General features: G+C 43.3%; 2 protein-coding genes across 8 annotated transcripts; both read right to left on the bottom strand.

The window, feature by feature from the left end:
- Positions 1 to 8,431: 8,431 nt before the first annotated feature.
- On the bottom strand, positions 8,432 to 16,527 carry LOC133926746 (uncharacterized). 7 transcript variants are annotated; one of them, XM_062372809.1, is made up of 7 exons: positions 15,931 to 16,526; positions 14,925 to 15,228; positions 12,148 to 13,532; positions 11,845 to 11,958; positions 11,327 to 11,475; positions 9,731 to 9,813; positions 8,432 to 8,840 (listed from the first exon to the last, which is right to left on the bottom strand). In XM_062372809.1, the coding sequence occupies exons 1-6, from the start codon at positions 16,249 to 16,251 to the stop codon at positions 9,759 to 9,761; spliced, it is 2,328 nt and encodes a 775-aa protein (XP_062228793.1). In that variant the 5' UTR covers positions 16,252 to 16,526; the 3' UTR covers positions 8,432 to 8,840; positions 9,731 to 9,758. The 7 variants fall into 7 exon arrangements, with proteins under 7 accessions (XP_062228793.1, XP_062228791.1, XP_062228796.1 ...); XM_062372807.1 differs by lacking the exon at positions 9,731 to 9,813 and having other exon boundaries at positions 11,358 to 11,475; positions 12,148 to 13,526; positions 15,931 to 16,527; XM_062372812.1 differs by lacking the exon at positions 9,731 to 9,813 and having other exon boundaries at positions 8,432 to 8,739; positions 11,358 to 11,475; positions 15,931 to 16,527.
- A 1,400-nt stretch (positions 16,528 to 17,927) lies between these two features.
- Positions 17,928 to 22,005, bottom strand: LOC133926748 (putative BPI/LBP family protein At1g04970). The gene is made up of 6 exons (XM_062372814.1): positions 21,574 to 22,005; positions 20,260 to 20,399; positions 19,252 to 19,597; positions 18,894 to 19,142; positions 18,538 to 18,663; positions 17,928 to 18,374 (listed from the first exon to the last, which is right to left on the bottom strand). Exons 1-6 carry the CDS (start codon positions 21,973 to 21,975, stop codon positions 18,177 to 18,179), a joined length of 1,461 nt encoding a protein of 486 aa, XP_062228798.1. The 5' UTR covers positions 21,976 to 22,005; the 3' UTR covers positions 17,928 to 18,176.
- Between the last annotated feature and the right edge of the window lie 50,084 nt (positions 22,006 to 72,089).

A 72,089-nucleotide genomic window follows, 5' to 3' on the forward strand; every position in this document is an offset into this window, starting at 1 on the left:
TAGCTCGTTACTTGGTTTTGAACTATTTAAATTGTTTTAAAGTCAGTTATAGATGATACAATTGGATACCTGCATAAACTACTTTACGCTTAAAACTAAACCGTAAAGCCTTATCCCTTAATCATCCCTTTATGCATCTATCAAACACCTTGAAGTAGAATAGGGCTTGTTGAGTACATTCTGTAATCATTCTTGCTGTTATTTAGATGAGGAAGACGATTTTGACTTCCCCGAAGGTGAAGGCAAGGATGAAGAATAGTCTTAGAAGTCACGCTCGCACCCTAAGCTGCTTGTGGTTTAGGCTTTTACTTTATGCTGTGTTTTATTGGCCTCTTGGCTAGATTTGCAACATACAGTATGGTTTGTAAACCTTTTGTACTCTGAATTATAATACTTATGTATGAAGTTTGACTGTGATACTACTACTGTTATACTATGCGTATCAGCTACTTGATCCAGGGACTGATACATGAGGTACAGGAGATCCCGGGTTCGGGGTCATACACAAGATGCCAAGGGGGACTCATCTGCATTTGGTATCAATAACATGCAATGAAGAAGCTTTTGTATAGGTTGATCAAGAGAGATAGTGGCAATGGAGAAAGGGAGAGCCACAATAAAAAGAGGCTAAGTGGTAAGAACATACATCTAAGTAACATAATAAGACTTTATACTCTCTAGAATTGGTATCATTTATTATTTTATAATTGCTTTGGTTGTATTGTCATCAATCACTGTCACACCCTGATATTCATATTTCTAAATTTTTTCCAAGATTAGACTATAAATTGAATAATTAGAATAGAAAAAAGCCTATTTTCTAAATTCAAATTCAAATTTGAATAGGGTTATTATTTGTTTGAATTTATTCATACTGTAAATAGGTACGTAGGGTTTATTTGGTTTTTGTTTGAATTATATTTGGCTATGTTTGTTTTGGTTTTGCTTTAGAATAAATAGAAATAAAAAAGGAAAAGCCTAAACCAAAACCTAACCCTACCCAACCCTCTCTCCCTCCCGGCGCCTACCTCTCTTCTCTCTCCCGGCTTGGCCTGCTAGCCCGAGCTAGCCTGCCTTTCTCTACTCCCTCCCCTTCTTTTCCCGACTGGGCCGCGCCCAGCCCAGCTTGTTGCCGCGCCTCTCCTCTCTTAGGGCCGCGTCCGCCAGCGTGCCCGCTCGGTCCAGCGCAGCAGCCGCGCCAACCCACTACGCAGCCAGCGCCAAAGATGCCCCGTGTTCCGTTCTGCCTTCACTCCGCGCCCGCGCCTCTGTCTTCGACTTCGAGTCGACTGCGCCACCGTGTCCAAGATGGATTCGTGCTGCTGCCCTGGAGTCCTAGTCCGCCCTGAGCCTCTTCGCCCGCCTATATATGTCAGTCGCCACCCCTCGGGTTTTCCCATCACCTTAAGTCACCAAATCTCGAGTGCAACCGCTGAAACCTAGCGTTGCCACCGCCATAGCCACTGCCTCGATCAAGCTCGATGCCGCATCACTCTAGCATTGCTTTGCACCGTCTGAGCCGCCCAACCGATCTTCCAACCTTCCTCGACGCTTGTTCTACCGTCAATTTCCTCTATCACACTCGGTTTTAACAGACAAAACCAGATACCACTTATGTGTGTCCAGGATGTTCAACACACATAAGGACATCACAGGTGAAGTAACAAAAGCAATACTTTTATTAAATAAGTGTTAACTCTTACAACAATTGACATATATTATCTTCTATTAAGATATCTACAATATAACTAGTGCCCAACAACACCGTAGGCAACCGACCAGGAAACACGTGCCTAGAAAATCACAACCTCATCTTGATAATCTTCAACATCTTCACTCACTGAGCAGCACCACACCTATCGCATGACATAGGGAAAATAGCAAGTGTGAGCATATGACGTGCTCAATAAGTGTACAGGAGAATAATGATATGTAGGTTCAAATCAAGGATAGGCTAACACAAGGGTTTATTTGCATAAATGCGAGTAATGAAAAGATATTTAGACTCAAAAGCATTAAACAATTATTTAGTGTAGGTAACTCAATTATTCCAACCATTTACCAAAACCCGGGTTAGGTACCCTGCTAACCACAACCATCCAGTATCAACAAAATCATAACCAAACTCACATCCATAACCAACTAATCATGCGAGGATCCAAGTCTCCCTAACTGCTGGAACATCTATTATAACAGTTTTACACTCTGCAGAGGTTGTCCAACTTTTAGCCACGAGTCGTGATATCCTTGTTGCCATGTTTGGAAGACACTTAATACACGCTAGTGGTGTGCCACCAGGGGAATCACTACGAAGCATGGTACATCAATTAGGTCCTGGTACTCCAACGAATACTAGCCAGGTGCCTAATCGATATGCTAAGCCTTAACCATATTGGCCTCGTATTTGGTACGATAGTTCTTGGGTTGTCGCTCCACGAACCAGTCCTTATACGTGACGCTTGGGCAAAGACTACTCAATAGGAAGATAACCATCGTAAAGAAAGGGGAGGGAAGGCAGATGTCACAGCCAACCTAATGTCGCTCCACGAACCAGTCCTTATACGTGACGCTTGGGCAAAGACTACTCAATAGGAAGATAACCATCGTAAAGAAAGGGGAGGGAAGGCAGATGTCACAGCCAACCTAACCAAAAGAAACTACCTGCTTGGAACTTATCCACAAGCCTACCGCATTTACCATTAAATACACTTACCATTACCATCCTACCATTCTTTGCCAAAATCCTAGGGTTTCATGTTACTATATCAAGTTCAATGTCATCATTGCATATGTCCATTAATCATGTATAAGACACTTCTCAACATCTTGACAGCATGGCTAAGCAAATCTATTCGTGAATGACACCTAACCATAACCCACTTAGACTTCAAGGGATGATAAGGGAAAAACTATATGAATCCTAACATAGATGACTACCTATCATATTAACAGACACTGCATGCAATTTGTAAAACAAAATATTTTAAAACATAGGTTCAAGATGATCAAAAAGTACACTTGCCTTATACCCAATGCTGCTTAGTGTTGTCGAAATCTTGGTCTTAAAATCCCTCAAACAGATCTGAAGCGTTATCGACTAATCGTGAATTCTATCGACAAACAAAAGCAACATCGTATAAACACCAAATAAACTTCAAACTACAAATAAAATGAAAAGAACAATAGACTAGGATCTTTGGTTGGGCTGGACAAGGAGAACATTGTTTGACTGAAGTTCTTACGGGAAAGGATAAGGTTATAGAGATCTAGATGTTACTAAGGAAAAACTACTATACAGATATGAGAATTGACATCTAAAACTGGCATAATTGGATAGATCATGTTTTTAGAAAAAATTGAGCACGACAATCACTCAAATCGTAGCTTAAAAAAACTGAAAAAAGAAAAGGACCTATTTTGAATAAAATAGAAAAGGTAAGAGCTTTTTTTGTAAAAATAGAGGGATCTTTTTGTAAATATGAAAAAGTTAGGGACTAAACTATAAAAAGTTAGGGCTTTTGGTAAATATAGAAAAGTAAGGAGCTAAAGTACAAAATTGCCTAATTCCTGGAATTATCAGATTCATTTTTGTATTGAAAAACCTTGAATTACTGCGTATGCGTTGATTGGGATGACACGTCAGCAAAGAGGTGACGTGGCGGTTGAGGTGGCTTGCTGACGAGGCAAAGCTACTGACTGGGATTATGGAGGTGACATGTGGTGGCTTGTGATTGGCTGCTAAAGAGGTAGGTTGTGTTCTAATCTAGGCACTTGGATTTGGATTGGACGACTGAGAAGAGATGGCAGAGGCTAGGCGGACAGAGAGAGGCGGAGGGAGCTCGGGTACAGCTACGGTCTCGCCAGAAGAAGGCACAAACCTCGTCGCTGGCCTTGAGGCGCGACGGCGAGCGGAAAAAAACAGAGAGGGGATGACGGTGACTCCGTTTTGGGACTTACCACAGGCGGTGCGGCACGGGAAGGCGGTCAATGACGGAGAAGGAGGCGGCGGAGCACGAAATCTCATCGGCGAGGTAGCTCCAGCGGCCGGGGAACCAAATCGACAGCGGAAAGAGCTTCGGTGAGTGGCGGCAGACCTCTTGGGTGGCTCAAACAGTGCAAAGCGGCGCTAGAGTGACGTGGCGATGAGCTCGGTCGAGGTGGCGGCTATGGCGGTGGTGGTGCTAGGTTTCGGCGGTTGCGCTCGAGATTTAGTGACTTAAGGCAATGGGAAAACCCGAGGGATGGTGACTGACATATATAGGCGGGCGAAGAGGCTCGGGGAAGACCAGGACTCCAAGGCGACAGCGCGAATCCATCTTGGACACGATGTCGCAGTCGACTCAGAGTCGAAGACAGAGGCGCGGGCACGGAGTGAAGGCGGAACAGAGCGCGGGGCATCTTCGATGCTGGCTATGGAGCAGGTTGGCGTGGCTGCTATGCTGGGCCAAGCGAGCGCGCTGGTGGACCCAGCCCTGAGAGAGGAGAGGTGCGACAGCGAGCTAGGCCAGGCACGACCCATTCAAGAAAAGAAGGGGAGGGAGTAGAGAAAGGCATGCCGGCTTGGGCTGGCGGGCTAGGTCAGGCGAGAGAACAGAGGCGGGCCGGGAGGGAGAGAGGATTCGGCAGGGTTAGGTTTAGGTTTAGGCTTTTCCCTTTTTTATTTCTATTTATTCTAAAGCAAAACCAAAACAAACAAAGCCAAATAAAATTCAAACAAAAACCAAATAAACCCTACATGCCTATTTACAGCATGAATGCATTCAAACAAATAATAACCTTATTCAAATTTGAATTTGAATTTATAAAATAGGCTTTTTCCTATTCTAATTATTCAATCTATAGTCTAATCTTGGAAATTTTTAGAAATTTGAGAAATCTGAAAATTAGGGTGTGACAAATCTACCCTCTTAAAGGAATCTCGCCCTCGAGATTCGGGTAGATCGGAAAAGAGATAAGGGAACTTGGTTTTCTATTTTTTTTCTTGCTTTCCAAATTGTTTTTTCTTCTTGGCGGTAACCTCATTGTACTGACTTAACCTTTTCAGTTTGCTTTTGATGGCTTTCTCAACTGTCTTCAAGAAATCTTAATCGATTATCATGAGTATGTGAATTTTTTTCTTCCGAATATTCCATTCTGGTATCTTCAACGGTTGCAATTGTCTCTAATGTACTGCTTTAACTCTCTGATATATATCACATAGGGCCACCTACTTTACTACATATATCTTCTTTCCATACTACCATTAGCGATCCTTGAGATCCTGATATATCTTTTGTGCTTCTTGAATTATCTATTAAGATTCTGTAACTTTAGCACTCATGATAATTCCTTCATTTTTAATGATCTTCTCATTTGTTAATTTTACCTTGGTGAACTTTCTTATCCGTGAAGATTTAATAAGGCCTATCTTAATTCCTAGGAAATGGTTCTTGTTCTTGACAGCTACTTCTATGATCTGAGTGCAGTTTTCTGTGTGCTATCCTTCCTTTAGCACACCTTACTACTCCATTCTTGTTGACTAGCCTCTTCTAAGAACAACTTCTGCATCTTTAGATTCATGAACCATAGATTAGCTAGAGGGTATACCCCCTTAAAAGAGCGGACTTCTTTGACATGCATTCCCAGTTCATGAGATGTAGACCGACATGTAACATTTGACATGGAATATATCACTCTCTTTTTTTAGTGCCTACGAGCTTCTTTGGGTTTGATGGGTTCTCGTCGATCTTGGCTTTCTTGAGTTACAACTTGAAAGTCATGATAGTTTGAATGTTGAACTGAGATCTTCATATAGGGTTGACGGTTGATCCGATTCTGGGTGGGAAACTTCTTGGGACATCTTTGACCTAGTGCATAGATTCTCCACAGTGGACACACACCTTCTTATCGTTAGGTACAAGGATACTCAGGAGACATCGATTGGCATAGTATCTTTCTTTTTCTTCAAAAAAAAAATACACCTTCCTTGTAGGGGTAATCTGGAATTTCTCTCGACCTGTGAACCTTTCTGGTTGACATAACAAAGTTGGGGAAAAAAGAGAAGGGACTAGAGGGAGAAAACCCAACTATACTATTAACTATATAGGTATATAAGGAATGTCGTTGTTAGCATATGCTAAAGCATCCCACAACGCACTCCAGCACTCAAATAGAAAAATCAAATCACGCAAGGCACACAACACAAACACACACTACCAACAGCGTTCTAACGTTTATGAAGATCAGGGAAAATATCTAGAAAAACTAAAACTAGGAACAACGCGGAGGTAGATCTTTATGTCTTCAATGTTGTGGTAGATAATTCTTCCTTGTAGCGAAGAGTCTTTAACTTTATCATCGAAATCTTCATACAAAGTAGAAGCATCAAGTAGATCTTGAAGTGCATCCTTCTTAATTGGAGAAACCGGGATGGTTCAACAACTAAAAGTTTGAAGGGGGAGCATTGGAAATTTATTTTGCTCAAAAGAGTGAAATAGGTAAGTAGAGAGAGAAACTGAGAGAGTAGAAAAGAACGGGGATGAGTTTTTCAAAATAGGCTTTTAAAATATGGCATGACCATTCTATCTAGTCTTGTGTCCTACGGTCAGTATGACTCTGATACCACCTCTATCACATCTTGTTTTAATGGCCAAAACTAGATATGACTTATGTGTGTTAAACATCCTAGGCACACATAAGCCGCATCTAGTTTTGGTCGTTAAAACTAGGTGTGACAATCATCAAAAAGGAAAAATTATAGCAAAAATAGCCATATTAGGCCATGATTGTGATTTTGATGATTAATAACAATATATTCATTGGGACTAATATGTTTGTCAAATATATGCTTTAGTAGGTTTTATGGATGCAATACATAAAGAAGCCACTACAGTCAGGATAAAGATTGACTGAATTGGAGAAGTCTTAGGAAAATTACTCTCACCGGATAGTTCGATGCTCAACAAGGAGTAGCACCGGAGCTTTATCTGCAGAGAAGAGCAGAACTGAAGAAGCCATCAGATAGTCCAATGTTGATGGAGAAGGTGCACACGAGAGTATTTTGGCCTGAGACAGAAGAAGTTGAACTCACCGGAAGGTCTGGTGATCAGCGGAAGATATACACTGGAGCAATTCTTATAGAAAGGGTTGCAAGTGTTGAAGATGGAGAACAACAGATCGGAAGGTCTGGTGATTGGAAGTGAGTGCACCGAAATGCTTTACCGAAGCATTTCTTGCAGAGACGATTCCAAGTGATGAAAAACGAAGATGAACTAATCGGATGGTTCGGTGTCAAGAGGAAGTGCACCAGAGGCTTACACTGAAGTGTTTTGCACAAAGAAAAAGTAGCACAGTATGGCTTAGGTTAACTCACCGGATAGTCCGCTGATAGAGGTGAAGTATACACTGAAGTATCTGGTGTTTAGGATGACTTTGAGTAGGAGTCTAACGGCTAGTTTCTAAAGATGTACTCACCGGATGATCCAATGTTAGTACTACTATTCTCACCGGATCATCTGGTGTTAACAACTTTTCTGAGCTGTTAGGAAAACGGATAGTTGGCAGGTTTGAGGCTATAAATACCCCTCTACTCAGATATTTGAAGATGTGGTATATAGACACTTGAAAAGACATTCAAACCACCATAGTGCTTAATGTGATCATCTAAGGTGATTAAGCATAAAATTAGAGAGTGGTTAATACTTATAGGCCTAGAGAGTATTGTTAGATGATTAGAGGTGACATTCATACCATCGATTTCCCGGGATAAAAATTCCTTGTACCGAATTTATCTCTTTACCTTATTTATATTTCCGTATTTACATTATTACAATTTATTTTGTTATATTATAATCCTTTTAAGTGGTAAACACACTAGATAAAAAGATCACCGATCCTTTACAACTGTGACCGTTAAAATAATTTTCACAAGTCTCATGCAACAGAAATGAACGTACCGCTTGCAACGACCGGCTTCTTGTCTCAGTCCTGTGATAATTCTATCCCGCCCATTGCATAACCTTGATTTAAAGCCTGCTCATCTGCAGCTATTTTCTCGTTTTTTACCAGTCCTTTTCACTTTTGTTAAGATTATTGTATACGTCCTCTCTTTTTTTCTTTGAGATGTTGTATGGGTTCTCACTCTGGAAGGGAAGTTCCTGTAGAGTGAGCGGTTCCTGCATTGAAACAGGGGTGTAGCGATCTGGCCTGGAGTCACAGAGGACCACAATTTTTCTTAAAATGACTGTGCATTGCACCCCAAGTGCCGGCAAAAGCCATGTGCTGTTGTTGGCTGCCGAAGGTGGCTGCCGACGCCATGTTCCTTAATGACAATTGGTTCGCCTAAATCACCTCCGAGTACCTCTCAAAAATCACCTCTGAAACAGCCAACACGTCAGTCCTTTTCCAAACATTTCTCGCCTTTGCTTCGGTATTTTTAGTACTGCCTGCCCTATGCCTAAAACGAGCTTCGTCCTGGCTCCATGTCCCATCAATCATCATAACTGTCATCAGTTAAAACATGCTTATACAGAGAAGAATTATACCTAAAACAAGCATACTTCAACATTCAACAGCTTATACGGAGAAGAATTCGACATGATGCGACGTAAGGAAACAGGTGAAAGGAGTTTGAGTTGCGAGTAAACCACTAAATCCACCTCATCCAAACATCCAGTTGCGTTTTTCACAACACTTGTACCAGTCATCAGATTTTGATAGCCAGCAACAAGCGCATGTACAGCTTCTCCTTTGGTTTAATAGCTACATGTATAATTTTTCAAGAAAAAGAATGTCAGAAACCCATCTAACTATCAACATTATAGTCTTTATAGAAACTGCTCGTGGATTCATCATACTTCCATCTGCAGAATAATAAAATAAAATTAGGTTACTTTTTTTCTACTTCGGCGAATAACTGTAATATGGTGTGAACTACCTAGGATTCCAATGGATTTGAAAAAAGGATGCAATAGAGGAACTTTTGCATCGAAAGCATAATAAATTCCATGCGTAACATACAAAATTTGCAAATGCCTGCTCATGGTAAAGTTTCAAACTAAACATATTCAACAGCAATTAAAAAAGCATAAATGTATTAAGGAACTATTGAAGTAACTTAATTTAAAATTTATGGTCTAATATTTTTGTATGCAAAAAAGACTTCGTTCGTGCTAACATGAAAATGCAGACTGTCTGGTACTACAGACTGAGTGATGAAGTGAAAATGGAGCCCAGCAGACCATTCGTCGGTATGGAAAAACAGAAGATGATGCATTTGAAACAATTGACGTGTGGGAAAGGTTTGATTAGTTCATGCGCTATATGAACATGTTGTTTTCACCTTGTGGGTGCTGAGAAAATTTGTGTTGCATGGAGCTTGTACCATGTAAATGTTTTCTTGGTGTACGGTGTGTGCATATGCTTGAATGCTTGAAAACTAAGTTAGGGGAGCTATGGTCCGGACTTCAGAATCGTCAATGGTCTCCAAGTGGTGCATAAGGAAAGAGGAACAGGGAGAGACCAGTTGATGCGGTGCAAGCAGTGTGACGTGTGACCCACAGACAGGTATCACTGCATCTATTGCAAGACACATGGGATTTGGTTGAGTTACGCTTTAGTCATGGAAAAGGCATCAAGGGCATGCGTACACAACTAAAGTGATGAATCTTAGCCAAACACCACCTTATCACAACAACATAATCCAAGTTTAAGTCCAAACAAAAAATTATCTCTACCCCCTTCCTATTTTTACCTAGGCGTAGGCTCCTGAATGAGGTTGACTAGCTTAGGTAGTTCCGTTTCCATGCTTGGTCCTTTTCCTTTTGCTCTCTATTTCTGTAACGCACCGAACATGGTTATTTCTGTTTGATAATGGAAATGGGGTAGAGCCCGATTCAAAAATAAAGGCCAAACCAACCATAACCATGGCGACGAACCATGTATTACATTCTTTAACGTTCGATGGCAATGAAATCCCTTGGGATGGTTGCAACACTAGAAGTATTTTTTTCTCAATGGCAGAAGACACAGGAGCATATGTTATGTATGCTGGTATATAAAGGGCAAACACCGTAGAGACTAAAAATAACTACACCGGAAGTAATGTGGCCAATGGCAATGCTCAGGATGCCAATAGCAATGTCTCAGGCATAAAATGCACCACCAAGGATGGCAAGAAGACGGGCTACAATATTGGTGTCAGCATAGATCAACACTAGCCCCAAGGAAACAGCAACACACCTCTGGATGGGATTTTTTTTATTTTTAGCCCATTTAAATACAATGTTTTTAATAATAACCCCTCCCTAACTAAATTTCCAACATCTAGCCCTTTTGGTCACGCCATCGGCCATGGTGTGACCAAATCCTTAGCGTGACAGCTCATATAGCCATGCCAAGGCCCATGGCATGGCAAAAAGGGGCTAGATGTTGGAAATCTAGTTAGGGAGGGGTTAGTATTAAAATATTGTATTTAAATGAGCTAAAAAATTAAAATAGTTCCCCTCTGGATGTTGGAAGGTGATTCTCAATGGCAACAAAGGCCAGAAAAGCATATGTTATCTTGATGTGACTGTGTTGCAAAGATAGGTGTGGGACTCTTTACCGACACTAGAAGCCATGATGTCTTGGTCTAGAGAGAGATTTAACCTTTCTAGTTATTGCTTGCCTTCAACTGATACATCATCTCTCTTTATATAGTGAGAACAGATGATTACTTGACCCCTAAGTAACTAATAGATTGAATCCAATCTAATCAAATCCTAACCATCCGTATCTAATAGATAGCAATTCCCTAACTTACCTTTATCTAGGACTCTCTAACTTAATGGGCAAGCAACTTCCTCATGTTACAGATGTGGGTCAACTGCTACAGTGGGCCCTCTTTTAAGCCCTATGGCCCACAGAGCATAACACATGATGAGATAGTATGGCTCTGACACTACGACAATGGCTTGAATGTTGATTGCAATCAGAAAGGAAGATAATGACATGTTTATATAGATCCTCAATCTCATTTTCGATGCAACGAAGATAACATTCCAACTACAAGAGGTAATAACCCACATTAGCTAACAAACTTGATAGCCATGAATTCTCAGCCAGCCCAAGGTGGTTGTACTATAGTACTGCTGACAGACAATTAGGGTTCAAATATTGTGGAACTCTCTTCTATAAGGACGAAATAAAGGCACAGTTACATATTAAGTCAGTGCATTTGAGGACGGAATAAACCAAACTCAACCATCTACAAATTTGGGTTGAGTTATTAATTAGCAGCCAGTTCCGCAAATATATATTTTGTTGACTAACTAATGCAAAAGAAAATATGGAAGGATCAGAAACAGACCTGCAGAAGAAAATCGGATGCAACCTACTACCTGAATTGTCTAGCTGGCATCTCTTGGTCTCTTCTCTAAACTCGTCAACATTTACTACGTCACAAGGGCCACAAATAGCAGAAACCAATAGAATTCTTTGATTATTTGAACCATATACCTGCAAGAAGAAAACAGCAGTAAATAAAAAAAAATTGTTAACATTTGCCAATTATCACAATAGGAACAATCCTTTCCTCATCATGAAAAAATTATAAATATACTACCACGAGAGAAAATCATGAGAAAGCTCAGATCTAGCTTACTGGCAGAAGATTTTCTTAGTATAGAGAATATAAACTCTATACTTTGATTAGTTTCTCTCTGGCTTATTGATTTAATATCTGGGAATATGTACATTATATATGTTGCTTATGTCTAAAAGGACACTATTGACACGTGTAAATTGTGAAATCCCATAATACATACTTACCAAAGGTAAACCTACAACCATGATTTGCACTTTCATAACAATAGTTAGTCGGCTCACCTCATTCTCTTCATCGGTACATGGTTTGCTAACAGATTCTGGAGCATCCGAGCCAAAGAAATAGGGATTGACCATAGCCAGTCTAGACCCAGAGTCATGTTCCTCCCACAGTGACTGCAAAAAGATAACATAATTAGTAACCCTGCCTACGTTTTAAAGAGAATATGCTACCAGCCTACGACACATTCTGCTATAAACAATGGTTGGTAGGTTCCAAGGGGAATGGCACTATGACAGCGTTTCAACATCCAGGCATGCAAAGGGGTTTACAACATAATTAAGGGGGCAAGAAAGGGAAGATACCTGCAGCTTACACGGAACAGACTTGCTACCTTCTGAGGCAATCAAAATATGATCATTAAGATTGTATATTATACCCTCAATGTTACAAGAGTTATAGTAAGTCTTGTTGTCAACAGTTTTGAGGGCATCACCAACCCAATCCACAACACTAGCTGTGCTACAACCTACATATTCACCCATAAGATCCCCTATAATTTCATGCTCAGGACAAATGTGCCCATTTGAAGTCACCAGATGAGCATTGCCATAATCTGAGATGGAATCATCTGCCATTATTTGTTGTTCCAGTGGTTTTCTTATCCCATTCTTAGCAACTTCATCTGCTTGATGTGTTTCATCAGTTCTAGTGCTGGCCATTTGTTTGCTTGGATGTTGGTAAGAGTTTCCAGCGCTCTCACAGTTCTCTACTGAAGAAACAATGGGAGAATGGTCCAAATGTTCTAAGCCAGAAAGTGTGGTCGATTGCAGGGTGGAATTGTTTACTGAATTCATGGAACTGTCAATATGAGATTGCCCTGGCAGATTGCCAGAACCATATGTCGATGCTCCACTACTTTGACCTTCATTGCAGGATTTTGCAGATTCTGTAAGTATGCCACCACAAGGTTGGCTATTTCTTTCCTTTTTTATATATGAAGTTTCGTCATGTTTAACATTTTCGTTTTGAGGTCCAGCAGCAGAGATCGATAATGATTTTGAACTAGTGTCTAAAGCCAATGTACCACTCTTGTGCACAGCGCTGCCAACTTTGTTGGAGTTCTGATTGTTAACACCTTCATTTGCTGCCACTTGTTTACCATCCTTTTTGGCTGGGTTTTCTGCTGCTACCTGCAAATAAGGCTGTGTAACACCACTAATCATACTAGTCTTTGGTGCAACAATGGTTCTTGTAACCTTGCCATATTTTGGAGGCAGGGGTTTGCCCCTACTATGTGCCACGCACGTTGGACAATACCACTCGACTTTAGGCAGACCTTGATCCTCATAGTGCTGAAGGCATTTTAAGTGCATTCCCCTCTCACAGGCATCACAAACAAGCAAACCTTCCATATCGGCAATAGAAATTTTACATATCTGACAGTTTAGTTGGGTATTCATATACTCAGTTGAAGGCACAGCCCAGCTGGGATGAATAACATGTTTGTTTACAATCCGTTCAATGTTTTCCGCTATTACCTTGTGATTGGAGAAGACTGATTGTTTTTTAACAGATAAGTCCCCACTTGGAGCCTGATGTCCAGTAACAAAACTTCCTGTCACAGGGTGAATAGCAGGTGCATTTTTATCCAGAGATTTTCCTGCCGGACTGGAACTCTGTATGAAATTCTGATCGGAACTTGTAGCAGTGTGATGCTCTGATTTTGCCTGATCAGTAATTGCTGCACCTACAGATGACATATAATTTTTTTTTTCAGATATAGCAGATTCAAAATCCTTGACTACTATTATTACTACTAGTACTCTGTTACTATTTTCTTTTATTGCTATCTTTTTTCTTTCTTTTCTTTTCTCTCATTTCACGTGGCTCTTGTTGGGTTTCATCTCTAGCCTACACCAACTTGTTTGGGACTAAAGGCTTTGATGTTGTTGCATTTAAAATAATATGTTGCATTAAAGTTTTTTTCGAAAAGATGTCACATTCAAAATTAAATGTATGGGAATGGCTATAGTGCAAATAAATTTTTAAAAAAGAAGTTTCTATCTCTCTAATCTGCTTTCACCTCTCTATTATTCAGAGAATGGGTAGGAGATTGCACAATTGTTTGTTCTTTTGAAAGAATAGAACAATGGCGCACAGTAGTCATTCTGTAAATATGTTTACATATTATATTTTGGATGCAAGGGAGGACTGGCATTGATTTAGAAAAATGAATGTCATGTGAATCAAAGGTCGCCATTCGCAGATTAGCAAGCATGCTGCGTGCATTTGTCAAATGAATCTGCTGTTTGGTTTCTACATAACTTCTGAATGACCAATCATGAAAGCAGTATATCTCTCTTTAGGTCAAGAAAAACATGGGAAAATATTTTGCGCTCCTAAGAGTACGTACTCCTAGTGACTGTGCTCATTATGTTTGAAATGTCATGTACTTTTACACAACACAGTAGGCGCCTGTTCTAATATCGTATGTACAATATCCAGTTTATGTATCACAAAATATACATGATCAGTACAGAATTCAATGAGATGCTAATTTACATGATGTCATGCTGTACAATAAAAATGTACATACCAGTGGAAGTAACTATTCCTGGAAGAACAAAATCAGCTTCCTAAGAAACATGCTTATCTTTGTGCATGGCTATAGTTTTATGGGGACATATCAAGCATAAAACATGAGCTAGGTGCTATTGTAATCAATTTGTTTTGAGCACCAAACTAAGACGAAATGTTCTGAACAAACCTGAGAAGATATTCTATAAGTATTGTGTCAGTCTTTCTAGTTCAAGTTTAAACTCCAAAAAAAATGAAGAGGAAACCAAAAGAAGTTTGCCATGAGCAACGCCTCTTGTCTTTTCCCCTATTTTCTTAAAATTCTAGTTTGTCAGGATTTTACGTATTGTTTCTACAAACGAATTCCACCTTAGAAGTTAAAATAGAGGCACACTAAATTGAGAATTAACTTAAGAAATTTATCCAAAATTAGTCATGCTTGCCAACTTGCAAGTAGCTCTAGACCTAGACACATCTCGAGAGACAAACATAAAGCATGAGAGGTTTTAAGAGCAAATCAGTTTGAATATGGATAGTGGGATATAAAAACATGTCACAGTACCTCCACTTTGTGTGAAATTAGAACCATTAAGACCTTTTTCCACTTTGATATCTGCAGGGCCAACAGGTGGCAGCGAAACAATTGAAGGAATGTTAGCTGGTTTTACAGAAGATGCTCCTGCTACTGTTCCATTTAACAGGGGTTGCTTCAAGATAAATGGGGATGTCATCGGGTTTGAGAGGTTCCTGGGTGATCCAGTGGTGGACTTAGAAGCACCAAGCTGGAATCCAGTTTTCCCACTCGAGATTGTCGTTTTAGGCACATTAGTTGTTGAATGCACGAGAGCTTCCTTGACTTCTTCCATCTACTTAGGGAAAAAGAAGGAAAGAGTATAAAAAGTGATTAAGATGAATAAACTGCTCTTACCTAATAATCTAATAAGAGCCATCCAATAAAATTCAACTAGAATAGAGTATATATATGGCACATTAGCTTAACAAGAGAATATGTACTCCCAAACTTAAATGTATCATAACATATAAGGGAATTGAATGGAATGTGAACCCAAAAGGTAAAAAACATTGGCATATCCAAAAAATATATACATGTTCTCTATTACCCCGTTTTGTTATGCGGTGCATGTATACAAAAGTTTTCAGTTCTAGGTGGTTTCTTTTGTATGCTTATAAATTGTGCACTTTGTGCAAATTAACACGTTTTGATATGAAATACTATATCTAGCCTTCAGCCAGCGAATTGCAAGGCAGCGCTTGCTCATAAACAATGTATACCATCTGAAACAGACGTTTGTAGGCTTTAGTACTTCGCAGGCACAAAAGCCCTGCATATCGCTCATGCACATCAAGTGGTGGCCTGGTGGTGTGGCAGCCCGCTTACTGCTGCACTCTATGGCATTATCTAGATAAAAACAGCTGTTCATGTAAACCCATCACATTGTGCCAGCTATCGCGCAAGGTGAGGGTGAAACAATCAAATCAAGGGTACGCAATGGCGCAGGGAAGGGAGAAAGTGCCAGACTAAACCAGAGGAGAAGAAGGTGACAAACCTTGCGCTTGGTGAGGACGACCCTGTCGGCGATGGATGCCCTGCGCGGGCGGTATCCCACGGCGGCGGGGTCCCTGGCGTGGGTGAGCCCGAGGTCCTCGACGAGCGCGCTCACCGCCTCCCTCTGGAACAGCTCCCTGGGCCACGCCACCTCCTCCACCGCGGCGACGAGCGTGCCCCGCACCTCCGCCGCGAGCGCCCGCTCCGCCGCCGTCGGGGCCCGCCCGCTCCGCGCCTGCCCCGCAGCCGCCAGCACCATTACGATCTCCGCCACCCGCGACAGCTCCCCGCCCACGCGCCGCCGCTTCCGCCCGATCCCCATCGCGCGCGCCGGTGGTGACCGGCGAGGGCGGAGGCCAAACCCTAGGAGTGAGGGCGGAGGGGTTTTGTAAGGTTCCGGAAGGGGCCGCAGGGAGCTTGGCAAGCTTACTTGACGCCTGCTTGGAAGAGATGGGGAGGTGGCGGCGGAATTCGTCGGAGAATCGAAGAGTAGCCGAGCAGCGACACGAGCGGAGAGAGAGCAGCATACACTGGACAGTAGGCGCAGCGCAGGGGAATTTTTTTCCTCCGGATGTGGCAGCCTTGTGCCGTGGGATCATCTACTCTGCGATTCAAGGATGTACTGTTTGGAGGAGCGGTGGACGGTGGGATGAGGTACACGTGGGGGAGATGCATCTAGGGCCGTTGGTGCTTCAAAGGAAGGGCAGTTTGGTTTGTGATACCAGGAAGTCAGACCAAATTTTGGTCATGACTAGTTGATTTGGCTAGTGTTTAGTTTAACGTTAAAATTTGGCTACGTTCAATTTTTATCGTTAACTAGTAGCAGGGACAGATTTTGTGCAGCCGATCGTGTTTTGATCGAGCTGTCAAATTTTAATTTGATCACGGACAAAATGAATATTTTTTGATCAAATTTTAGCATTGTCTCAATTTTGATCAATATTTGGCTGGACACTCCCGGGCCTACATCCAAAGAACCCCGAAGACTCTGAATTCGAGGGCCTTTTTTCCTTGGCAGTAAATGAGCTGACTTGAGCGCCTTTCGATTAAAAAGTATGTCGACTGAGATATAGATTAGGGTAGTACTGTTCTGATGGAGCCTTATAGGGTAGTATTATTCATAGCGCATAGGAACCATCAAGGTCTATTGTTCCTTCCGATGGAGCCTTATAGGGTAGTATTATTCATAGCGCATAGGAATATCAAAATGCAAAGAACAAGAGATATATAGAATCTAAGTGGCAATGATTTATTGAACCCTATGGAATGGAAATATATGTTAATTGCACAAATGAGGTGTTTGGATGCTTCACCGAAAATATAAAAAAAATTAAAGTAGATTTTCAATAACAAGAGTGACAAATAGAGAAAGTAAATATCGCAAAACTACACATAAATTGATCAAATTATCACAAAACTATATATTTAAGAAACTTTATCAGGAAATATAGATGTAGTGATAAAGTTATCGGACAATTACAAATTTAAGGGTTCATAGTTCCATGCACCATGTTCTATGAGATGGGTGCCCCCTTGCAGCGAAAGAGCTCACACCCCTTGTAGTTCTTCAGTAAGGTTCTCACTAAATTTGTAGCTTTTTTTAAGTCCCTTAAATATATTATTTTACGATAAATTTCTTACTAAATCTATAGTTCTCTGTTAAAATTCCTTAAATATGTAGTTTTGCAATTGTTTTGTAAACCTATTTGTAGTTTCGTGATTTTTACTCTTAGATGCATCACAATTTTTAGAGCAATCAAAGTTCGACCTCATAGTAGAATTCCTTTCAATATGGACGAAATTATCCTATTCTACGAAATTTTTGAAGCAATCATATAGTCCAAATAACACCCATATAATTTTTTCCTTTAAATTAAATTCCTCTGTTTCCTCTCCAAGATTCCTTTGTTCTAAAAGGCACTTAAAAGGTTTCGACGTATTAATATACGGCTGCCCATCTTTATCCAAGTATCCAACCACTATTCTAAAGCTGAAAAAGATGTTTGAGCTGTGGGTAATTTTGACAAAAGAAAGATCATGTACAATAATGTGCACAAATAGTTGTTGAGTATGATTCATATGTACACCATTCATTAATTTGTACAAATGAATGTGGATAATTTTGATGAAGAGAGATTATGTACAATAATGTACACATGTTACAAGTGTTGTACTTCAACTCTAAGATGCCCCAGGCCTGCTTTGTGGCCCAGACGGAAGGTACACGCTCCATATAACTTCACTGCATCACAAAACTGGTAAACTCGCCAAGCTGCTTGCGTTGGTGAAGGTGACATCAGAACAAAGCGTCAACTGCTCCGCAGTAGTTAGTACGTAGACATCTTTAAGAGTGAAATCATGGACTACGGGCACGATGAATCCATTTCCTAGCCGTGAGTTCAAATAGGGCATGCATACCGTGTTCAAGAAAACCCGAATCACTCCCTGCAAAGGTAGGGTTTTGTTATCCAATTTAGTGAACCAAACATGGATTAGAATAAATCATTCTTTGACAGCAAAGTTCTGCAGATGGCTACAAAAATCATGATGCTACAAAAAAGCAAAATAAAGAAGAGATAAATACATAAATATTGCTGAGATTGACTACCTGAATCAAGGACATATGGAAATTTCCAATTTTGCTCCACTTCAACGCAAGGGAGAAATTATCTAATCCAACTTTACCATATACTTTATTGCCTGATGCCTCCACAACGCCTGAAGCACTTACAACCTGCAAGGAAAGATATGATTAAATCCTACTAGACGATACAATATGAAAATGTGATTAGGAAGTAACCAAAAAAATTGGTTAAAATAGTAATAAAAAAGATATATTGAAATTAAGACAGTCTGTTAAAAGTATTGATGAAAAAGAAAACCTTCTTTATTTCCTCTCTTGGAGAAATGGAGCAAAAAAAAAAAAAACATCACAAACTAAGTTTATCATTTGATGATTCTTACCACTGAGATGCATGCAACTGGAACTGTCTCCTTGCCATCTAAAACATCAATTATCATGTCTGCGTTAATCGTAGCACCAATTTTTTCAGATGTAATACTTATCACTGGGGATGAAGCCATTGAAATGTTTAGCAGCATGTCATCATTTGGGTAATTCCAGTACAAGTGAGGAATGATAAATTTCCAACTAGCTGTGTTCAGCAGGGATTGATCAGAAACTTTGTCAACAATCCAGTGCATTGAACCTGCCTGAAGCCAAAAAGAAATCTATGTAAAAGGCAGGCAACAAATAGTTGTAGAATGCTAAGATAGACATCCTTGAAGCAAAATGTTATCCTATATAAAATGTTGCTGTTACCTTGAAATAAACTTCTAGTGCCGAATTGAATACATCTTCATCAAGTGAAAGCAAAAGCATTTTTGATGCACCACCACATGATAAAGAAAGCTGTGGATGTTTCTGCAAATAGTTTGTCTTAGCAACTGCTGAAGTAATCAACCCGTTGATATCAAACTCAATCGACGAATTGCCACAGTGTGGATCGTTAACAAAAGTCATGTTCAAGGCAGCGACATTGTCCAGACTGACACTCCTAGGAAGACCTCGCAGAAATGAGTCCAGTTTCCCAGTGCCTTCAATAATATTTTCGGGTATTGCCTTCTCAACTGCAGCTTTAATATGATCTTCAAAAGCATTTATAAACCTTCAGACAAAATGGGCAAGACGAAATAGTGAATAATGTATGAACATTTGGCTCTTGATGTGTTCAATTGTATAAAAGCCAGGGAACTCCGGTTAAATTATACATGTTTTACATGAATAGACGAGCATACAAACAAGTCATAGTTCTCAATAGTCAATATAAATAAGTAATATAATCTATTCTCAAATAACATTTAATTGTCAGCATCCAAGGAAAAGGCTCGATAGTAAAAACAACTCTCACTAAACAGAAGAGATTATTTTTATTTGATATATTATCCTTGGTTTGGTCAATATGCCACCTCTTCTGAATGTACAGCATAGTGAAATCAATGCAATACATGCAAAAATAATTGTTGCCAATGAAAATAAGAATGGTCATATAATTTTTGTCCAGGAGCCTGAGGCATGCCATATATGCTATTTCCTTTGTAGAACATCGCAAGAGACGTGTGTCAACCAGATTTCACTTGAATGTTTGTAAAACCATCAAAACAGCCAAGTATGGCAGCAAAACAGAAGTTTGAATACACATTTTTGAAAGAGAGGATTTATACAATAAATCCTAAATCGTCAAATGTTAAGGATATGATTTCACCTCGATATATTTTAAAAAGCAGCTCTGCATGAACCCAGAGACAGAGATGCAAAGGGAAAACGTACCCTTGATAAAACCAAGATGCTCCACCATCCAGAGATATCACTAGGTCCTTCACGTAACAACCACATTGTGAAATAGACAAAGCCAAACTCCCATTGCTATTCTTTATTACCATGGTTATCCCAACTTCCATTCCTTGAACCTTACAAACATAAAAGGATAGTGCTTCCTCTCAGTAAGCAGAATAAAAAATGTCAAAGCTAAAAGGTAGAGTAAAAGTATTCAGCCTAGGATATGTGATATGCATAAGTCGTAACTAGAGAATTTCCTCGATAACGAAGAAAATTACCCATTGGGAATTGATTTTAACAGCAAGGAATGCTTAAACTCAAAGGATTTAGGAGTTTTTTCTAAAGGGAGGGTCAAGCTGTCTAAGAAGTGCCATTTAAAAAAATATATATGAAGATTGTATGGAACAACCATAAATAAGCCAGAAACGGTTAGTTAGTGATGATTTAGAGTGGTTATCAACTGTGCCACTAGTTATCCATAAAACTTACTACAACTCTGGCACAAGATGGTTCCTGCGTACCACATGCAAGCAGACAAAACTAACAATATCCACCAGTAACTGTCCAAATAACGATTTAAAAAACCCTGACCTTGAGGATTGTTTTATCTCATGAGTTACTGATTGTTTCAATCATTGTCTACATAGTAGGTCAGTCAAATAACATTCTGTCTGAACCGCACAAACATGACTACAATTGACAATCAATATTTTTGAAACAAATAAAACACTTGCAAAGAGATCTAGCGTTCTAACTGTAAAAAAGAAGCAGCATTTACCTATTGGGTTACTGCCTCAGCAAAAGACTATTCTTGCCGGGAAGACGGGTAAGTACAGCAACTTAGCCAAATATGGAAACAAAAGAAGGTACATGGAAGAAAGGCCAGCAGCTTGGTTCAGTAGGAGCATGGAAACCAGATGATGTCCTTCCTTTCCTAGGTACATGTACATTAATTTTATTTTATTTTGCTTCTTTTCCCATATTTTGAGGCATTTACCTAAATGAATTAAGAACATTGCATCAATTCATAATGCAATAAACTTAACAGTTCACTGAATTAGTAAAGTTACTATGTAACTGTCCTGAAGATTGAGCATTTGTCAGTATCCAACTCTAGTGTAATTACCGCTATTACAATTTGTTCCACAAAATGCTTCAAGAGAACAATTTCAAATAAGTTAACTCTATAAGCTCAGCTTTGTGCGAGTATACGACTACACGAGACCAAATCTAGCACAATTCACATTAAAAAAAACCCCAACCTTTCTAACCAGGTACAACCAGGAAAACAACCCCTCCCATTACCAGAATCGAGGCAGTCCCGCTGTCGGCGATCTCTATGGGAAAGAGCCACGAATCGTAGCAGTAGCTCCAGTCCATGCTGATGTTGGCGGTGATGCCGGACGCGACGACGACGAGGCCCGAGTCCCCTGGGTAGATGGCGGAGTCCTCCCCGACGTCAAGGTGGAAGAGCGTGATATTGGAGGCGGCGACGCGGATGCCGCCCAGGAAGGGCACGCGCACAGCTTTCTCCGACCCGGGGAGGCGGAGCGGGGTCAGCGACCGCACCGCCTCCCCGATCAGCACGTCCTTGGCGAAGGCCAGGCCCTTCTCCGCGACCACCGCGGAGACATGGGCCTCGTCGCCGGCAGCCTCTGCGGCGGCGGACAGGAGGAGGAGGAGGGGTAGGAGACGGAGACAAGCCATTGTGGGTGGGGCAGTGGAAGGGAAGGGACGAAGAGTACAGACGACGGCTTTGTATTTTGCTAAGAAACAATGTTAAGAAACTACCCCAGATTGTGACAGACAAAAATAAATTAAATCTTAATTATGCGATTATGTAAAAATTATGAAATTTCAACCAACTAAAATTTCCAGAACTTTACCCTGATGCTTAGGGTGATTTTTTATGGATCATACCAAAATAAATTACATTGACCCAAAGGATGTACCGAAAATCAACACAAAACGACAAAAATGAAAAGAGCAGGTAAGAAATAAAATTATCAACTCATCAACTTGTAAAATTTGATCTTAATTGCATGAATAAGTTTATAAGATACATCTTCAAAACATCCAAGATAAGTTCTCAATCGAATCTATTTTTCTCTCTCTCTCTCAATCTCTCGGCTCGTTGCTGTATCTCGATCAACAAACCGATCTCTTCCTATTATTTCCTATAATAAGCAACACTGTAGCCAACTCGTCTCCGTCGGTCTCTTCCCAGCCTAGGCCTCGGCAAAAACCGCATCCCGCACATGGGCCTCCCTAACCGAGCGCCACGTCGTCTCTCCAACTGCACCTCACCTAGTTCGGCTCGGCAACTAGGTCGCTCGCCTCAGAGCCTCCACACGCGTTAGGCTACTTGCACTCAGGCCATGCCAGCCTACTCACGCCCTAGTGGGTTGCCTCTCCGCGCCTAGGCCGATATGTTGTCGCCCACATGCGCCCACACACCCACCGTCGTCCTAGGCCGTCCGCTCGCCCACATGCTTGGGGGTTGGCCAACCGCACCGGCCTTGGGCCTTCACCCACACCAAGCCACGCTCTGGCAGAACAGGCCAAGCACTAGGCTGCCATTGCACCACCAGACTGCGCTTGTGCGCCTAGGGCCTCCCTCCGCGCAATGTACGGCCCGAACTCAGCTGCCATGCCGACAAATTCCAATCGCCGCACAATACCACTACATAGTACATCACAATAACATTTTCTTTTCTTTATTCCCTTGCACACACATGCATGCACATGTAATAAACCTTTCACTTCATATGCCATGTGACGTTCCACACCATAGATCATACTCTCGTGTATATCTCTTAGTGCAATACATCTCCACATGCATCACTCCCGAGCTTGGACGTCATGTGTGACCTCTTGACAACTTTGACCTCAGTTTCTCCCTGAACCTAATATCGGTCCTATCACTGACCACGTTTAGCCTCAGGACAACACCCGCACATGAACACAACCAATAACTAATTGTGAGCACAAGTTCTCATAAACTTGACTCACGTCAATCTACGCAACATCACACACACGAGTGTATTACACATATCAAAACCGCAAATATCATTATGCTACCATGAGCATATCAAGCAACATATTAACAAAACATACACATAAATAATGTCATAATGTTGAATCACTTTGCTTTTACCAAATTTACATTAAAACCAATTTTTCAGTATACATGATTCCACATCCTCCAATGATTGCATTTCTTTATTTAGATAAGTTTTTGTAGATCGAATATGTGCAAAATACACAATAAGAGGGGGTGAATGATTGTGAAAACTAAATTTACAGATTAACTCACCCAAATTAAAACTCGATTTATACTCGGTATTCCACTCGAAATAGATTGTACAAGCTCTAGTAAAAACGATATAGAGAAAGATCTGCTGGTCGGATTGCTCTCAATTTAGCAGAAACTAGATTCAAATATGAAACTAACCTCACCAAGTATCGAGTAAATCGGGTATATGGATTAAGAATTATGCTTGGTCGAAGCAGACTGTGTCAACCAGAATCGAGTAGATCAAAACCTAGTCGAGTTAACAAAAAGCTACTCGAGATCAAACCAAATTCACTCGAAATTTTCTCAGATCAAACACTAGATATTCTAACAAGGTTTTGGATGGATTAAATCAAGATGAAACTTCATAGAAATATGAAATTAATTGAAAACCAAAATCGAGTATGCAGAATATAGAACAGAGAGAAAATTCCAAATCAGCAACTCATCAACTTACGAAATTTGATTTTCATTACATAGATGAGTTTACAAGATGCCTCTCTAAAGCATCCAACAAGAATTTTCATAAAATCCCAAAATAGCTCTCTCTCGAGTTTCTTTATCTCTCTGCTGCGTTGTGCTATCCTGTTCTGTGCTCTCTTACCTAGTACAAAAGACCTCTCTATTTGTAGGGTAGCCACACACACAAATATGACCAAATCGAACTACAACTCCCTGTCATATTCAATCTAGTCTTTATCCTCTTCTAATCACAAAAGGACAAACAGCTTCCGCTAATTAAGCTAATTAGCCAACAACTCTTACGTAATCATGCATGTACATCTCCCATGCATACATGCATATACGTAACCAACTCAGAGTCCGTCTCCGACACTAACTCTTGTTTCAAGTCCAACCACCACACCACTCTCTCGTGCATGCTCCGACTTGAACACGAATTAGTCTTCATGTCCTCTTATGATCAGATCGCCTCCAGCGTCCATCGCGAAGCCTTGTCTCCATATTCATTGTTTTCTCAGCTCGAACGTCCCGCATGACATCCTCGATCATAACGATCTTAGTTCCTCCTGAACCTAGTTGCCGAACATAAGTTCCTCCCTGAACTTAGTTCGTCGATCCGCCATCGAGATATAGCTTCAGCCCAAAATTTTCTAGAGTAGGAAATTCATCTAACATGGTCCTAGGCATCTCGACTAGAGTTCTATTCTTTCTTTCAACTACATCATTTTGTTGAGGAACTCTAGGGGATGAAAATTGATGTTCAATACCTTTCTCAGCACAAAAGTGATTAAAAGAAGAATTTTTAAATTCCGTTCTATTATCACTTCTAATCGCTCTCAAAGATCCTTGAAAGATCAACGGACAATCTAAGAACTAAACTTCTAAAATAATCAAAAGTTTCTCCCTAGTTCGCCGTCGAGAAACACCTGCACATGAATTAAATAACAATCGAGTACGAGCATAAGTCCTTCCTGAGTGGACTCAATATCTGTTCATGCAACATCACGCAAACTCCAAGCAAAACCAACATGCTAACATAAGCATATCTTACATGAACATCAACCAAATATCATTATGCTAAATCACTTTACTCTGCCAATTTCATCAAACAAACCAATTTTTCATCACATGATCTCACAGTTTTGAATTTTGCATGAATTTGTTCCTCTGCCTGAAAGAATTATTTCCCTTATTAGCAGGAATGCTCTGAATTTTCTCATCAAGTTCTTCTAAGAATCTAGTAATCTTCGCTTCCTCGGTTTCCTCTGAACCACAACGTAGCAAACAAGTTTGTAATTCTCTATAATATCCTTTGTGTAAAGGATCAACTGCAAAGAGGGTGAATTAGAGATTCTAAAACTAATCGGTTTAAATTAATAATATAAACCTAAATTAAATTTTATCTATATATATTCTAGGTTTATCTGGTCTGGCTACTCTATCGCAACAAAGTTTTGCACCTTAGGTTTCATCCTAGCAACTACACATGCAATTTTATGAAAGATAAATGAAGAAGGTAAATTAGTGCGATATAAAAGTGTCGAATGTGAATGAGATAGATAATGCAAACTCGGTATGTGTCACATTCTAAAACGCTAGTTCCGGGACTAAGCATGCATAATTATCATGGCGGTATGTTTTATACGATTAGTTATTATTTTGGATATTTCAGGAGTGAAAATGGTATAGTAAGAGATAGGAAGATCCTAAATACCTTGGAGAAGAAGAAAAGAAAGAAGAAAGAAAATAGGGGGAAATAAGAATAAAATTCAGCAAAAACCCTTCTCACGGTCTGACCGAGCTCAATCGCGGTTTGACCGCTAGGTGGACAACCACATAGGCTTGCCACATGGGCTTCCCGCGGTTTGACTAACCCTTCTCGTGGTCTGATCGCCAGTGCACAAAAGCTCTCTTAAGTGGCCGATTGCCTCTCTCACTCCTCTCTCTCGTTTGCCTCTCTCTTCGTCTCATTCACTCTCTCACTCTCTCACTCCAACAAACACTAGATAGAGAGAGTTCCAAATCGACGTGTCGACGTCCAGAGATCGGAGGTGGGGACTCCCACGAGCTTCCCGAAGGACTTTCCCAAGCCTCTTCCCCCTTTCCTCCCCACCAGAGGGGTTTCCTCGTTGTTTCTTCCTCCGCGAGTTCATTCACCCTTCGGGAGTCCAATCGGTGGATTGAAGCTTCCTTGGAGGATTCCGATCCAATACAAAGTTCCTCTACACTGAGCTAAACATTCCCTTACCATTTTCCTCTCATTTCTTTGCCCTAGGCGATCACCGTTTTGATTTTCGCTGCGAAACCATAGTGAATACTAGGTTTAGATATCATTTTTGGGGTTTTACATGTTCGTACCATGCATGTCATCCAAACAATAATAAAATACGTTTCCTTAGTCCTATGGAATACTTGGGTGCCCTTCATCGTCCGAACAATCATAGAATTGAAGGTTTCACTGGAGTTAGGTTGCTTTGAGTTAAGTATAGATACTCACACATATGTGTTAGGTTGCTTACGCTTTATAAATTTACTTAACCTTTTGGCCTACTCGTTGCTAATGACCTAAATGAATAATTCTTGGAGTCAGGTTATTATATGTACCCATTATAGATTAAGTCTTGCAAGTACCTTCGTACTCACGCTGCTCTTTTAGGTACTGTCAATGAGGAGGAGCTCGTGTTTGGCTACTCCACCCGCCAATGTTAGTGGCGGAAATGAATAGTGCAAACTACTCATGTGGCGTGCTTTTGGGTGGAGCTTAAGGGCATATGATTTCACCTAGCTTTTGGTGTTAATAGGTGTTATCATCTGCTGCGTAGTTTCTATTTTGGTTAGGAGGTGATCTATTTTTTACCCTCCTAGCGTCCCTTTGTTGTAAATTATGTAAATAGTTAGGTGCTTAAGAACTTGTAATATCATTTAATTACTCGCTCTTTCTTAAGCTTTATTGTGATGTTATATGTTGCAAAGGCATGTATACAAAACACGTGTTGGGACTACTGAAATTGGATTCTGGTTAATCGTTATTGATGTGATTATGTTATAGATCATTCCTGATGATTAATTAGAATACAATTTGGACGGTTTCTCATAGTATTACTGCTTTTTTCTTGTGATAGCGTTTAGTTGCCTCTCACCACCTGTTCATGTTGGATCTCATCGCAAGGGCCAATGTCTCTGGTCAAATAACTCCGTGGTTTTTGTCATTAAAACTCCTCACACATCACTAGGTCACCTATTAGATGCACATGGATGCTCATCACCATCTTCACTAAGATAGTGCTTCACCGCTCTGGCACGAATGCTCACAATGCTTGCGACCGCTCCACAAACTCGATTAGAGTCTTGCAAGACTTACTACCACCAAGCCGTCTAGGTGTAGGAAAATACGAAGAGTAACAAGTGTGTATCACTAATTTGATCCAACTATAAGCTAATCACCTAGCTAGATGCATACTAGATCTAAACTAGTACTAACCAAGTTTTTAATCTTATGTTAATTAGCTTGATCTTCAATATCTTCACTTTGGTAGCAAAAGGCTCAAATATGTGTAGCAGCACTCCCTCTCTAACTCCAGCAACATTCAAATGGCCAAGGGTGAAGTATGTATAGGGTAAACTCCAATAACTAGCCATTGGAGGGGTCTTTCTTTGGTCCATAAGAGCTAGCCAAATCTAGTATACATCATCTAATAGATAACTAACATAAATACACTAGATCAATCTAGTAAATTCAAACTACCCCTTCGTGGTATGACAAAAAAATAAACCTATCTACAGAACTGATGCTCTCAATATCAAGATCACTTGTCTAAACAATAGATCATTATATCTTATCTTCTTTGGTCTTGATGTTCATCCCTTTGAGGTGTTTGAAACCTCAAGTTCACCACTTTGCATACCAACAAACTATGTTAATTACATGGATATGTTGACATTAATAACCAAAATCACATTGACCCAGTGACAAGATCCTTAGTCTTTAACTTTGACAGCGTTATCACCTTGTTTTACACATTGCAGTTTCATAAGCAAATAATCAGCATGAAATTTTGAGACAAAACTATCCTGGTAAGACTTTTCGTACCTATCCAAGTTGAAGGGACTCTCTTAGCTAAACACTTATGTGTACCAAGTTGATGCATACTCAATGAAAACACTAGCGGCAGCTCTAAGCTTATATTCTTTAGAAATATCATATTGTGGGAATATTTTGTCTACCGCTATCTCCCAATCAATATATGCAATCAAAGGAAGGAAGTGTCAGAGTAATTTCACATCGAGCGGTAGGAGGTGATGGAGAAATGGTTGAGTGGACATATATCATGCCCCTTCTAGGACAACAATGGGTGTAACCTGCCATCATTACTAGAAAACAAGAGAAAACACATGTATCATCTACTGGGTGCTGAGATTTGGCGGATCACTTGTCTAATACTTTTACCAAATCCTTAAAAAGTTCTTATCAATGCAGCAGGCGGTGCTATTGGTGTTGACTAGTTCGTGTTTGGTTCGTGATAGACTATAACCAGAGTGGTGAACAAAGTGATTGCAAGGACGGTACCGGTCTGGATCAGAAGTTTATGTGTAGCTCGGATGGCTAATATGTGAGTAGCAAGGAATAAGCAAAATTTTCAATTTAGAAACTGCAAAACTGAAAAGTAGTTCCAAACTAGTCTATGCCGCTGGCCTAAACTTGTCTCGGACCAAGCAAACAAGACAATGCTGCACAAGGATTCAAAAGATGGAACCACAGGTCTGATTTTTTTTCTTTTCTCGTTCTTTCCTTTTTATTTACTAGTTATGTGCCCATACGATACAACAGGGTCTAAATATTTTCATGCTACACATCAGTTTAATTAGCAATATCCGTAGCACAGCCTCATCGGGCAACTGCACATCAGCGAATCTACTTGGTTGTTGCATGTGCAACTTCATTGTTTTAATATAATGGATGTAGTCAGAAAGCTAGTACATGATGCATAGATTTTTCCATTATCATGTTGTATATAAAACAAATTATGAACGTGTAGTGTTTTGTGGTCTTGACCAAAATCAAAGATCATTTTTATATGAGTGAAGAATGAACCAGGTGCAGCAATAACTTCCATTGGTAATGTGCTTATCTGACATACTCTTTTCAATGGCATGCAACATCGTTCAGAATTATCTTTGGTACATACACCTAATTAAGTGACTTGGTGCCAAATTTCAATGATAATAACATGACTTCTAATGGTCAATAATGCACAGTGCAGAAGCTTATTCACCCCAAAGTAAAAAATTGTTCTTGTATCAAGTAAACCACGTTAAATTTGTTGGTGATTGAATATTCTGTGATGGACATGCATAGAATCATTTTATTTTTGCCTAGAAAATAAGTTACAGATTTGAAAACATGTAACTGTAATATAAAATTTCGTATTATCTACACATGCTACAACATTCAGGACCAAATTTCAAGAGACAATGTACGTGGAAACTCAAAGTTTCCAACATCGACAACTCATAAGGTCAAACAAATATTTGCTAGCGTAGCATGCAGAAATGTGATATATAACTCTGGAGACATAGCTGGAATATATGATGATTACATAACAAACAGTTCATATCTTTTTGCATGTTTCATCCTGAACCCACAACCTAGTGCCATACCATAATATTAGTTTTAGAACTGGAATCACTAACCTCATCTGGAGCATATGGTTAACAAGAGCTAAAGATGAGGACATGACATTAATCATGCAAGATCTAGAACATTAGTTGTTGCAATCTAAACAAATAAATGTAGACAGCCGATTAGTATGCAGAAAGATTCCTGTAGATCAAAGAAACCATCAGGTTAGCTTGAATGGCATTGAAACTGTAAATTGCGTTTCACGAGCAACTGAAGATCAAGCGAAAAAACAAGAAACAACTGCATTCAAGCTTCACCAAAGAAAAAGATGTGGGATAGAATAGTACGATTGTTGGGGGTCGTTGTTAAGGACCCCCAACAACCCCTTGGCTTAACCAACCCAACCTCCCGAAGGCTCAGCCTCGCAAAAGCTCGGTCTCCCGAAGCCTCGGTCTCCCGAAGCCCTGGCCTTCCGGAGTCCTACCTCCCGAAGGCTCAGCCTCCCAAAGGCTCGGTCTCCCGAAGCCTCGGCCTCCCGAAGCCCCAGCCTTCCGGAGTCTTGCCTCCCAAAGGCTCAGCCTCCCAAAGGCTCGGTCTCCTGAAGCCTCGACCTCCCGCTGCTCGGGCCGGCTTCCCGGAGGCTACTGGGTAGGTCATCAGGCCTCAGGAAAGATCTGCCAGAGGGGGAGCACTGGTCGTACTTTTCCTGCAAAGAGGTGACTGGCATTAAATACCTAGGCTAGTGGACGCCGCTCTGACACCCTGGCATGATGGAGGCTATCCTGACACCCCTGACAGTGCGACGCCGGGCCGTAATTGGCGACCAGCTCGCCCCCTTTAGAGGGCAGGCACCTTGATAATTACCATGTTAGATATTTATCTCCCAGATAGGGTAGAAAGCAGTAATCCAGGATAAGGCCTAGTAAATCGATCGATCCCAGATATTTGTACATTATGATAACTTGTACGCCAAGCTGCACATAGCCCTATAAATAGAAGCCATGGTCACCTGGGCTAAGGATGGGCAAGACAGCGAAAAAGACATATAGGTAAAAATACACCAAGTCACGCTGTGATACTCCTCCCAGAGCGAGCTATTTTTTCTACCATCAATACATTCGTGGTGTTCCTTCCTCTTAAACTTTATCTCCAAGCTTGGGTCTCCTCCTTAGAAGAAACTCTCACCGTACTTGTTTGGGTAAGATAAACTCTTGCTCCAACAGCGCGGCGTCCGTGGGGACTCGAACACAGAAGTGCTAAGAGAGTAGGATGCCACCCAAGAAGAAGACCACCAAGGCCACGTCGACGGCGGCCGACCCTCCAGTCAAGCCAGTGCGGTAGTCCAGCTGGCTATATACAGGCGGCGCCGCCGACGGCCCCCTGCCGGAGCGAACGGGAACCTTACGGCCATCGCTGACCCAACCATAACCAGAGCTGCGAGCGGCACCGCAGGGTTCTCTACCCCGAAGACCCAACAGCAGTAAGGCGAGGCCCCTGTTGCGCCCCTAGGGGCCGCGGCCGGCGCTACCACCGAAAACAACGTCCTGCCCGAGCGGCAATCACGCTTGGAGGCACCCCTGGCCCATATGGTGGAACTATAGACAGCCCTGCGGGCCGAACAGCAAGCTGCCCACACCTTCGCCACCGCTCCCGAGACGGCCGACGTAGTTCCGACCCAAGCTCCACGAACAGACGAATCCCTCGGCGCAAGGACCCGACCCGTTCGGTCCCCGGAGCCTCAGAGCCGGCGTTGTGATGACCCTCTGCAAGACCATGACTCTCCCATGTGGGCCGACCTGCAGGCCACGCCCTTCCCGAAGGGTTTTCGGACCCCGAATTGCCCAAGTTTAAAAGCGGACCCTGACGAGTTTGCCCGATCCTACGCCCTAGCCATAGAGTCCAGCGAGGGCTGACCGGCTACCATGGCTAAATGCTTCCCCCTCGCCTGAGAAGGGGTGGCCATATGCTGGTTCTGGGCGTTGGACCCTGACACCATTCACACCTAGTCCCAACTCTGAGACCTCTTTTGTAGCAACTTCCAGGGCACCTTCATCGTACCAGTAACCTCCAACAGCCTGTTCACTATTAGGCAAGAGCCAGACAAAACCCTCCGGGACTACTCCCGAGGGTTCTCCCAAACCAAAGCCCAGATTAGGGGCATATCGGACTCTTCGGTCATCGACGACGTGACCCAGGGCTTGGCCGAAGGCCCCCTATACGATCGGCTAAACCGACGCCCAATATGCACAGTAGAAGTCCTCATGAGCAAATTCAAGAAATATACGCCAGCGGAGGAGAAAAAACTCCGCCAGAGGCGCTCACAAGCTAGCGAGGCTTCCCGTGCCAATTCCGAGAGGCCGCACTTGCTGGTTGGGTCGTCACACGCCCCCACTCCCCAAGCAAAGAGGAGCTTCGAGGAGGCCCTTACCGTCAGGTCCCAAAGGGGGCGATAGCGACAACACCGAAACGTTAGCAATATCAGCCCAAGCCGCAGGTCACCGAACCAAAGCCACCCCAGGGGACACGGCTGGGGACGCTCCGAAGGCCTCCCGGAGCAAAGCCACACTCCAAACCAGCGTTCCGAGGAAGAATCCTGGTGCACTCTACACGGCGCAAGATGAGCACATAATACTGACAACTGCCAAACCCTCACCACCTTCCGGGAGGAGTTCCTCGGGACGCAGGCAGCCTTCGCCTCAACTGATGGGGCCCCCAAGGGGTGGTCTGAAGATCGTAGACCATCGGCCAACCCACGGGTCGACCATCTAGCCCTACAGAATCCTCCACAGCTGGCCCTACCTTCGCTACCCCAATCATCCCTAGAGCGGTACAATGACGAAGGTGCGCTGGGCAAACAGATCGTCCTCGCCATTACCGGCGGAGGGAGCTCCGGTTGCACTTCGAAATGACAGCGACGAGACTACGCACACAGGGTACACCACATCGGAGCGACTAGCATCCATCAACAAGTCCCCGACTGGGTCGACGCCCCATGACGTTCACCGTCGACGACTCTGAGGGGGTAAAATTTACCCACTCCGATGCCCTAGTCATCTTAGCCAACATCGCCGAAGTTGAGGTCTGAAGAATACTGGTCGACGGAGGCAGTTCGGCGGACCTCCTATTCGTGCATGCCTTCGACCAGCTCCGAATTCCACAAAACTAGCTCTCACCAAGCAGCAGACCCCTCTAGGGATTCAATGGGGCCCCCTCAACGCCCTAGGCCAGACATAACTCCCGATCATCTTCGGTGAGGTCATCACCTTCAACATCGTGGACGTACCATACGCCTACAATGCCATCCTGGGACAGGGAACTCTGAACAGATTCAGAGCTGTACCCCATCACAATTACCTCTGCCTGAAGATGCTCGGACCCCATGGGCTAATAACCATCTACAGCGACCAAGACCTGGCTAGGCGCATCGAATATGGGCACCCTGCTCCGCTCCCCAGTCGCCACATCCACGCTATGACACAGGAGGACCCGAAGGACCCTCTGTTGGCGCATCTCGGGCACCACTACCCTCCGAGGCCACAACCGGAGGAGGACATAAAGCTGGTTTCCATACACCAAGACCAACCTGACCGGACCTTCTAAATAGGGGCAGACCTCACCTCCAGGAAAGAAGCTTAACTTCTGGCCGTCTTGCGAAGTAATCTTGACACCTTCGCATGGTCCCCGCAGGACCTCCCAGGAGTTGACCGCAGCATTATTGAGCACTCACTTCAGGTCGACCCGAAGGCAAGACCCATATGCCAGGGGCTTTGCAAGCTCTCTCGGGAGTGGACAGAAGCTGCAAAGGAAGAAGTCCAGAAGCTACTGAAAGCCAGTGTTGTCCGAGAGGTCATTCACTCTGATTGACTCTCCAACACCGTCCTGGTCAAGAAACACAGCGGAAAATGGCGTATGTACATCAATTTGACATCATTAAACAAAATATGCCCCCGAGATCCGTACCCCCTTCCTCGCATCGACCAGCTAGTGGATTCCACCGCCGGCTGCGAACTGCTGAGCTTCCTCGACACCAACTCCAGGTACCATCAGGTGTGGATGGCAATGGAGGATGAGAGGAAGACTAACTTCATTACCCCCTTTGGAGTGTACTGCTACATACGGACACCCTTTTATATTCGGAATGCTGGGACCACTTTCTCTCGCCTAGTACACAAGGTGCTGTAACAGCAGTTGGACCGCAACGTCAAGGCCTATGTAGACGATATCGTGGTAAAAAGCCAACTAGAAGCCAACCATGTTGCTGACCTACAAGAAACGTTCAATAGCCTCCGAGCCTCTGGCGTGCGGCTGAACCCAGAAAAATGCGTATTTGGCGCTAGGGGTGAGAAGATGCTAGGATATCTCGTCTCCCAAAGAGGCATCGAGGCCAATCGGGGCAAGATTCATGCCATCGCAGAAATATCGCATCCCACCAATTTGAAAGAAGTACAACACCTGGCCGGCCGCCTCGCGGCCCTCAGTCGCTTCCTCGCAAAATCTATTGAACACAACCTTCCTTTCTTCAAATGCTGAGGGGCTCCGAACCATTTAGTTGAACGCCGGAATGCCGGGCGGCATTTGAGGCCCTAAAGGTACACCTTTTCCACCTCGAAACACTTGCGATGCCCCTCCCTGGCGAAGGACTACTCCAAAAACTATCCGTCTTTGCGTCCGTCGTCAGCGCTGCCTTGGTACGGGAGGAAAAGAGTAACGGTCGCTCCACTCAAAGGGCTATATACTACATCTCAGAGACCTTAGTCGGGGCCAAGACACGCTACACCGAGCTTGAAAAAATAGCCTACGCCCTACTGATGGCCTCACGCAAGCTCCAGCACTACTTCCTTGCCTACGACATCACTGTCCCAACCTCGTACCCACTCGGCGACATGTTTCGCAACCGAGAGGCGGCGGGACACATCGGCAAGTGGGCAGTAGAGTTAGCCCCCTTCGTGGTAAGGTTTGTGGCCCGCACCGCGATCAAATCCCAAATCTTGGCAGACTTCATCACCGAATGGACCCTGACACCCACCGATCTCACCACTACACCCACCCAAGACATCTGGACCATTTACACTGACGGAGCATACTACTCCATGGGTGCCAGAGCCGACGCGGTCCTCATCTCTCCCACAGGCCAGCAGGTCCAATACACTCCTCACTTGGATTTCAAGATGACCAACAATATAGCCGAATACGAGGCTGTCCTCTTAGGCCTCCAAAAGGCCCGAACCTTGGGGGTAGCCAAAGTCATCATCCGTACCGACTCTCAGATCGTTGTCGGTCACGTCAACAAGAACTTTCAAGTTCAGCATTCAGACATGACAACATACCTCGAGGCCATTCGCAAGGCCGAGGAACATTTCCGTGGCATATCAATACAAAGCATACCGTGAGCGGGCAACAGTTAGGTAGACGCCCTGGCAAAGGCCGCAGCCATGTGTAAAGACCCTCCGATAGGCACCTTCCTCGAGACCCTATATCAGCCGACTGCCAGAGCTCTTGACGAGACGGTTGCCGCCATCCTCCCCATCGAGGTCATGGAATGGAGGGCCCCCCTCCTATCCTTCCTGAGAGGAACAGAAGAACCGGATGACCAGATTGCACTCTACCGCATCCAACATCGCACCAGGGGCTACCGTCTTATAAATGGCACCCTTTATAAGACATGTATATGCGCTCCCCTCCTTCGCTGCATTACTAAACAAGAAGGAGCCGACCTCCTCTAGGAAATACACGAAAGTCTTTTTGGCAATCATCTGGCGCCTCGTGCCCTAGCCATTAAGGCACTTCGCCAGGAGCTCCATTGGCCTACGATCATGTCCGATGCAGAAGACCTCGTCCGCACCTACCAAGGATGCCAATGGATGGGACACCGAAGCTACCGACCTCCAACTCCCTTGCAACCAATCGCCCCCATATGGCCCCTTGCTTGTTGGGGTATGGACCTCATCGGTCCATTTCCCCATGCCAAAGGCAACATTCAGTACGCAGTGGTAGTATTGGAGTACTTCTCCAAATGGGTCGAGGCCTAACCCCTCACTGCAATCACGTCAAAAAATGTCCAAAAATTCTTCTGGAAGAACATAATCTGCCACTTTAGCCTCCCACGATAGCTCACGGTGGACAACAGCATGCAATTCAACTCCGGACCTTTCAGACAGTTCTACGATGACCTCGGCATCGAATTATGCTTCGCAGCAGTTCGACATCTTTAGTCCAATGGGGCCGTCGAAAGGGCCAACAACAACATCCTCTCCGGTCAAAATCGCCGCCTTGTCGGCTTAGCTTGAGGCCTATGGGTCAAAGAACTTCCCAAGGTTTTGTGGTCCCTCCGCACCACTGTCACACGGGCCATCGGGTTCACACCCTTCCGTCTCCTGTATGGAGACAAGGCCATGACCCCCACCAAGGTTAAGGGCCTCTCACTCAGGGTACAACTTCCACAAACTAACGGAGAAAGGGAGCTCTCCCTCGACCTTACCAAAGGTATGCGGCTCCATGCCATTCAGAATCTCGATCACTACATCAAGAAAACTAAGGCCTAGTACGATCCAAGGGTTGCGTCGCGAAACTTCAAACCCGGCAAACTAGTGCTTCGACGTGCCCTAGCCCTAGGAAAACTGTGCAACAAATGGGAAGGCCCATACCTCATCTTCATGTCTAACAGGCCCGGCTCCTATCGCCTGGCCGATACAGAAGGAACCCCCCTCAAACACAGTTGGAATGCAGAGACCCTCCGCAAGTACTATGTATGGGAAGCCCTAGGCTCAGTCCTCTCCGAAGGTTAAAAAAAAGAAACGAAGACCCTCCAACATCTTGAAGGCATAAGCCTCCGTGCTAGACAGGCATTCCGTCCACCATCTTTAAGGTCTCACTAACCTACGTGGTGGATAGGCAAAGACCACTCCAGGATCTTGAAGGCATAAGCCTCCGTGCTGGACAAGCATTCCATCCGCCATCTTTAAGGTCTCGCTAACCTACGTGGCGGATAAGCAAAGACCGCTCCAGCATCTTGAACGCATAAGCTTCCGTGCTGGATAGGCATTCCGTCCGCTATCTTTAAGGTCTAGCTAACCTACGTGGTAGATAGGCAAATACCACTCTAACATCTTGAAGACCTAAGTCTCCGTGCTAGATAGGTATTTCGCCCGTCATCCTTTGGGCGTAGCAAACCTAAAATGGCAGATAGGCAAAGACCGCTCTGGCATCTTGAAGGTAGTGTCTTCATACCGAACAGGCACAACACCCTCCGTCATTTCTAAGGTCTGGCTGACCTAACATGGCTAAGGGATAACACCCTGGCACCAGCACGACTAAAAGTCTCCATCCCAAAATCACCCGATCCTTCCGATATCCTGAAAACCTAAAACTCCGAGCTCCCCACTCCCACCTACTGCAACGCAATGCCCCTCGAATCTCGCACCCCATGGCCGCTAAGCAGCTATAGGATGCGAAGGGGCTGGGATAAGGGGCACAGGCGAGGCGTCGATGTGATCAATCATAAAAAGAGAGAGAGAGAAAGAAACAAAACAACAAGCTAACACAATGCAAATTGTACATACATAGCATACAAAGAGTCTTTGCATGTAGCTAACCGCTGTACATCGAATCTATGCCCAGCAACTTGGCTAGCCTGCTACGCCTCCCTTTACCACTATGGGAAGACGAGGGTGCCCGACCACCACGCCTCCCGGAAACTCCGCGGGACCTGGAGAGTCATCCCCAACAACTGCGCACAGGAGGTCGACGCGAGCCCCCTCCATGAGAAGAGCTACTGCCCAAAACGGAGACTCGGCCTCAGGAAGACGAAGGATCCACCGGGAAGGGATACGAGTTGAAGGCCGAGAAGTCTAGCTCTTCCTCCTCTTGCCCCTCCGGTGAGGCCTCCGCGGCCTGTACCTTCTCTACCTTCACCTTGCCAAAGATAGACTCAAGAATTTCTGAGGACATTCTTCTGTCAGAACCCCAGGGAAGGACAAAGTGTTGTAAGAAGTGTGAGCAGGCAACCTCCTGGGCTGTTCGGGCCGCACACCAGTCATCCCTTGCAACAAAATATACATTTGGAGCGGACACCAGGGGATCCTCCGGCTCGACCTTGACCAAGACATTGGTGGCCACCTGTGTATCAATACGCCAATCGGAATCGCGGGGCATAACGAAACGACTCCGCCGTCGAAACGAATGGAGTAGCCCCCAATGCTTTGGACGCACTCGATCCCTCCCTGGAGGCACTATCCAAGATACGAACGAGGCCTCCTCCGGCCTCGAGCCACCATACCTATACACGCAGATCGGACTCCAGTTAAACTCAAAGGCACAAACATTCCAAAAACAACACAGGCAAACCACAGGAAGACAGGCGTGGTTCCATCAAATAAGGAAAAGATTATATACATGAAGCAGAATGGGGTAGTCAACGTGCTAAAACTTGACCCCCCATCGGGAAAGAAAAGAAAACAAAAGACAGCCCGCGGCAGAGCTACACTTACCGGGCATCCACGCACGACTTTGGTGGGGCAACAACGCCAGACGAAGAACCTCTAGAGGGCTGCGAAGCACCCGCAGACTCCGGGTGAAGGACTGGACCTCCAGACGAAGAACACGAGTGAAGGCCCCCTGAGGCACTTGGAGTCCCCTTACCGTCCATATAGCGCAACATCACACTTCGGCCATGCTTCGCCCATACACCACGGCGAAAGCTCTCTAGGGCTGTGCGAATCTTTGCCGGAGATTCCTCTGGCTGAAAGGCCTCGACCATGGAGTCCGACACCTGCTTCTCCAGTGCTTCGAGGGGACCAACCCCCGCTTGGTGCAGTAGGGTCAGCTGAAGCGCAGCAGCCACACGAGTGCTGGACCTTGCATAGACCTCCGCAGCCCTAACCATGACCTTCGCGGCGGACTGAAGCCAGAAGAGCGACATAAATGATGCCTCCTTGTCGGAGGGCAATGGCGGGCACCGAGCCCCAAGGCTGCTCAAGGCATCAGAGGTAATCCGGGCCACCTCCGATGCAAGTACCATTAACTGCTGGCACTCTTCTTGCTGCATATTACACACCGCCACCCGAAGGGTGTCAACGTCACCTTCGGCGGACAGACGGGCTGTGTTGGCTGCATCGTCAAACTCCCTTGCCTCTTGGTGGTCTTTGACAGCCTTTCACACCTCAGCCTTCGCACGCTCGGAAAGTGCCATCTCCTCCTGAAGACGACCCTCCGTAGACTCCACCCACTTTCGGGCCTCTTCCAAGGCCTGGAGAAGGCCCTCAACCTAGTCACGGGCCGCGGCAAAAGCCTGGCGCCCCCACCTCCCAGTGTTCTCGTCAAAATTACTTGCTACAAGGCACCACGGAAGAAGGAAAAAGACAGAATGAGCTACTCAAGACCCAACACTGGACCTAGCATATCATAACCAATACTACTGACCTGAAAGGCCGCTGCTACCAACCGCGCCTCCAGTTCCTCTAGAGGACGCTGGGCCAACGATCGCTCGACCTCTCCACTCCGAAGAAGAGAGGAGGCCGCAGCGAAGGCCCTTGACGCCTCCTGGTGCAGCATGAAGTCGTCCGGGGTCAAGACCCTGAGGCCAGGGCTCCCCTCAATTGCTCCAAAGGGACCCTGAACCTTTGAAGATCCCTTCGGAGGAATCCCTGATCCCTGTTGGGCCTCCGGGGCCTCGGGGGGGGGGGGGAGGGGGCGTGGAGTCAAGGACGCATCCACCTCGAGGGTCACTACAAAGAAATCAAAGAAACACAAATCAAGATCCCGGTGCACGACCGAAACAGGATATGGCTAACGAAGCAAACCACACCTAGTTCCTCCGAACCTCTTACAGGAGGGCCCGTAACGTCCTCAACATCTGAACCGACAATAACGAAATCGTAGTCCACGGAGGCTGCGCCTCTCCGTCGGCTCTGGCCATGACCCACAATATCCAGGGAGGCCCGGCCCTTCCCCCAGTCATCACCGCCACATTAGCCCTCTTCTTCGGACTGGTCGCTCACACTCCCAACCCGCCTTTGGTAGTCTTGCGAACCGGGGGCACCTCCGACGACTCAGCCGTTGAACTGGTATGCGAGTCTCCGAAGGTAGAAGACCACCGGACCTGGAGTGTCCTCGCACGGACTAGGGGGGGCTGCACGCGCTTGTTTTCTAGCGGCCTTAGGCTCTGGAGGATCTCGCCATGCCAGAGCCCTCACACCAAGGTAAAAGCAGACACGGTTGTACCGCTCCCAGCTCCGTGCTAGGGCCACCCCCTGCTCCTGCTCCGCGAGAGTAGGGGGGCCCAGGATCACCTCTGCGATCTCCGTCGCGCACTCCAGCAGGAGGTAGCTCTCTGGAAGAAAAAGATGGCTCACATCGACAGATCAAAAACCAAACTACAAGAAAAAGACTCGGGATGGTGTCAAAGTGCTTCCTCACATCCACTCCCCCTGCAGCCAACTGCATGTAGTGCTAGTTGAGCATCCTGTGCTAACTCAAATTGACCTTGTCCCTGAGATAAGAGTGGAAGAAGCTCTCCTGTAGAATGGTGTAGAACCTGTGATCTACCCCCTCATATCTGACAGGGGAAACCACTCATCGATCGTCACAAACCTCAGTTTCTTGATTTTTGGTGACTTGTAAGAGGTCAAGTCACGCAAACAAATCTCTCCCTGGGGCTGAGGCTGCTCTCTCTACTCTGGCTCAAACTGCTCCTTCTCCTCCTCCTCTACCACTGGCTCTAGACGAGCCCTCTACCGGCTGCTTGACTGGCCGAAATGTGTGAGCCCATCCCCCTGGTAGGATAGGTGCAGGTGGACCGACGAGGAGGTGAAGCGATGTCTCTGATCTCAAAAACTCGCTAAGCATTAGTTGCATTTGCCACTGCAATGGCACGATCAATCTCTTTCTAAGCCTTTGACTTCTTCTTCTTCGGCTACTCCACGGCTTTTCCCTTGCCCTTATCACTGCACTCACCACCCATCAGATAGGTACAAGGATGAAAATGAATGAGAGAGCGCTTCGGGTTTTAAGGATCTATAATGAAATTTACCCGAGATTGAACCCTAAGCATAAAAATGATACGAATTGGGATGAACATGCTCTGGATTCGAGATAGGGACACTAGTAGAGAGAGTTGAGCTGACTGAGAAGAGAACTTATCATGACAGGCAGGACTCGCTAAAATTTCAAAATTAGAAGGTCCGATGATGCTAACCCAGATGACTGGAAAAGCCACTGGATAAAAACTTGCAGAGCAATGTCAACCTTTAGCTGAAACAAAACTCAAACACCGAATGCTCCAGTGATAATAAATTGAACACCAGACAGACCCACTAGACAGACTCTTAGAGAATTTCCAATTCTGAACTCCGGATTCTCTGGTGATACTACACTGATCACCAGACTATTTTTCTGACTTGTTGTTTTTGACTGCCACCAACTGAACACCGGAAGGTCCAATCCAGAACACTTAGCAAACACTAGACCTTTTCTGAGAGAAAAACCATTTTCAAATACCGAATTATCCGCTGCTGGTCAACTGATCACCAGATGGACCCAACGGACCTTTATCAGGGATAAGCTGAACTGACTGCCAAAAGCACAGATCACCAAATGATTCGACGAGGAGAAAGAAAGGGTCACTGGACTATCTGGTGACAAGAGAAAGATTTTGCTGAACTAAAAGCTCTCACTAAGTCCAAGCTTCGAACAAACACACAACAAAAACATGTGTTTGGACTAGTTTGAGTGAAATCCTTACCCTCTCAAACATTCATTTGCAAATAGTTGCCAAAGCGGCTATAGTATACATAATTTTTCAATAGGCACTAAGAACCAAATAAAAAGGAGGGAGAAAACTCCAAGGAAATGTATGAGCTATATTGCCTATGAACTTAAAGATTAAGACTTCAAAATTTGCTAGGACACGACTCAATAGGCATTAAGCACTTACATCTATCTAATCACACTTATAGAGGTGTAAGTTCATATTGAAAGCGAAAAACATTCTCAAAAAGTGATATCCTCCTTTGTGATTTCTCTACCGCTAATGCACATGCAATGCATAACAAGTGCATGAAAGTAAATATGAGTGCAAGCTATATGACATGTGAATGCATAGTATAAAATAAATTTATCTTGTCATATTACTTCCCTTCTCAAGCTTCTTCATGGTGAAACCAACAACATGCCTTGAGTAAAACTAGGGGGCCACCAAATCAAGCAAAACCCATATTGATCACTATCTTGAGAAGGTTAGACAAGCATATACCATGAAATGCATCTATATGACAAGGCATCACATGCTGTTTAAAGCATCTATCACATTCAACTCACTTTGCAATCTACAAAATGTGGCTTCATCTTGAGGTTTTGTGAAGATATCCGTTAATTGATCTTCCGAGCTTACACTATCAAGAGAAATATCTTTTTTAGCCACATGATCTCCAATGAAATGATGACAGATATTAATGGGCTTTGTGCTAGAGTGCTACACGGGATTGTTTGCAATTTTTACGGCACTCTTGTTATCACAAAGGAGTGGAACCTTCTCTAGATAAACACAAAAGTCTAACAAGGTTTTCTTCATATAAATGGTTTGAGCACAACATGCTCCACCGGCTGTGTATTCAGCTTTCGCGGTGGAGTTTTTCTTTTTAGAAGACCATGAGACTAGCGATTGCCCAACCAAGTAGCACCCACTCGAAGTACTCTTACAATCCACATGACATTTGGGAAAGTTCGAATCCGAGTAACCCAAGAGTAATAAACTAGCACATTTGCAGTACCACAAGCCTATGCTAGGTGTATACTTTAGGTATTTAAGGATCCTTTTAACCACACTAAGATGCGATTCCTTAGGATTAGCTTGAAAGCGGGCATACATGCATACTCTAAACATAATATCGGGCCTAGATGCGGTAAGGTAAAGAAGTGACCCAATCATAGAACGATAAAGCTTTTGGTCAACCGGTTTACCCATTTCATCCAAGTCGAGATGTCTATTAGTAGGCATGGGGGTCCTCATTGGCTTGCAATCATCCATCTTGAACTTCTTAATGATGTCCTTCGTGTACTTTTCTTGATAGATAAACGTCCCTTCCTTCAATTATTTGATTTGGAATCTAAGGAAGTAGTTGAGCTCGCCAATCATCGACATGTCGAACTCCCTAGACATCATGTCACCAAATTCGTTGCAAAACTCTTTATTAGTTGAACTAAATATTATATCATCAACATAAATTTGACATAAGAAAAGCTCATTGTCGATGATCTTTGTGAACAATATAGTGTCCACCCCCCAGATCTTGAATCTTTGGTTGATGAGGAAGTCACGTAGGCGTTCATACCAAGCTCTTGGGACGTGCTTGAGTCCATAAAGTACCTTGTGCAACCTATAAATATGATTACGATATCTAGAATCTTCGAAACTAGGAGGTTGTTTAACATAAATAAGTTCATTAATGAAGCCATTTAAAAAAGCACTCTTCATATCCATTTGATAAAGCTTGATATTATGATGTGACGGAAATGCAAGAAGGATATGGATGACTTCAAGTCTTTCCACGAGAGCGGATGTTTCACTAAAATCCAAACCTTCAACTTATGTAAAACCTTGCGTGACTAGTCTTGCCTTGTAGCGTACTACCACACCATATTCATCTTGCTTGTTGCAGAAGACCCACTTGGTTCCAATCACATTTTTGTCTTGAGGCCTTTCTTCAAGTATCCATACTTTATTGTGGGTGAAATTGTTGAGTTCTTCTTGCATAGCAATCACCAAATCCGGATCTTTAAGAGCCTCATCTACATGCGTGGGTTCCAAACAAGAGAAAAATGAGTAATTCACAAAATGAAGTATATTGACGAGAGCAAGTTCTTACTCCACTTGATGGACTCCCAATGATCAAGTCAATTGGATGATCCCTAGAAATATGTGTTTGCTTCACTTGTGGTTCTTGAGGTGTATCTTGTGGTAGTCCAACATCTTGAGCTTGAGCTTGAACTTCCTCTTGAGAGATATGGACACCTTGTGACGCAAGTGGTTTATCATCCTTCTCATCATCTTGATCAACTTGAGGTGCCAAGGAGGTGTGTGGAGTGGAAGTATAGAAGGTACATCTTCATCCTCCTCCTTAGGCTTGATATCCCCAATCGCTATATTCTTCATCACATCTCTCAAAGGTTCATCACCTATATCATCACAAGAAATATCTTCTCCTTGGGAGCCATTAAATTCATCAAACTCCACATCACCAGTTTCTTCAACAAAACCGGTGTCATTGTTGAATACTCGATATCCTTTGGAGTTCGATGCATAACCAACAAGAAAACTAATATCATAATGTTTTTCAAACTTGCCTAGGCGTTCTCTTTTCCTGTAGATAAAGCACTTACACCTGAACACCAATGCAAGTAGGAGATATTGGGTTTCCTCTCAATGATAAGATCGTATGGCATCTTCTTCAAAAGTCGGTGAAGATACACTTGGTTGAATGCATGACACGTCATGTTGATTGCTTCCACACAAAATTTCTCCGGCATAACATACTCATCCAACATTGCTCTTGCAAGAGTGACCAAGGTCTTATTCTTTCTCTCTCCCATGCTATTTTTTTTAGGGGTGTAGGTTGATGAGAACTCATACTTGATGCCTCTATCATCATAATAATCTTCAATTTGAGTGTTCTTGAACTCCATGCCGTTGTTACTCTGGATCTTCACAATTGTGGCATCAAACTCATTTTGAGCCCTTTTTGCGAACTTCTTGAAGTTCCTAACGACCTTACTCTTGTCATCTAAAAAGAAAGTCCAAGTGTATCTCGAATAATCATCAACAATAACAAGGCAATATAGATTACCACAAAGACTTTTATAGGTAATTGATCCAAAGAGATCCATGTGTAGAAGCTCTAAGGTTCTTGATGTAGACATCATTGACTTGTATGGATGAGAGCTTGCAACCTGCTTTCCCGCTTGGTAAACACTACACAACTTGTCCTTCTCAAACACTACATCCTTCAAACCAACCACCATTCAATTATTGAACACCTTCTTGAGTTGGCTCATTCCAATATGTGCAAGTCGACGATAACAAAGCCAACTCTTAGATGTCTTGGTGAAGAGGCATGTTGTCAAGCTAGCTTCATTAGAGGAAAAATCTACAAGATAGATATGTCAATGTCTGAAACCTTTAAATATCAGATCATTATGCTTCTTGCTAGTTATGATAACATCAACATCACTAAATAAACATGTGAAGCCAAATCCCATAGTTGAGCTACGAAAAGCAAATTAAAACTAAGAGACTCTACTAAAAGCACATTAGAAATAGAGAGATCATTTGATATTTCCACCTTACCCAAATCTACCACAATTGCCTTAGAATTATTGCCAAAAGTGACTTTGTCATGATCGCCCACTTCATCTTCTAGAGAGGCGAACATCTTTACATTGCCGGTCATATATTATGTACATCTACTATCAAGCACCCAATACTTTTCACCAGCTTTGTAGTTCACCTACACACATGGGATAAAGCTTTTTTTAGGTACCCAACCAAGTTTGGTACCTTTCATTGAGACACAAGAGCTTTAAGCATCCAAAGTTGCATAGAAAGCTTGCCCTTTGCTTGAGTTCTAATGAATTTAGTCATAACTTTTCCACTTTTAAGCTTATGTAATAGAAAATTATGATAATTGAAAGTGGACATGTATTTAGGAGGTGAAGTAGGAACGGGTTTAGTAGGAATTGGGCACTCGTGTTGTGGCCAGTGACCTCGCAATGTTGGCAATATAAATCAACTTCCTTGATGAAGCATTTCTTGATCTCCAGTGACTTGGAGATGTTCTCCACCATGTTGGGGAAGCATACAAGACCTCTCTTGTTGTAGTACACAACATTCTTCATGAGAATTTTCTTGTGCTTGTACTCCCCTTAGTCAACCGGGCCACAAACAAATTGAGATTTGCAATCTCATTCATGAGCTGTTGCTCCCTTGTATGGTTAGTTTTAGAAGATGATATAGTATCACATGAATAAGAGCATGGGATACTAAGAAGATCATTACAAGAAGTAGATACATTGACCTTAACAATATCAACAGTAGACAATTCATTCATGCTATGATCAATAGCATCATAAGTTAACTCAAGTTCTTGATATTTGTGTTTCAAGTCAACATGCTCAAGTTTTAGCTTCTTGTTGCTCTCTTCAAAACACTTGCTAGATACAACTACTTCATCATATTTTTTAAGCACATCATTATATTTAGCAAGTAATTCATCATAACTAGAGCTAAGCTTAGCATTATTATTTTCAAGAGACTTGATTTTAGCTTTTTGCTTCTTGATGATGGTAGCATAGTCATTCATGAGCTTAGATAGATCATTAGGATAAAGACTATCATCATCACTACTATCATCATCCTCACTACTCACCTTGTTGTTAACTTTTTTCCATGAGGAACATAGGTGGTGCAGGTAGTGGTGGATCATCATTGATGATGCAAGGTCTGCGAGGTCCTTGTCTTCATCATCATTTGAATCTTCACTTCAACTTTCACCGGAGACCCATTCACCAACAATATAAGCCTTACGACCTCCACCCTTCTTGTTGAAGAGCTTCTTCTTCTTCTTCTCTTGTCCCTTTTTCTTGTACTTGTCCTCATCCTCATTTGCATCAATTTTCTTACTCTTGTTTTTGTTTCTCTTGTCGGGATAAAGGAAATCATATGACATGTGGCCATATTCACCATAATTGTAGCACTTCTTGTCTCCGCCATCAAACTTATCAAATTTATTGGAGCAAAATTTATTTTTCTTGGGATCATAGTTGTAGCCCATCTTGACTAACTTGGATATCATCCTTGTGGTTCTTCTCATGAGGAGGTTAAGCTTAGTGTCAGAGTCATCATTATCATCTTTATCATCACCTTCATCACTTTCACTTGTTGATGGGATCTTCACCTTCTTCTTCTTATCAATCATTTTGGCATTGAGAGCAAGATTCTTCTTGAAGGAGGACTCTTCTTGATCTTCAAACAAGAATATCTCATGAGCACAAATCTTACCCATGACATCAATAATGGTCATGTCATTGATATCTTTCTTATGAAGAAGAGAGATGATAATATTATATTACTGCTTGGGAAGCACCATCAAGATAACATGAATAATGTCTCCTTGAGACAATTGAGTGAGTTCAAGAGAATTGATTTCTTCAACAAGCATATTCATGCGAGAATACATATCATTGCATATCTCATTTTGAAGCATCTTAAATTTATTAAGGTTGTTCATTAGAACATGATATCTTTCCTCCTGGATTTTTATAGAACCCTCATGAATTTCACAAAGACTGGTCCAAATATAATGAGCTAATTCCTTGCTCCTTACTCTAGAGAACACCTCTTCACTAATTCCCTAAGAAATAGCATTTTTAGCCTTAGCATTCCATCTATTTTGTTGTTCAGGAAATGATTGATCAAACCCAATGGAAGCGGCTAGCCAAACTTCAAGGGAAATAGCCTCAAGATAGCTCACCATACGAATTTTTCAATAGGAGAAATTCTTTGTCTTGAACCTTGGCATGCTACTTCCATTTCCGAGGGCCATTGCTTTATGATTTTAAGCCTATCAAGAGCACGAGGCTCTGATACAATTTGAAAGGATCAAATGGCCCAAGAGAGGGAGTGAATTGGGCTATTAAAAATTTACTCCCACCAAATTCTACAACAAGTAGCAACCTTAGCCTAGATGAATTGAAATATTACTACACAATCAAACTAGGTGGAAGCATGAAAACAAGCAAGCTAGAACACAAAGTAAATGAGGAAAGTAAAGCTTGCAAGTAAGTTAAAGCTCAAATGTAAATATGGGAAAATAGGGAGATGGACAAGAGAACACCAATTTTTCCTGAGGTATTGACGAGTTGGCACTCCCTCCTAGTTCTCGTTGGAGCATCTGACAAGGATATCGCTCCCCCTTGAGTCACGAAGTCACAAGTGCTAACTCATGATTGCCGCTTCTCCATCTCCAGACTGGCAGGCATCAAACTAAGTACATAGCTCTTCCTGGGGCTCCCACAAGAACTCTAAGAACTCACTGAGACACCTCCAACCACCAAAGACTAGCTAGGTGTTGCCAACCACTAAGAGTAACAAGCCAATAGCTTCACTTAATCAAGATCAAGCCTAAACTACAGCTATATGCACACTTGCTACTCTCCAAGTACTAAAGATGCCCTTAACCTTCAATTAAGAACTTTGGAATTTACTCAAGTGCACTCTCTTGCTTCTTGATGACACATAGTGTATAAGATCTTCAGGGGTCACAAGACAGCCAACTGAAACCAAGTGAGTTGGTATTTATAGGCTAGAGATCCAAATTTAGCCATTGCCTAACAACCCACTTTTTCTGTTAACATCGGATGATCCGGTGAGTATCTCCTTACAATCACTAAACAATCCAGTGAGAACAAACTTCAAAGCCCCACTGTGCCAGCTGCTATTAGCCATTACTGCTGAAAAAAATGATTCAGTGGATTTATCCAGTGCGACTTAGTTTATCATCGGACCATCCGATCAGAAGAACCAAGCCAGACTACTTATTGCAATCTTCTCTGCAAAAATTAGTCCGGTAATTCCTCTTTGCCTTCACTGGACCATCTGATTAGAAGAACCAAGCCAGAATACCCATTGCAATCTTCTCTGCAAAAATTAGTCTGTTGATTCCTCTTTGCCTTCACCGGACCATCCGATTAGAAGAACCATGCCAAAATACCCATTGCAATCTTCTCTCCAAAAATTAGTCCGATGATTCCTCTTTGTCTTCACCGGACCATCCAGTGAGTGTATATTCTTCTGGAACCAAAAAAAAATTTCTACAAGAAATGCTCCAGTGCTCCCATCTTTCCATCACCAAATAATCAGATGAGTTCAACTTCAGTTTCACCTCGGCGCCCTCACGGGGGGTAACACTGGGCCATCCAGTGCAGCACTTCGAAAAATTTAGGACACATGTCGCCAATAAAAGGTTCCGTTGATATTTGCAAGTTAACCACGATTTTAGAAGCGAGATACGTGGGCAATCTTCCACGGAGGAAATTCGAGGACATGCGCAATTTCCTCGAGATATCGACCAGACCATCCAGTCTTCTCATTTGTTTTCTGTCTGAACCAAGAGAAATGCTCCAGTGAGAACTAGAGTCACATCATCAGACTATCCGGTGAGGCTTACTTCACTGAGCTCATCCAATTCAATCTTTTCTTGAGCTCTAACCTCACAACATCTCAACTATGGACTTCTATGATCTACCTAGCGCTAGAAATTCACAAGTGTGCATCAAACCAAGTCTAGATTCATATAGGTCAAACTACTAATCTTAGCCCCTCTTTACAATACGGTCAAAAAGACTAAGAAAGAGGACCTATACTACTCTATGTATCCTTCCTCTCCCTTATGACACTTAGAACTAGAAGATTCTTAATCTCGATGCACATATCCTTTGATCGTCTATATAATCACCTTAGGGATCAAGAATACCCAATCATCATTGTGAACTAAAATTTTTCATACCCTTCAACACAAATTTGTTAGTGACAATGATACAGTTGCCATTAATCACCGTAACACTTACCACTTATCTAAGGGCCTAGATGCTATGGACGGGCGCATATAGATTCGTGCGATATCGTCACTCTGCCTTTCATGTTGATCGATGTCACACCTGGCTTTAACGGACAAAACCAAGTACGGCTTATATGTGCGTAGGAAGTTTAACACACAAAAGGACATCATAGGTGAAGTAGCAAAAGCAATACTTTTATTAAATAAATGTTCATTTCTTACAAATTAAAGATTTCACCTAAACAACCTCAAATATTAAACTAAACGATAGCATCTAAACGACGGTAGCGGGACAAAAACTTTGGCGACCAAACACTCCACAGGCACCAACTGGAAGACACGCTCCTTAGAACACCAGGTCGTCGTCTTGGAAATCTTCAAAGTCTTCCACTGAGCAGCATATGTTTTTGTAGGAGAAAGCAAGGGTGAGCACATAGAGTACTCAGCAAGTGTGGGAAAGTAATGACATGCAGGCTTATATCAAGAATAGGCTAACACATAGTATATTTGCGTAAATGCGAGTAATAAAAACACATTTGGACTCAAAAGCATTAAGCAATTATTAAATTAATGTAATCCAAACAGTCCAACACCTAGCATACAAGGCTCCCCACCTTGCATACCATAACCGTCTATTACTCCCTGTACTATAACCAAAACCATCTAGTACTCCATGTACCAGAACCATAACCATCTACCCTCTAATCATGTGGGGATCCAAGTCTCTCATAACCGTGAGCACGGCTGTTATAACAGTTTTTACACTCTGCAGAGGTTGTCCAGCTTTCCCCACGAGTCAGTGAATTCCATGTTGCCGTGTTCGCAAAACACTTAACACACGCCAGTGGTGTGCCACCAAGAATCACTGTATGACACTTTCCACTAACCAGAGACTAATCCAGTATGTGTCTGCCCACTAGGTTTCACCGCCAGGCTTTACGCAAGCTAAGCTCCTACCAAGAAGCCCCATTTTGTGCTGATCCAACACACACTGGATAGACTCTAATCAGTATGTCATGCCTTACCCATATCAGCCTCGTGGTTGGTACATTACTTCTTGGGTTGTCACTCTACGAACCGATCCTTACTTAGGTTACTTGAGCAAACACTAAACCAACATCATAACCATGACAACCATCAAAACTACTTTGCTCAAGGCCTAAGGTTCCATGTTGCTAGACCATTAATAAATTAACCATCAATGTTGTATATGTTCATTAGTCAAGATTATGACACTTCTTAACATCCCAAATACATGGCTAAGCAATCTACCCACAAAGGACACCTAACCATAAACCATCTAGGTTCCAATGGATGGTAAGGGAAAATCTAGGGAAAACCCTAACATAGGTGACTACCCATCATATTGACAGACATTGCATGCAGTTTATTAAAACCAAAACATTTAAAAACATAGGTTCAATATGATCAAGGACACTTGCCTTCTCCTTGTTGCTGCTCAGTGTATTCTTGCTCCTGGTCTTGATGTTCCTCAAATTGATCCGGGATGTTGTCGGCTAATTGCACAATAACCGGCAAACAAACAAACAAGATACACTAAGAACAGAGCACAAAACAAAAGCACAATGAGATAAAATCTGTTTAGAAAGAAAGAGCACTGAAAAACGAATCTATCGGCGCAAGAATCGCTTAAAACGGAGCTACAAAGAAAAAGTTAGTGTTAAAACAAACCTAGGGATAAATCTGAAAAAGAAAATGGCTTATTTTGAATCAAACAGAAAGTTTAGGGACCTTTTTGTAAAAATAGGGGACCTAATTGTAATTATGGAAAAGTATAGGGACTTAACTGTAAAAAGATAGGGCTCTTTTTGTTATTACAGAAAAGTCTAGGGGTCTTTTTGCAAAATTACCAATTTCTAGGAATTATTAGATTTATTTTTATACTGAAAAAGCTTGAAATATTGACTGGGCTGCTTTGGTTGACGTGGCACAGTGACAGGGATGACAGATCAGCAGAGAGGGCTAGGTGGCAGCTAAGGTGGCTGGATGACATGGCGTGGCTGCTGACTGGTTTAAGAAGCGACACGTGGCAGCTTCTGGTTGGTTAGCCGAAGGGGTACGAATAGATCTAATCTGGGCCGATGAGGATGGATCCGACGGTTGAGCTTAAAGGGGACGGTCGGTGGAGGAGTTCTCGGCGGAGCCGAGCTCGGCACGGCGGTGACATGCCGGAGTAGAGGGAAAAGGGTCGTCGCCGGCCTCAATTTTCGATGACGAGCGGCGGATTAGCTTCAGGAGGGAGAGGGCATTCCATTTGAGGGCTTATCTAGAGCGATTCGGCACTGGAGAAGCTTGGCGACGATGAGGGACGGCGGAAGGCTCGGGTCTTCGTCAGAGAGGGCGCTCCAGCGACCAAATGGTGAAGATGATGGTGGCTTGAGCTCCGGTGGGCGGCTGTGAAGCTCGGAGATGGCTAGATTGAGGCTAAGCGGCACGGGAGTGGCGCAGCGACGAGGGCAGCCAAGTGGCGGCGCTAATGGCGACGGGGAGCTCGGATTCGGCGATTTGGCTCGGGTTTTGGTAGTTTTGGCGATGGGAGATCTAAGGGGGACGGCTGGTGGTTATATAGGCAGCAAAAAGGAGGTCGAGACGAGCTAGGACTCTCAAAGGCAGCGGCGGTTCGACTCAGATACAGCGACGGAGTCCGGGTGGAAGACGAGTCGGACACGCGGGCCCCACGTGGTGGCGACTCGGGTGAAGGCGGCTCGGCGCGGGGCGTCTTTGGCGATGCGGCTGATGGGCGCGCGCAGGATTGGGCCAAGGCGGTCGAGCGTGGCCCAGGAGGGAGGAAGACCGAAGACGGCCGGCTGGGCTGAGGCTGAAAAAGAGTTCGGTCCGGGGGGGGGGGAAGAAAAGGGCAGCCCGAGAAAGGTTATTCTTTTTCCTTTTTTTCTAAATTCAATTTCAAATTCAAAGCAAATCCTCTTCAAATAAAATCCATCAAAAGCCAAATAAAAATCCTATTTGCCTAATTTAGCATGAGTGCATGATAATCAATTATATCCTATGTCAAATATATTTTCTTTTATATAAAATAGGATTTTACTCTTTTTAACTATTTAAACTCATATTAAACTCTAGCAAATTTCAAGTAATTTCTAAAGGTGGAAAAATTAGGGTGTTACAAACCTACCCCCTTGGAATGAATCTCGCCCTCGAGATTCACATGGAGCAGAGAAGAGATGAGGAAACTTCGCCTTCAGATTTTCTTCTCTTTCCCAAGTTGCTTCATCTTCCAAGTGGTGACTCCATTGCACTTTGCACATTGGTATTACCTTGGTTCTGGTTACTTTTTCCGATCTCTCAAGAATCTTCTCAGGATACTCTGTATAGGAGAGATCTTCCTGAACACCCAGTTCCTCCATTGGTAATTGTTCCTCCGGCACTCGAAGACACTTCAACTGGGAAACATGGAAGACATCGTGCATATCTGACAATTGAGGCGGTAATTCCAACTGATAAGCTACTTCTCCTCTCTTATCCAATATCTTGAATGGTCCAATGAATCTTGGTGACAACTTTCCTTTAATCTTAAACCTACGAAGACCTCTTATAGGCGAAACCTTAAGGTAGACGAAATCTCCAATTTCGAAAACCAATTCTCTTCGCCTGTTATCAACATAACTTTTCTGTCTGGATTGTGCAATCCTCAGATTTTCTCGAATTATCTGAACTTGCTTTTCTGCATCTCGTAGAACCTCTAGGCCAAAAACCTGACTTTCTCCCATTTCATTCCAGAACAGTGGTGTTCTACATTTCCTTCCATACAAGGCTTCAAATGGAGACATTTGGAGGCTTGTCTGATAACTGTTGTTATATGAGAACTCTGCATATGGCAGACTTTTGTCCCAACTCTTACCATACTTTAGAGCACACGCTCTCAGCATATCTTCCAGTATCTGATTTACCCTTTCTGTCTGACCATCTGTTTGAGTGTGATAGGCAGAACTAAAATTCAACTTTGTGTCCATAGACTCATGTAGCTTCTGCCAAAACTTGGAGGCAAACTGAGTTCCTCTATCCGAAACAATCTTCTTTGGTACTCCATGCAAACATACTATTCTTGACATATATAACTCTGCTAGTCTAGCTCCACTATATGTAGTCTTTACTAGAATAAAATGGGCGACCTTAGTTAAACGATCAATTACAACCCATATAGAATCATATCCATTCTGGGTACGGGGCAATCCGACAATGAAATTCATACCAATCTCCTCCCATTTCCATTCAGGTATCTTCAAGGGTTGCAGTAAACCTGCTGGTCACTGATGCTTTGACTTTCTAGCAAGTATCACACAAAGCTACGTATTCTGCAACTTCTCTTTTTATTCCATACCACCAATAACGATCATTAAGATCATGATACATCTTGGTACTTCTAGGGTGAATAGAATATGCTGATTCGTGAGCTTCTCTCAGAATCATCTTTTTAATATCCTCCCGGTTGGATACGCAAACTCTCTTTTTGAACCACATAGTACCTTGACTGTCTTCCGTGAAACCTGGAGCTCTATCCTCCTTAATAAGCTGTCTAATTTCTTTGAGCTTCTCGTCCTCCAGTTGACTTTTCCAAATTTCTTATTCAAGGGTGCAATCTATTTCCATGGTGTTTGTTTCCATATCTGCCACAAATCCAAGGTTGAGCTTCTCAAACTCTTTCCATAACCCAGGTTGAATATCTTGAACCATCACTGAATTGCTGTAACCCTTCCGGCTCAAAGCATCGGCCACAACATTTGCTTTTCCTGGATGGTAGTGAATCCCCACATCATAATCCTTAATTAACTCCAACCATCTACGCTGACGAAGGTTTAGATCCGGTTGAGTGAAAATATACTTCAAACTCTTATGATCCATGTATATTTCACATTGTTTTCCGGTGAGATAATGCCTCCAGATCTTCAATGCATGAACTACAGCTGCTAATTCTAAATCATGTGTAGGGTAGTGCTCTTCATGCTTCCTTAATTGTCTTGATGCATAGGCCACGACTCGACCTTCTTGCATGAGAACACATCCAAGTCCTTATCGCGAAGCATCACAGTAGATATCGAAGTTCTTGCTAATGTCAGGTAAAACTAGCACTGGGGCCGTAGTCAATCTCTTATTCAATTATTCAAAACTTGCTTGACAAGTAGGGCTCCACTTAAAAACCACATTTTTCTGAAACAAAGAGGTAAGAGGTCGGGCTATCCTAGAGAACCCTTCTATAAAACGGCGATAGTATCCTGCTAGTCCAAGAAAACTTCTTATCTCTGACACGTTGGTAGGTGGTAACCAATTCAATACATCCTTTACTTAACTGGGATTGCTACACCTCCAGCAGTTAAGATATGGCCAAGAAACGCGACTTGATCTAACGAAAAATCACACTTGCTAAGCTTGGCATACAGCTGATGTTCTCTGAGTGTCTGTAGCACAATTCTCAAATGTTCTTCATGTTCTTCTTCACTTCTAGAGAAAATTAGAATATCATCAATGAACACCACTACAAACTTGTCCAGATAATCCATAATACCTTGTTCATGAGATTCATGAAGTAGACTGGGGCATTAGTTAATCCGAATGACATAACAGTATACTCGTATAGCCCATATCGGGTACTGAAGGCAGTCTTTGGTACATCTGACGGTCGAATTTTCAGCTGATAGTATCCAGACCTAAGATCAATCTTGGAGAACACTCGGGCTCCTCTCATCTGATCAAACAAATCCTCAATCCAGGGCAACGGGTACTTATTCTTAATGGTTACCTCATTGAGCGCTCTGTAATCTACACACATCCTTCGGCTACCATCCTTCTTATCCACGAAAAGAACTGGGGCTCCTCAAGGTGATGCACTTGGTATAATAAAACCTTTGCTTAACTACTCTTGGATTCGCTTCTTTAACTCCACTAGGTCGTTAGCCGACATTCTATATGGCCTTTTAGCTATAGGGGCCGTACCAGGTACCAATTCAATGACAAACTTGACTTCTCGATCAGGTGGCATACCTGGCAATTCATCGGGGAAGACATCGGTAAACTCACAAACTACCTTGATCTAATCAATGGCTGTTCCTTCAAGCGAATTGAGAGACCGATCCTCTACTGCTGGTACGGTAGCTACGAACTCAACTTTGGTACCTTCTCCATTGGTTAGGTGAACTGCCCTTCTGGCACATTCTATAATTTCGTTGAACTTGGCTAACCAATTCATTCCAAGGATAACATCTATGCCATTGGTTTCCAAGACTATAAGATTCACTGGGAAGTCTACCCCCCTTATGCTAAGTCTCATCCTAAGACATATATATATTTTGCCTTCAATTTCCCTTCAGGCGAGCTAATAAACATATATTCTTCATCATAACCATAGGCAACCCATGTTTTGCAATATACTGAATGGTTATAAAGGAATGCGAAGCTCCAGAATCAAACAAAACAGATGCAGGTCGGGAGTTAACGAGGAACATACCGTACACCACATCCTAAGCATCAATAGCTTCCTCTGCTGTGACATAGTTGACTTTCCCATGAACACAATTCTGTTGTCAACGATTGTTCTGACTAGGGTTCTGACTTCCACTACGTGACTGGGCTGAGGTTGGAGTTGACCTTGGTGTGTTGGTTCTGGCCAGATCCTGTACCTTTTTAGGGCATTTATTCACATAGTGCCCTTCCTCTCAACAATAAAAATGTCTTTTGTTTGGGCCAGGAGTTGCTGGACTGTTCTTGGCTTGAGGAGTAGCTGGTGGGGTTGATCGGGGCGTCTGATAGTTGGAGCGTTGAACAGGGATTTGTGACTGAGTCCGGTACTTAATGTTAGAACGAAACATAGGGCCTTGCGGAGACATCTGTGTTGCTCCACAGGATCGTGTGTTGCTTCCTTGTTCCTGGAAAGACATCTTCCTCTTCTTCTCATCCAGCTGGCGGCGATTGTGCTCAACCATTAGGGTTTTGTTTACCATTGCTTGGAAATTGGGAAACTCTTGGAGAAGTAAAGCATATTCTATGGCATCATTCAGGCCGTCCAGAAAACATTCCTGCTTCTTTTCCTCTGTGTCCACTTCGTTGGGTGCATATCTGGACAACTGAGTAAACTTGGTCATATACTCCCTTATAGTCATTGGTCCTTGCTTCAGGTTCATGAACTCCTTCTTCTTCAGATGGACATCTCCAGATGACAGGTGATGGGTGCGGAAACTAGATTTAAACTCCATCCATGTGATAGATTCTGGATTTTCATGTGCAGCGCAGTATGCTTCCCACCAGTCTAGGGCTTGACCCGTGAGTTGATGTGAGGCGTAAAGAACCATCTCCCTATCGTTGCACTGAGCAACCTGTAGCTTCCTTTCTATATCCTTCAGCCAATCATCTGCATCCATAGGTTCCACTGCATGACTGAAGACTGGGGGTTGAGTTCTTTTGAATTCTCCAAGTCTTGATGGTTGATGCGGTTGAGGAACATGGTTTGGCTGTTGTTGCTGCATATGCACCATGGTTTGAGCTAAAGCTTGCAAGATCTGAGTTTGCATAGCCATCTGTTGTTCCAAGGTTGATGGAGGGGGCGGGGGTGGATTCTGATTGTTGTTGTTCTCTTCTTGAGTGTTAATACTCCTCCTCGTGTTAACCATCTGATTAGGGTTGAAGAAGGGAACAGAAGTAGATAAGCAAGTCCGGAATAATTTAACTAAAGAAACCCATCTATATTATATTATATAGGAATAAAGATGCATCTGTGGATAAGGTGCCAAAGCATTCCATAGCTCACATCAACACTCAAACAAAAACTCCAACTTGCACACTTAGCACCATAACAAAGCTCACACTAACAATATTATTATCCTTAACGATAACATCGATGCTTGGTTCTAACAAGGATAAGACTACCTATGGAAAGACCATACTATTGGGACTCCTCTCTAGTGCGAGACCCTGAGGGGGAGGAATCAACTGATCCATCCTCAAAGGTGGCGGGGGTGTTGAAGCAGATCCTCTTGCGCGGGGGCGAGTGGATAGACAAGTCTTCTTCGTCATCTTCAGATCCTTCTTGGTTGGCATCTTGTTCGTCCTCAAGAAATGCGGAGACGAAGGCAAGGTGTTGGCGAACTTCTCCTAACTCCCATAAAGCACAGTCTAGTTCATCCTCCAAGGCCACAGTGAGGGCAACTTGTTCCTGTAGCTTGGGGTTTTCTCCAAAGGAGCTCTTCACGAACGGTTCATTACTTCCACGAGTTCTACGGGAACAATATGCATAAGGAGAGTTGTCCATCTTGCTGTTATATTGATCACGAACGCGGGATATGGCTTGACGAGCTACATCTCGAACACTAGCAGTGAAGGTTGTTCTTGGGACCATTGCTGAGTGAATGCCCACCACTCTTCGAACTTCCATACCTTCATCTTGACTTCACTCGTAATCATAAATAGTGACTTCAACCTTCCATTCCACATATCCAGAGTGTTGTTTCTTCACTCCCCTGTAGACTGGCTTCTGTGTATGACCAAGTCCAGAAAGTAACCCCCATAGTAGGTGGGGAAGGTGTCCAACATGAAGGCCATCACTTTCATAGGCGTCGGGAACGGGATCCATACTCCGGAAAGTGGGGTCATCAATCTCCTCTTCAGTTGGTACACGTTGAAGAATGGGTGGACATCCTCCGGTTGACTTGCAGGCAGTAAGTAGCTGGCGAACCATCTAAAAAGGAAGAGATGGGATATAAGAAATAAACTTATGGATAGCAAGAGACAAGTATGAGAACTATGGAAAGGCTCTGATGGGTTTAGACGACTAGGTAATTCCTTAGGACGACCATTCTAACTAGGCTTGCGATCCTACAGTCAGTATGGCTCTGATACTACCTCTGTCACACCCGATTTTAACGGACAAAACCAAGTGCGGCTTATGTGTGCCCAGGAAGTTTAACACACATAAGGACGTCATAGGTGAAGTAGCAAAAGTAATACTTTTATTAAATAAACGTTCACTTCTTACAAATTAAAGACTTCACCTAAACAACCTCAAATATTAAACTAAATGATAGCATCTAAACGACGGCGGGACAAAAATATTGGCGACCAAACACTCCACAGGCACTGACTGGAAGACACGCTCCTTAGAACACCAGGTCGTCATCTTGAAAATCTTCAAAGTCTTCCACTGAGCAGCATATGTTTTTGTAGGAGAAAGCAAGGGTGAGCACATAGAGTACTCAACAAGTGTGGGAAAGTAATGATATGCAGGCTTATATCAAGCATAAGCTAACACATGGTATACTTGCGTAAATGTGAGTAATAAAAACGCATTTGGACTCAAAAGCATTAAACAATTATTAAATGAATGTAATCCAAACAATCCAACACCTAGCATACAAGGCTCCTCACCTTGCATACCATAACCGTCTAGTACTTCCTGTACAATAACCAAAACCATCTAGTACTCCCTGTAACAAAACCATAACCATCTACCCTCTAATCATGTGAGGATCCAAGTCTCTCATAACCGTGAGCACAGCTGTTATAATAGTTTTACACTCTGCAGAGGTTGTCCAGCTTTCCCCACGAGTCAGTGAATTCCATGTTGCCGTGTTCGTGAAACACTTAACACACGCCAGTGGTGTGCCACCAAGAATCACTGTATGACACTCTCCACTAACCAGAGACTAATCCATTACGTGTCTGCCCACTAGGTTTCACCGCCAGGCTTTACGCAAGCTAGGCTCCTACCCATAAGCCCCCTTTTGTGCTGACCCAACACACACTGGATAGACTCTAATCAGTATGTCACGCTTTACCCATATCAGCCTCGTGGTTTGTATATTACTTCTTGGGTTGTCACTCCACGAACCGGTCCTTACTTAGGTTACTTGAGCAAACACTAAACCAACAGGATAACCATGACAACCATCAAAACTACTTTGCTCAAGGCCTAAGGTTCCATGTTGCTGGACCATTAACAAATTAACCATCAATGTTGCATATGTTCATCATTCAAGATTATGACACTTCTTAGCATCCCAAAAGCATGGCTCAGCAATCTACCCACAAAGGACACCTAACCATAAACCATTTAGGTTCCAATGGATGGTAAAGGGAAAATCTAGGGAAAACCCTAACATAGGTGACTACCCATCATATTGACAGACATTGCATGCAGTTTATTAAAACCAAAACATTTAAAAACATAGGTTCAATATGATAAAGGACACTTGCCTTCTCCTTGCTGCTGCTCAGTGTATTCTTGCTCCTGGTCTTGATGTTCCTCAAATTGATCCGGGGTGTTGTCGGCTAATCGCACAATAACCAGCAAACAAACAAACAAACAAGATACACTAAGAACAGAGCACAAAACAAAAGCACAACGAGATAAAATCTGTTTAGAAAGAAAGAGCACTGAAAAACGAATCTATCGGCGCAAGAATCGCTTAAAACGAAGCTACGAAGAAAAAGTTAGGGTTAAAACAAATCTAGGGTTAAATGTGAAAAAGAAAAGGGCTTATTTTGAATTAAACAGAAAGTTCAGGGACCTTTTTGTAAAACTAGGGGACCTAATTGTAATTATGGAAAAGTATAGGGACTTAACTGTAAAAAGATAGGGCTCTTTTTATTATTATAGAAAAGTCTAGGGGTCTTTATGCAAAATTACTAATTTCCAGGAATTATTAGATTTATTTTTATACTGAAAAAGCTTGAAGTTGACTGGGCTGCTTTGGCTGACGTGGCACGGTGACAGGGATGACACATCAGTAGAGAGGGCTAGGTGGCAGCTGAGGTGGCTGGATGACACGGCGTGGCTGCTGACTGGTTTAAGAAGTGACACGTGGCAGCTTCTGGTTGGTTAGCCGAAGGGGTACGAATAGATCTAATCTAGGCCGATGAGGATGGATCCGACGGCTGATCTCAAAGGGGACAGTCGGTGGACGAGTTCTCAGTGGAGCTGAGCTCGGCACGGCGGCGACACGCCGGAGTAGAGGGAAAAGGGTCATTGCCGGCCTCAAACTTCGACGATGAGCGGTGGATTAGCTTCAGGAGGGAGAGGGCATTCCGTTTGAGGGCTTACCGAGAGCGATTCGGCACTGGAGAAGCTTGGCGACGACGAGGGGCGGCGGAAGGGTCGGGTCTTCATTGGAGAGGGCGCTCCGGCGACCAAACGGCGAAGATAATGGCGGCTTGAGCTCCGGCGGGCGGCTGTGGAGCTTAGAGACGGCTAGATGGAGGCTAAGCGGCACAGGAGCGGCGTAGTGGCGAGTGTAGCCAAGCGGCAGCGCTAATGGCGACGGGAGCTCGGATTCGGCGATTTGGCTCGGGTTTCGGCGGTTTTTGCGATGGGAGATCCGAGGGGGACGGCCGGTGGTTATATAGGTGGCAAAAATGAGGTCGGGACGGGCTGGGACTCTCAAAGGCGGCGGCGGTTCGACTCGGATACGGTGGCGGAGTCCGAGTGGAAGACGAGTCCGATGCGCGGGCTCCACATGGTGGTGACTCAGGTGAAGGCGGCTCGGCGCGGGGCGTCTTCGGTGCGGCGGCTGACGGCCGCACACGGGATTGGGCCAAGGCGGTCGAGCGCGGCCCAAGCGGGAGGAAGACCGAAGACGGCCGGCTGGGCTGAGGCCGAAAAAGAGTTTGGGCCGGGGGGGGGGGAGAAAAGGGCAGCCCGAGAAAGGTTATTCTTTTTCTTTTTTTTCTAAATTCAATTTCAAATTCAAAGCAAATCCTCTTCAAATAAAATCCATCAAAAGCCAAATAAAAATCCCTTTTGCCTAATTCAGCATGAGTGCATGATAATCAATTATATCCTATGTCAAATATATTTTCTTTTATATAAAATATGATTTTACTCTTTTTAACTATTTAAACTCATATTAAACTCTAGCAAATTTTAAGAAATTTCTAAAGGTGGAAAAATTAGGGTGTTACAATCGAGGTGTCATAGAGACGATAGTGGTTGCTGAGGCAGAATCATTTTCTGAATTTTAACCGGAAATAATGCCTACTTATTCCCTCGAGGAGAAAGCAACTTCATTGCCTCATGTTTTCTACTTCTTCTAGACTCTCGCTATTGGATTTCTTCTCCAAAGCTTTTCAACATTGTCTCCTTTTGCTTGAGAAACTTTTGTGCCTCCCCCTTATGGAGGGGAATCCGGATTGGGCGGTTCTGCCATTGGGAGTGTTGGACCTCATTTCCAACAAACTACCACACCCGGAAGATTTCTCCTTTTTCCACTACATCTGCTCCACCAAGACATCGTTGTGAATGAGAGCATCAGATGAAAGGTAGGGTATTGAGTCCGGTGACTGGATGGTTTTCCAATCTTCTTCCGCTCTCCTATGATGCATTCTGGGTGAACCTAGAGGGATGTGTGGTACGAAGGAACGGAAGGCAATTCATAATTGTTGTTCCAAAAATGACATGTTTCCATCTCTATATGAGAGAGGGCATGCATGCATATACTCTCAACGGGCCACCGCGGTGGTTCCAGATCTCCAGTAGTAAATTTTGGTGGTGCATTGCAGATTTTTCTGGATGGAACCACCTCAGGAGATCCATCTAGAGCCATAGTAATATTGGAGTAGTCGATGCCTGAGTTTAAGCTCTGGCAACCTGGTATTGGGGTACCCGGCTCATCCTGGACAAGACCGGCACCTTTTTCTTGAGATCATAGGGTGACCAAATTGACTTAAGTGGCATTCTTGTAGGTGGTTGTCAACCAAGCTTTCCCCTTAGATATGTAATAGATCTCCTAGTATGCTTTTTCCTAGCGATTGTGAGAACATATTATTGATATTTTGCTTAATCTAATATGCTATTGCTACTGTTTCCTTGTCGATGAAATAGAGTTATCATGAATCGATGCAAGAATTGACTAGCACATGCTATCACCTCCTTCAAGATTGTTCAACTATACATTCGTTAATACCTCAGAACTCGATTAATTAAGCCATTAGATGCATGATTCTCAACTAATTACTTGAGGCGGCCAAAAAAGGAATAAGGAAAAGACTAGTATAAAACTAGAAATAGAACACATAATGGACTTTTGTAAACTTTTACTGATTTGTGCATTTGATCAATCATACAAATAAGAACTCATGGAAAAGCACACACAGGACCGACAAGGACTTTCAAAACCTTTGTTGGTTGTTAGGCATGAGATGTCTGACAATCTCGGTGCCGTTATGCCTTATGAGGTGTAATTATCCATCATGGACCCAACACATGCCTCCATTGGTTCTATCCAATGCGATCAATACAGAGCCATATAAACTTTTCAAAAAACTTACAAAAGAATATGGTATTATTATGTAGACCCTGACTCTCTAGTCGAGGAGAAAAGTTCTCGAGTAGAGAGTAAGAAAGAACATACTTGTACTATTGAAGGAATATAGCGTAGCCCCCGACTTTCTACTCGATGGATGAATAGAACGTAGAGTAAAGCCTTAGCATCGAAAGTATGCAATGTAGCCCCGACTCCCTGTTTGATGTGATAGTCGAAACAGAGAGTAGCATATGCGCCATACTTGACTTGACCCCTGTCTCTTACTTTATGACTGGATTCGAGTAGATAGTGGAGCATAAGCGCTAATATTATACGATGTAACTCCTAGCCTTCTGAATGGTGTGATAACCAGAGACAAAAAGTAAAGCAAAAACATAAAAAAACTATGATGTAGCCCCTGACTTTACGCTCGATGCGATAATCGAGTGGAGAGTAGAGTGTAAGCATAAAAAATGCATGATGTAGCCATTGACACTCTGCCCAATGTGGAAATCAAGTGGAGAGTTGAGAGTAAGCATCAACACACTGTTCTCAACCGTAAACTCGATGGCCTTGGCCCCCGAGCTTTGGGATACAACTATGCTGTGGTCAACAAGTAAACTAGAGCGAACGGGTAGGCGAGCACTAAAACCCCACTCCCATTCATGCTTGTTTTCACTACAACCTTTGATTTGACGCGTCATAATAACCATACATCCTTCTTTGCAAAGATTAGATGGGTCATAACACTCCCACGATGCCTCGACTTTCGCCAGGTGCGCAGGACGACCGAGGCGTTCCTGAACACACTATCGTTTTGGATCTTGACAGCTCCATTTACATAGTACGACCCATTTCTACAGCTATAAATAGAGGGAACCTGAGGCCGTTTATCTTCACTCTGTCTCCTCCCATTCTTCCTTTGCCCTGCCTGGTAGAACTCGTAGTGCTTGAAGCCATGGAAATGGAGTGGGAATTCTCTCCCCGAAGCCTCTCGCCATGGTTCCACCCGGCATCATCATCATTTCTTATGACGAGGAGGAATCGAGTGAGCGGCCCAGAGGAAGAGAGCACAAAGAATCACCTAGGGATGGCCGACCCCTCTCCCGGTGGATGTAGCGCTTCATTGCCGCTTATGCCAAGTAGTGAGCAATGCGAATGACATGGGAGAGGGATGAAGCTAGTGGTGATCCTAACAAGATCATCGACCAAGCTGCTGATAAAGCTTTTGGCGATGAAGCTCTCGAGCCCCTAGCGGCAGAGAAAGTGTGGTCGTCTCTTCCATCGATAACAACAGATTGCCTCCATGGCCCGTGGAGGGTCCGTCAGGCTCCCTTATGCCGGTTAGCAGCTCTAGCAGGGTCTGGAAGTCGTTCATTTTACTTGGCCCTTATGCTGGCCAACATACGATTCCCGGAGTTATCAGTTGCCGCCCAGGGAAGAATATAGAAGGTTTCTCGATTCGTCCAAGGGCGAATAGGGGTCTACAAGCTTCTAAACTCTTGGAGGTGGTGGATCTTCACTATTTTCCACAAGGTCGAGAGGAAAAGTATGTAATAGGTTAGTTGATATGATCGAATGTAATCAACTTACATGTAACTTACCTTATCTATGAATGGAACTGTCAGAGTTGATCGATGTGCCACGAGTTCTCGAGTATCTCACCGTTTGGAGTAGATAAATGTACTGATCCAGGTCAAGTAACTTCAACTACTATATAGGGTCATTCCCACTTAGGTGATAACTTATGGCGTTGGGCCTATTTTTGCACCTTTCGTAGGACAAATCTCTAGTAGCAAGTCTCTTGGGATGGACTTTTTGACTATGATATCTATGCAATGCTTGCTGATACTTAGCTACTCAAATGAATGCTCGATCATGGAACTCCTCGAGTAAATTAATGTCATCTGCTCGTAACTGCTTCTGCCCCTCCATCAAGTAATTTTCCACTCGAGGTGATTCGAATTGCAATTTAGTCGGGAGCACTGCTTTTGCTCCGTAGACTAAATATAATGGAGTTTCACCGGTGGCCCTGTTAGTCGAGGTAACAACGGCCCATAGTACCGAGGGCAGCTCTTTCACCCATCGTTTTGAGTAGGCTTTCAGCCTGTTGAAAACCCGAGTTTTGAGGCCTTGCAAGACTATACCTCTGGGGTGAGCTATAGAGGGAAAACAAGTTTTAATATCAAATTCTTCACAGAACATAATAAAGGTCCCGCTTTTGAATTGGTTACTGTTATCTATAATTATACGATGCAGAATTCCGAATCAGGTAATTATGCTCCTCATGAATTTCTTAGCCGCTTCTGTGGTTATCTTTCCAATGGGTTCAGCCTCAATCCACTTAGAGAATGTGTCGATAGCCACGAATAGGAACTTATAACTTCCTTGGGCCCTTGGGAATGGTCCCAGGATATCCAGGCCCCAGACAGAGAAAGGCCAAGAAAGAGGTATTTTTTGTAGAGTTTGGCTTATCCGACCAAGGTGCGATAAGATGCATGATTACCACACATGCCTTCATGGATATCAAGTAATAATTTATTGCCCTCTTCCTAAGTGATGCACTTCATTAAGATATTGTTACTTCCCTTTCGGTAGAGCTTACCATTTACCAAAGTGTATACTTGGGACTTATGAGTAATTTTCTTTATAGACGCATCATCGTCAGGGATGTCTCGACCTTTGAGATAGGCTTGGTATAGAGTCATCCAAGTTGGCTCGCGTTCGAGTAGTGTAGCTACCGTGTCTGTGGTTTTAGCCTCGATGACCTAGCTAGACCGCTGGTCGGGTTGGGTAGCATCTATTCACCGAACTATCGGGATAGATGGTCTGAGGAGTTTCTCAACAAAGATTCCTATGGAGGCCGGTGCTCGAGAAGAAGCAAGTCTAGCAAGTTCATCCACACCAGAGTTATCACTCCTTCTAATGTGTGTTACTTCTAGGCCTTTGAACATTTCCACAAGCTTGCGTACCTCGTACAAGTAAGCCACCATGTTGTCATTCGAGCACTAGTACTCCTTTTACGCTTGGTTTACGACTAGCTATGAGTTCCATTTCATGAGAAGTCACCTGATTCCAAATGACACAGCTATGTGGAGGCCATTTACCATTTCTTCGTATTCTGCAACATTGTTGGAAGCTTTAAAATATAATTGAATAATGTACCTAAGTTCATCACCCATTAGAGATTTGAGTACAATGCCAGTCCCCGAGCCTTGAAGTGTGAGCGATCTATCAAAGAAGAGCATCCCGTGGTCCTCAACCACATTTGGCTTAGTTTTGTCAATGTTTGTCCATTCGGCGTTGAATTCCACCAGTACTCCCGACTTCATGCTTGTGCATGGTGCATAGTGTATGTCAAACTCATTAAGTTCAAGAGCCCATTAGGCAATTCGTCCAGTAGCCTCCCTATTGTGTATGATGTCCCTCAGTGGATATGTCATCATGACAATGGCTTTATGTGCTTGGAAATAGTGTCGTACCTTTCGGGAAGACATCAAGACTGCATAAAGCAATTTCTGCACTTGCGGGTATCGTAGTTTCACATCATGTAGGACTTCACTCACGTAGTAAACAGGTTTCTGGACCTTGGCCTTTTTCTTGGGGCATTCCTGTTCAACCACTAGAACCGTGCTTATATCTTGTGGGGTAAGAATTAACAGAGACAATAAATACTTTTTTAAGTCCTTGAAGGCGTTATTTGCTTCTTCCGTTCACTCCAATCAGTCGTGCTTCTTCAGTAGCTTGAAGAATGGCATTCCTTGTTTGCCCATCCTAGAAATGAATTGACTAAGGGCTGCTATGCATCCTGTCAGTTTCTGAACCTCCTTCAACATTCAAGGTGACCGTATCTGGTTAAGGGCCTTGATTTTGTATGGATTAACCTTAATGCCTCGACTTGACACCAGGAAGCTGAGAAGCTCACCAGACAGCACGCCGAGAACATGCACTTTTCAGGGTTGAGTATCATGCAATACTTCCTAATGTTGTCGAATGTTTCCTTGAGGTCGATAATCAATTCATCTTTGGTCCTCGACTTGACTACAATATCATCAATATAAGCTTCTACATTGTGCCCAATCTAGGGTTGTAGACAATTCTTAATACATCTTTAATACATAGCACTAGCATTCTTCAAACCAAAATACATTTTTACATAACAAAATACACTAAAAGGAGTAGTAAAAGCAGTTTTCTCCTTATCCTCAACTCCCATGATAATTTAGTGATACCCTGAATAGGAATCTAGAAAACAAAGGAACACATAACCTACCGTAGAGTCTACTATCTGGTCGATGCGCGGGAGAGGAAAAGGATCCTTGGGGCAGGCTTCGTTGAGGTCAGTGAAGTCGACACACATTCTCCACCTGCCATTAGCCTTCTGGACGAGCACAAGATTTGATCTAGTCAATTCTCGATTACTTCCCTAGGGACCTCAGACATATCATACGGTTGCCAAGCAAACACATCTTGGTTCATCCGGTGGAAAGCAATGAGCTCGAGTTTCTATTTGGGGTCAAGACTAACCCCAACCTTGATCGTTTTGGCTGGTTTAGAAAGGTCGAGGGGCACTGCCTTGACACAACAATAAGTAATTTAGTACTTGGTACCGTCATTGGTCTCTTCCTTTACGGCATTGTCGGACTGGGATGTGCCAACAAGGCTTACGAGCTTGGAGTCACTAGCGGCTTGATGCTTCTGGCTATTGGACTCCACACATTTTGAAGTAATTGAAGATTGACTGAAGTGTTCGACCGTATCCAGACTTTGCTTGTCACACTTAACTGCTGCTTGTTGATCTCCTTTGATAGTTATGACCCCTTTAGGGCCTGTGATCTTGAGTGTTTGGTATGCATAGTGCATGACAGCCATGAATTTATCCAGCATTGGGCGGCCTAGGATCACATTGTACGCCATCTCGAAATCCGTGATGTCAAAAGTAAGCTTCTCTGTGCAAAAGTTGTTGGACATACTAAACGTGATTGGAAACTCGATTTGGCCAAGGGGCATAGTCGATGAATTGAGAGTTATGCCATGGAAAGGCTCGACTCCCTTCTTGAGCTCGGACCTCTCAATCCCCATCTTATCTGAAGTCTTGGCGAAGATGAGATTAAGTGAACTACCCCTATCAACTAGTGTTCGATAAACTTTGATGTTAAGGATAGTCGGCTGTACCACAGCTAGATATTGACCATGATATGGGACCGCGGGAGGATGGTTGACTTGGTTGAAGGTAATCTAACCACCTGAGGTGCCGAGTAGGCCCGGTGAGAGCCAAGTTGACCTCTCTCTCGACCACATTGTATTGTATTTTTGACTCATATGCAGCGGATCCTGCGAAGATGTGTGCCAAACTTTGGTCAGGCTCATGGAATTTGGGCTCATCACCTTTAGCATCTACCTTAGTCTATTTACCATGGTGCTTGATAGTGACGACTTTGAGCTTTTCTTCTACTTTCTTTTTGAGGACGTAGCATTCGCCAAAGTCATGTTGATTTGTCTGATGAACAAGGCACTATTTCTTTCCACATCGACTCAGGCCTTTACTGTCCCCAGTGTTACGCGACTTGCTCCTATTGACCACGGCTATGATTGTGTCCGGACCCTTGCGCTTGTCACCAGGCTTGCCCTTCTTCCCCTCATTCTTCGAGGACTCGGGACTGTCCGTGGTAGGCTAAGGGTTTTTGGCATGTGCTTGAGCTTTAGCTTTCTTTGCAGATTTGTCATCTAACTCAAAGAGATACTTGACTGTCTAGATCTTCCAGGAAGCTTCCCGACTAAATCTATGTTCTTGACACCCCTCTTGAAGGAAATTATGATTGATTCATCAGAAATATCCGAGATCGTGTTTTGCCTGTCACTGAATTGTAGGATAAAGTCTCGAAGGGACTCGTCCTTTCCTTGGTTCAGTTGATGGAAATCGTTCTTCGTTCTTAGGCACTCGAAAGTACCCTGAAAGTTGGCTATGAACTGAGCCTTCAACTTGGCCTATGATCAAATCGAGTTGGGAGGTAGGTTCAACAACCAGGATCTCGTCGGTCCATCAAGCGTGGTTAGCACGTAATTGGCCATTACCTTGTTATTTCCACCCACTACTCAGATAATTGTGGTATAGATCTATAACCACTCATTAGGGTTGATCTTCCCATCGTACTTCTAGATTGGGCCCGTCGTGAACTTCTCGGGCCACCGTATCGAGCGAAGCTCTAGGATGAAGGCTTCACAAGCTCCATCGAATTACTTAGGAGGTGGAGGAGAAGGATTGTCATGCATGTCCCTTCGAACAGGGGAGTCACGTCAAAAATTCTGTTCTGGAGATCCACGATTATTGTAGCATCGATCATCCTCATGGCGCTCCTCACGGTTGTGAGGGATGAGGTTCCTTAGGTCTCCCTGATTCCTACGCTTGTGGACGGGGCAGTTGTAGTTTGACCTGCAGGGCTATACTCGAGGTCAACCTCCCGAGCTGCCTACTTGTGACCCTTCTACTTGAGAGTGTGCGAGTCCGTGGCTCCTCGAATCAGCACCTTGTCGGCTAGGGGGCCTAGAGGCGCTAGGATTGTTTTCTCGAGCAACTTGGATCTGAGCCGCATCGATTAGGGTCTTAACCTCATTAACCATAGGGAGTTTGTCCCTCGATCTCGAGACCGGTGCTGGTGGAGGCATGCCCACTGGAAGCAATCGTTGAAGACCAGGAGGCACCGACCCTCCTATTCTTCATCGATGATTGATGGTATTAGGAGCGTATAGAGCTCTGGATGTAGATGTCCTCGACGGTATATCTCCAGCATTGCCAGCGTTAGCGGCCGCTGCCACTGGATCCTTGAGTATTCCATGCTGTTATGCACCATGGCGTTTGGATATACCACCATCGGATCGGCAGGTGGGACCCCGGTTCCTCCAGCCATAAATATGAATTGATCTATTCAGCTGCTCTGGCTATCAATGGAATCATCATCACCACTCACGTTGTTGTCCGTGTCCATGAACTGTAGAACATTGTGCTCCTTGGGATCCCATTCAAGGTGTCCCACCTCGCGGTACACGTCCAATGGTCTGGACTCGAAAATACCAGTGTGGATCAGTCGACCCTGACAGTCCTAGCAGAAAACCATAGTTCTGAATCTAATCTCCGATCCATCTAGGGGTGATTCGAAAGCGATCTCTAGTGACTCGAAGCGGTCATAGAAGCCGATGTTGGAGATTATGGTGCGAATGTGCACTCAAGACATAGTCGATCCTAAAAAGCAGAATACCCCTACCTGGCGTGCCAACTGTTAAGGGTATTTCTCTGACAATATGTCCGTAAGAATAACAGGACCGTCTTCAAGATTCATGAATCAAACAGGAGACGAGGCACACACGATGTATACAAGTTCGAACCCTAATTAGAGTAATACCCTATGTCATATGTGGTCAATGATGTATCTGTATTCAGTCGAGTACAAGCAAGGTGTCTAAATCTATTACAAGGAGTAGATGAGATCTAAACTAGACTAATGAGGAAGTCATTGTCGAGACCGGTTTAAGAAACAAACCAATCTCATTTATGTGCTAAGACCAAAAACCAATCTCAACACACAGTGACTTCATTGATAATAATCATTACAATATCCTTACCATAATCAATAAAGCATCTTACAAAAGACCTCCAAAGGTTGAATAACCAAATAAAACTTTGTAGCGTATCCTAAGTGTAGTCTTTATCTTCAACGATAACTCCATAGGAAGAATTCGACGGGGAACACCTCCCTAGATTTCACCTTCTTGAACTCTTCCAGCTCTTTCCCAACTGAGTATTTGATTAGAGCAAGTGTGAGTACATGTCATACTTATACAACGTATATACTATATATATATACTTATATTAGCTCACATAATCAAGCAATCAACAACAATCAAATAATCAAATATATATACACATATACATCTATAAATATTCTTTTATAGGAAAATAGCCCTCAATATATGTGTATATATGTATTTATATATATAGCACACATAATCACATATATGTGTATATGCATAAAGGCTCACATACACACTTAGGGTTTTTATTTATTATTTGCAAACTCTTCTATTTTCTTTGGAAAAAGTTTTTAATCCTCTTGGTTTTAAGAATTTGGGCTGTTACAGTTGTCAAGTATCTCCTGTGGCCCTAGTCCTTGCGTCGAGCTGCAGATGAGTTGTCCTCCTTCGGGAAAAGAGAATCTCTTATGCGCATTTGCCTGATCTTCCGAAGGTAATATGATAAGTTGAGTAGTGGAGTTTCAACATTGATGATCCAAAGGCTTTGATCAGAACAGATCAAGAACCCTCGCAACCACTACACCACTACTCCGTGGTTATCAACCGTGCCAAGACGTGGTTGACCTCGCCAAAAAGGCTTTTCCTGCAAACGAATCGAGAAAACAAGCAAGAACATGTAGATGCAATTTGAATATTGCTAATTACCAATGAAGCACTCGAGTTTGGGGTTTAACAAACCGATAAATGACAAAATCGTATTAAACAGAATAATCTAAGCTAAACCTAAGCCTAAACTGTTATGACTACTGTGTATATATATGGGGCTTGAGGAGGTCTTCCTAGGGTTGTGCAACCGTGGAGAGAGGCGTGTACAATCTCGACTCCGACTCCGACACGATTACAAACCTGGCAGGGTTCAAAACGGTGATGCAGCACATTACTCCTTTGACTCTGACTAAACTATAATGAATATTTGATCTAGCTCATATCCATTGGAAAGGGCTCGTCGTAAGCTTTTCAGAATATCCAAGATTGCCTAAAACAGACTTCATATGAGAGAGTTATGCCCATTTTAGCGACGTGCTATCCTGGAACTCGACTTTGACCACGACCACGACCACGACTAGAGCTCAGCCTTGAGTCCGAGTAGACTTGGCCTTCAAGGAGTGACGTCCGAGTAAGGTTTTGGTGCTTTTCCCACGTTCCTATGCAATTAAACATCACAAGAATTTAGTAGTAATCCATCCAAGGAAACACGAACAGCAAGGAACTAGTTCACCTGATGGTCTAATTGTTGCGCACATGCTCTTGTAATTGGACCTTGTATGACTTAAGGATTATTTGTGGTATTGATTGTATCTGAAGGAGCCATGGGCTCATCATCCTCCCCCTCTTGAATTGGAGTCATCCTCAACTTAAGCTCTTTTTCTTCTCCCAAATATGGCTTCAAATCTGAAATGTTAAACATGGGACTAACCCCAAAATCTGCAGGTAGGTCCAATTTGTATGCATTGTCATTGATTTTCTCAATTATCTTAAATGGTCTATCAACTCTAGACATCAACTTTGATTTTCTTAGTTCTGGAAACCTATCCTTCCTCAAATGCAACCAAACTAAATCACCTGGTTCAAATTTTATTTACTTCCTACCTTTACTTCTAGCAATCTTATACTTTTCAGTCATGCTCTCTATATTCTTTTTAGTTGTGTCATGCAACTTAAGAATAAACTCAGCATATTTCTTAGCATCTAAATTAAGTCTTTCAAAAGTAGGCAAAGGTAGTAAATCAATAGAAGCACGGGGATTAAATCCATACACTATCTGGAAT

This window comes from Phragmites australis, chromosome 8, assembly GCF_958298935.1.
Source record: "Phragmites australis chromosome 8, lpPhrAust1.1, whole genome shotgun sequence".
NCBI classification, from domain to species: Eukaryota; Viridiplantae; Streptophyta; class Magnoliopsida; order Poales; family Poaceae; genus Phragmites; species Phragmites australis.

Bases quoted from the DNA above. Each gene is read 5' to 3' on its own strand.
- LOC133926746 (XM_062372806.1), bottom strand. From the start codon at position 16,251: ATGGGGATCGGGCGGAAGCGGCGGCGCGTGGGCGGGGAGCTGTCGCGG. The intron at 13,533-14,924 runs GTACTGTGACAT...TGTCATCTGTAG, and splicing joins TAATTTCACACAAAGTGGAG to GTGCAGCAATTACTGATCAG. The intron at 8,841-11,357 runs GTAGTAGGTTGC...ATTATTCTGCAG, and splicing joins ATGCCAGCTAGACAATTCAG to ATGGAAGTATGATGAATCCA.
- LOC133926748 (XM_062372814.1), bottom strand. From the start codon at position 21,975: ATGGCTTGTCTCCGTCTCCTACCCCTCCTCCTCCTCCTGTCCGCCGCC. The intron at 20,400-21,573 runs GTAATGGGAGGG...TATGTTTGTAAG, and splicing joins GCGGGACTGCCTCGATTCTG to GTTCAAGGAATGGAAGTTGG. The intron at 19,598-20,259 runs GTACGTTTTCCC...TTTTGTCTGAAG, and splicing joins GCATCTTGGTTTTATCAAGG to GTTTATAAATGCTTTTGAAG.